The 72,089-nt window shown below is 43.2% G+C and overlaps 1 protein-coding gene across 2 annotated transcripts; it reads left to right on the top strand.

Moving 5' to 3' along the window:
- The first annotated feature begins 16,362 nt into the window (after nt 1-16,362).
- pitrm1 (pitrilysin metallopeptidase 1) lies at nt 16,363-37,557 on the top strand. Of its 2 annotated transcripts, none has more exons than XM_061694244.1 (26): nt 16,363-16,630; nt 19,187-19,295; nt 20,633-20,739; nt 20,820-20,971; nt 22,194-22,308; nt 22,367-22,463; nt 22,537-22,697; nt 24,085-24,211; nt 24,285-24,373; nt 25,865-25,993; nt 26,080-26,193; nt 26,321-26,417; nt 26,508-26,642; nt 26,813-26,951; nt 27,063-27,179; nt 27,437-27,566; nt 31,078-31,198; nt 31,270-31,512; nt 32,048-32,148; nt 32,271-32,391; nt 32,469-32,519; nt 33,672-33,784; nt 33,874-33,999; nt 35,071-35,216; nt 35,575-35,677; nt 37,267-37,557. In XM_061694244.1, the coding sequence occupies exons 1-26, from the start codon at nt 16,584-16,586 to the stop codon at nt 37,358-37,360; spliced, it is 3,084 nt and encodes a 1,027-aa protein (XP_061550228.1). In that variant the 5' UTR covers nt 16,363-16,583; the 3' UTR covers nt 37,361-37,557. The 2 variants fall into 2 exon arrangements, with proteins under 2 accessions (XP_061550228.1, XP_061550230.1); XM_061694246.1 differs by lacking the exon at nt 16,363-16,630 and adding an exon at nt 20,118-20,253 and having other exon boundaries at nt 19,221-19,295.
- Nucleotides 37,558-72,089: the final 34,532 nt, after the last annotated feature.

Here is a 72,089-nt window from a genome sequence, read left to right as displayed (position 1 = left end):
AGAGGTGGGTAGTAAAGCGTTATATTTACTCCATTCCATTTATTGTACTTGTCAAAGTAGTTTTAATCCTGCATAATTGTTAATTTTACTCAAGTGTTCTGGATTTGCATTTGCCACGAAAATAGGCCCTTTAAAGTTTGGTATGTTTTGGTAGTCTGTAAACATCCTTGGGTCCTTTGTAGGACACAATATAAATGATAATTATGATTATTGCTATTATTGTTAGTGGGAGTCCTTGGATGTGTACTCAAGTTCAGTACACGTGCATCTTGACATATTGGGCTCTATTTTTGTGACCGGCATTAGTCCGATGTGGCAGGCAGTGTCAATCTGCGCGTAGGTGAGTTAGACCGGTGTTGGTAATTTCGTAGACAAACGCAAGCCGGCATATTTAAAAGGGAGAGGTCTGTGCCACTGTGGACGTCAACACAACCGACTTCAATAATGTCCATTCAAAACAGTTCCTCTTATTCCCTTTAAATGTGACGTAATGAATTTCGCATGTGGACCCGTGTGGATGCCACGGTTACGTGCTCTCGAGCATTGTCTATGTTTTTGTTTTTCGTTCTTCTTTGGAGACATTACGCGACTCACTTACGCAAGGGAAGACTTGTTTAACATCAGGGAGTCTACCCCGGACTTTCTTTCACCAACTTTTGCAAAACAGCTCAGATTTTTCCCCGAGTTATTCACCGGGGCATCGACTGCGGTCTTTAGCGCATGGAGGCGAAGGCGACGCCACAGAGGGAAGCGAGCCGGCATCCAAGTTAAGCTCCGCAAGAGAGGATACAGATTGCCGTTTCCGTCGATCCACCTCGCGAATCTACACTCCCTACCCGATAGTGATGGGCACGGCAGTTCTTTTGTTCTTTTGAGTGTACTGAATCATTCGAATCAGTTCATTAAAAAGATTCGTTCAACAGATTCGGTCACCGAAATGTTCAGTTCTTTTTCACAAATTCATTCAAGTGATTCCTCATTCATTTAATGATCCATCCCTGAGGTTCACATTCACTCAACACATTCACTGAAAGACTATGCATTGTTGTTGTCATGTATTGTAAACTTGGAAAGGTGGGGAGATTACAAAAAAAAAAAAATAATTCGGCTAAATGATCACCTACGTATCGCTCTCTCAGAAAGCTCTCAAACACCCAGCTTTGGTTGTGACACGTGAACATGCGTGCAGCAAGCTCGGCTACCAAACATCCTTCCGCGTCCGCTTACGTCCAGCTATGCTCTCGCCAGCCGGCGGAACTTTTCTGCATTCCACCGCGGTGGACAGCGTCGCTGACACCAGGCCCCCCCCCCCCCCCAGCCGGGCTTCATGCTCACACAGCTTACTGTTATTGTCATCTGATTAGAAGAAAGCAGCTTTGAGTGTCTTGAGAAGTGCTATAGAAGTTTAATGTGTTGTTATTATTAATATTATGAAATAAAAAGCTTTCATAATCGCATTAGAGACACAGAGGGAATGAAAAAAAAACATTTATTATTCATTTACATTTATTTTAAATATATGTGCTTGTTTTCATGTGCTTGACTGACTCAACATTAGCCGTTAGCTTGAAGAAACTGCTGCTAGTGAAAGCTATCCCCGCGAGGACGTCAGGACTTGCGGTTAAAATTACTCATGAGTACATTCATTGCGTAGTTCGTCATTCCTTGCACAAACGAATCACTCATCGTACGCGTGCATCACTCCTTAGCAGATCACAAATGAAGAAGCTCCACGAACGAATCACGCGTGTCTAACACGCCGCCGTAATTCTTCCCGGCTTCCATTTTCACCGGGCAGACCGTGTCATGGAGTTATCGGGGAAAACAAAATGTGGCGGCATATGCTTCTATATCAATGAATAATGGTGTACGGACATCACGGAGCTAAGCACACACTGCAGCCCACCTTTAGAGTCGCTGTTATTTAAGTGTAAGCCATTCTACTCGCCTCGTGAATTTGCATCTTTCATTCTCGCCGGTGTTTACATTCCGCCTCAAGCTAACACGAACGTCGCACTGCTAATGCTCGCTGAACAAGTAAAAGAAATTGAAAAAAACATCCAGACGCACCCATTATTCTCGGGGACTTTAACAAAGCTAAACTCAACCACAAACTTCCTAAATACAAGCAGTACATGGACTGTCCTATCAGGGAAAATAACATTTTAGAGCACAGCTAAATAACGCATACCGTGTCATACCTCGTGCAGCCCTGGGCTCGTCTGATCACTGCTTAATTCACTTAATACCAACATAAAGGCAAGAACTTAAATGTGCGACGCCTACAGTGAAAACAGTGAAAAAGTGGACCAATAAAGCCGAGATAGAACTTCAAAGCTTTTTAGATTGCACATACTGGAGTGTCTTTGATAATTCAGCTGGCAGCCTGGATGAATATACGAACACTGTCACATCCTATATCAGTTTCTGTGAAGGGGTGTGTGTACAAACAAATTCATTTCGCACGTTCAATAACAACAAACCGTGGTTCACTGCCAAACTTAAGCAACTTCGGCAGGCTAAAGAGGACGCATACCGAAGGGGGGGGACAGGGTCCTGTATAATAGCACTAGAAACCAGCTCAATGAAGAAATTAACATTGCAAAGAGAAACTGCAGTAAAGTTAGATAAATAGTTTAGCGCTAACGACTCTAAATTAGTCTGGCATGCATTACAATCGCTAAACAATTACAAGCGGCGATCCCCCCAGGCTGAGATCAATAGTAGACTAGCCGACGACTTGCACACCTTCTACTGGAGATTTGAAAAGGACACGTTCACACCCCACACCCACACAGCCGGACCACCGACCACAATCACACTTCTGACTTCTGCGTTGACCATCCACGAACAGGATGTGAGACGCAACTTCAAACAACAAAAGATCAACAAAGTGGCAGGCCCAGACCTTATGTCCCCATCCTGCCTCAAAGTCTGCGTAGACCAGCTCGCTCCAGTCTTCACAGAGATCTTCAATAGATCTCTGGAACTGTGCAAGGTGCCACCCTGTTTCAAACACTCCACCATCATCCCAGTCCGCAAGAAACCTGCAATCCCGGGTCTGAATGACTACAGGCCTGTCGCCTTGACATATGTGGTCATAAAGTCCTTTGAACGCCTCGTGCTGGACCACCTCAAGAGCATCACAGGTCCCCTGCTGGACCCTCGCAGTTTGCCTACCGAGCAAACAGGTCCGCGGATGATGCAGTCAACATGGGACTGCACTTCATCCTAGAACACCTCGACGGCACGGGGACCTACGCGAGGATCCTGTTCGTGGACTTCAGCTCTGCATTCAACACCATCATCCCCTAACTCCTCTCCTCCAAGCTTCTCCAGCTTAGCATCTCGCCTGCCATCAGCCAATGGATTTACAGCTTCCTGACGAGCAGGATACAGCAGGTGAGGCTGGGGGACACCACCTCATCTACACGCACCACCAGCATCCGGGCCCCCCTGAGGTTGTGTCCTATCTACGCTGCTCTTCTCTCTCCTCACAAACGACTGCAACTCAACGTACCTGCCTGTCAAACTCCTGAAGTTTGCAGTTGACACCACTGTCATCTGCCTCATCAAAGACTGTGACGAGTCTGCATATCGACAAGAAATTGAGCAGCTGGAGCTGTGCTGCGGCCAACACAACCTGGAGCTCAACACGCTCAAGACTGTAGAGATGATTGTGGACTCCAGGGGGCATCCTTCGCCACAGCTGCCTTGTGTCAACCATTGAGACCTTCAAGTTCCTGGAAATTACAGTGTCTCAGGACCTGAAGTGGGAGATCAACATCTACTCCATCCTCAAAAACGCCCAGTAGAGGATGAACTTCCTGCGGCTTCTGAGGAAGCACGGCCTGCCACAGGAGCTGTTGAGGCAGTTCTACACAGCAGTCATCGAATCAGTCTTGTTTTCTTCACAGTCTGGTTTGGTGCTGCTATAAAAAAGGACAAACTCCGACTGCAACGGACAATCAAAATTGCTGGAAAGATTGTCACTACCCCCCTACCCACTCTTTGAGGACTTGCAAAACTCCACGCAGGCGGGGCCAGGGATTGAACCCCGGTCCTCAGAACTGTGAGACAGACACCCTAACCAGTCGGCCACCGTGCCGCCCACTAGTGAACCATGCAAACTAAAACTAGCAGACATTCCAACAGCTTCTTCCCTCTTGCCATTAACTTCTTAAACAGTTAATTTACAATTCCATTGCAACATGCTGCCAATTTTGTTGTCTTGAGTTTGTTGTCACATTTCTGTCGGGCCAATTATACATAACTCGTACACTCACTGTAGTAGTCTCACCACGCTGCACTATTTGCATAACTGTTGTTGACCAATACTGGCCACTCATGTGCTTGAGTAGCATCTGCAACATTTGCACAACCAACATTGTCCCAGATGATCGCACTACTCGTCACTTTAAACCGCATACACTCCTTGAAGTCTCAGCGCCCTTTGCACAATGGTCATTGCACCGGACTATTGCAATATTAGTCATTCAAACTGCTCTAAGCACTAGAGGACTCTGCATCTTTTTGCACAATTGTTTTTTGTCAATGTCTTTATGTCTCCAAAGTGTTCTGTAAATTGACTGTATGTTGTACTAGAGCGGCTCCAACTGCCGGAGACTAATTCCTTGTGTGTTTTGGACATACTTGGCAAATAAAGATGATTCTGATTCTGATTCTGATTGTCCCAGATTATCGCACTAGTAGTCACTTTAAACTGCATACATTTCTTGAAGTCTCGGCCCCCTTTGCACAATGGTCATTGCACTGGATTATTGCTCTATTAGTCATTCAAACTGCTCTAATTGCTAGAGAAGTCTGCATCTTTTTGCACAATTGTCAAAAATTGTACCGGCATTACCAGATTGCTAGCAACCTTTTATTGCTCAGTGACTGTTTTTCTCAATGTCTTTATTTCTCAAAAGTATTCTCTGTCAATTGAGTGTCTGTTGTCCTACTTGAGCGCCTCCAACTACCGGAGACAAATTCCTTGTGTGTTTTTGACATACTTGGCGAAATAAAAATGATTTTGAGACAGCTCTGTGAGAAAGAGCGATCCATGCTCCCCTGGAGCATTGTCACTGTTCTTGACCGGTGCAGCAACAGGCAACTTGATTAACTAGACTATGAACTGGTGATAACTGCGGACCTCGTGTATCTATCCCCACCCCCAATCGTTCGTGCATGTTCTGCCCCCTCATAGCTGCATGCCTGCTATGATTATAGTAATAATGCGTTCAATGAATTGATTTCTACAATGATTCCGAGAGTTTCATGCCCACTGTTTACATATTTAGGAATTAAATACCTCTGTAATCCACCACACATGTCCGCAGAGCCCACATATGTTTCACCTCAATCAAATTCGCCAAAATCATTAGACTCGCCGCGTCAAGCGTAAGACGTGGTCTGAGCAGGCCTAAGTTTAAACCGACATTCTGCCACCAAATTGTCCATGCGCCGGCCAACGTGTCAAAGAACACGCCCTCATTGCACCGGTACGCCCATGTTGGCGCTGACGGGTCTGCCAAATTGGCAAACACGCAGCAAGCCTTGCACTTGCACAAAATTAAAGAAACAGCAGTTTTTGCACAGTCCAAAAATAGAACCCCTAAAATCTGGTACCTTTGACTATGTCTAAACATGCTTAGGTCCTCTGAAATGTTCTATAAATATACAATTTATAATAATAATAATGATTATTATTATTATTATTATTATTATTATTGTGTGTACTGTGATGCATACTCAAGTTTGGTACACATCTGCATCTAGGCACCTAAGTCTGGTGCTACGTCTCTATTGTCAAAATGTCCTTGGGCTCTTCAAAAGGTGCTTTAAAAAGTTAGTATAACTATTAAATATGATGTTATATGATTCATGCAATTGTGCCTCTCGCCATCAAGCACATGAGCAATAAACAGAACGACTAGAAATAATCCACAGCCGATGTCCCTGACTGCTGGTACAATTTTACTTGAAACATTGCCTGTACAGCTAATAAAGGCTTTATGATGGCCACTGTTTGAACTGTCAACAGATTAGTTCTATTTACATGGATCCCTATAGGGACTTTTTTTTGTAAATCTGAATCATTGTGCCGATTGTGTTAGACTTGACAACTTTTATCTGTGTATGTGCGTGTGTGTGTGTGTGTGTGGGTGGCGGGGGGGGAAGCTGAAAGAAGAAGCATGCATGTATGTAGAAATATTCCACAAACACGCCTCGGGTTAACATTAGCTCTCTGTTGTTTTTCCTGCATTCCCTTGAGGCAGCACTTGACCGGGGTTAATTGAGTGTATGCGCGCGCACGTGTGTGTGTATGTGTGTGTGTGTGTGTGTGTGTGTTAGTGCTGGTTTTACTGGTCAAATAAAATCTCTTTTTAAGCGCTGAAATGTCACACAAGAGTCATCTGCATCTGCTGGATGAGATAGTGTGTGTGTGAGTGTGTGTGTGTGTGTATGCGTGCGTGTGTGTGTGTGAGGGTGTGTGTGTGTGTGTGTGTGTGTGTGTGGCGGGGGGTGATCAAATAGATCTTTGTTCATTTGTTCCATCAGAAGCTCATCAATTTCCTTTTTTTTTTAATTCTTGGCAAGTGTCGCCTTTACACACCTAGACACACACACACACTCACACACACACGCTGTTCAGTCACATGATATGAGCACACACACATACAAACAAGTGCAGACAGTCAGATAAATACAAATATGCCAGGAGCTATTTGCGCATGCACACACTCACACATACATCATGTGATTCACACACACAAATAAAATACGCATACGCAAATACATACACACAGAATGTATATGAATTCACAACATAGTGTGCATGCTCAGTGACACACACATTCACATACTGAACATGAATACACACACACACATGCAGGTGTCTAAGCGTGTGTATGTGTGTGTGTGTGTGTGTTTCCGGGCTGCCAGCTTGTTTCCATGGTGACATGAGGTGAGAAAAAGGTTCTGAATGAAAACTTTCCACCGACGACATCGCAGCGCATCAACTTTTTGAAGTAAAAAATATTTCAAGATCATGTCTTCAAAAAGAATAAAATGAATAATATATCATTTGTATAATTCTGCCTTTAAAAAATAAAAACGGAAAATAATTGTTAAATCCTAATCTAAAAAAATAAAAAAAACATATCTGTAATAATTTTGCCTTTCGGTGGCACGTTGGCCGACTGGTTAGAGCGTCAGCCTCACAGTTCTGAGGACCTGGGTTCAATCCCCGGTCCCGCCTGTGTGGAGTTTGCATGTTCTCCCGTGCCTGCGTGGGTTTTCTCCGGGCACGCTGGTTTCCTCCCACATCCCAAAAACATGCATTAATTGAAGACTCTAAATTGCCCGTAGGTGTGACTGTGCGTGCGAATGGTTGTTTGTTTGTATGTGCCCTGTGATTGGCTGGCAACCAGTTCAGGGTGTACCCCGCCTCCTGCCCGATGACAGCAGGGATAGGCTCCAGCACGCCCGCGACCCTAGTGAGGAGAAGCGGCTCAGAAAATGGATGGATGGATGAATTTTGCCTTTAATTTTTTAAAAATATTTTTGCAATATTTACAAATAATCTGCACTATTGATGGACACCTTCAGTTATGTATTCATGAATGTTTATTATTGTTATAAGCAGTGTTGCCACAATTACCTTGAAAAAGTAACTTAGTTACTTTACTGATGACTTGATTTCAAAAGTAACTAAATTAGATTGCAAGTAACTTTTTGGCTACTTTCAGCAGCTGCCAAGTGGCAGGAATATCACTTATCCACAGTTGTTATTTTAAAAGCGTGATTGCAGCCAACAATACACATTTTGTTTGCATTATTGACATTGCTCGTTACTCAAATTGACGGCCATTTTACTTAGTTTCTAACGCGTTAACGGCATCACTAGTTATAAGTGTATCATACCTGTTCCTAATTTTATGAGCACCTAATTCAGCAATATGAAGTGGTCCAATGGGGGAAAAACAGGTGGAATACTCTGAGTGGACCATAGGCACACAAGCTATGAATCTTGTATTACATGCACACACGCACACACACACACACAGATACACACACATGCACACACATCTCAGACACACTCACGGTTCCGTGGGGTCTCCTAAAAGTGCTGGGTTAATTATGCGTGCTGCATGTTACATGGTGATCTCGCTCAGAGCTGACATGCTTAATTTCCCAGACCGGCCAACAGCCCAAGATTGGCGTAGGTATGTGTGTGTGTGTGTGCGTGTGTGTGTGTGTGTGTGTGTGTGTGTGTGTGTGTGTGTGTGTGGGTGTGGGTGGAGGGGTGGGGGCTGGATAAGTTAACATGCTAAGCACTAGCAAAACTCAGTCAATCGGTCAATTGGTCGGTCAGTCTGTCAATCAGGCAGTCATGCAGTCATTTAGTTAGTTAGTTAGTTAGTTGGTTAGTTGGTTAGTTAGTTAGATAGATAATTTGTTGTCTGCCACTGTATTATAAAATGAAATGTTTACAGAGTGTTGACATTAACTGTCCCTATGGTGCAAGGTTCGTCCTTGGTTGCTCAAATGAGGCCAAAGTGCGCTTATTTACTGCCAGCTTCACTTGATTCAGTGTGACACCTGTAAATATATATGCTGTACTGTATATATACATATAAAGATGCAACCTGTTGACTGAAGCGGGGCCATGAATCATGTATGAGTCTCCATACACACACACACACACACACACACACAAACACACAAAGATACCTCCTGTATGTGCACTATTATACAGTATTTGTGAGCGATGCCTTCTTTCCATACAGTAGGTCTAAATATAAATCCAAAAGAAGACATAGTGTGAGTCCTCCATCTTCTCGAACCTCCACATGTCTTTCGTGTAAACATGTTAGTGAATGCTCACCTCAGTCCCTCTGATCGCTTCTGCTGACTGTCAGGACATTTAAACAAGAAAACAAAACACAGAACATAGAACACAAAATAATATATTTTTGTTGTTGTAGTTATTATCGTTTTACTTGATTTCTTTGTTTTAATATATGTGCTTATTTTATTACAGTGAGTAAGTTGGTCTGAATTTCTGTCTGTCAGTCAGTCAGTCAGTAAATGAGTAAGCTAGTTAGAAAGTCAGTCACTGTGGTATTTAGTCAGTCAGTCAGTCAGTAATTTAGTAAGTCAGACAGTCACTTATTCTTATCAGTCGGTCGGTCGGTCCGTCAGTCTGTCAGTTATTTAGTTAGTCTATTATTTTGTTAGTTAGTCAGTCAGTCTGTTGGTCGGTCGGTGGGTCGGTCAGTCAGTCACTCAGTTAGGATCCAGCTGTCTGTCCGTCAGTCAGTGATGTAATTAATTTGTTAGTCAGTCAGCCAGGTATTCAGTTAGTTAATCAGCTAGTAAGTCGGCTGTCAGTTGTTCTGTTTGTTCGTCAGTAAGTCAGTCAGCTAATCAGTTAGTCACTTAGTTAGTCAATTAGATGGTTACTGAGTTAGTCAGCGAGTTAATTAGTCAGTCATGTTGTCAGTCACTAATTTGTCCATAATTTTCTTAGTCAGTCACTCTGTCATCAATCAATTAGTCAGTAAGTCGTGTCGTTATTGAAATAGTCAGTGATATTGTTACTCAGCCTGTCAGGCAGTTATGTTATTCGGTTAGTCAGTAAGTCAGTCACGTCAGTCAGTCAATTAGTTGGTTGGTTAATTAGTCAGTTAGTTAGTCAGTGACTGATGATTAATATTGGAGTGAGAAAAAGAAGTGGCGAACAAGATAGAGTTAGGAACTCAAGGGGGGGGGAATAAAAACAATGTCACTTTCTTTATATGACAAAAAAACGAATGATAGTACCAGCTAGTGAACACGACACAATCATGGGTGATAACCCATGCAATTGTTACTGCTGTGTGCTTATTAAAAAATGTAGCTTTTTGGACAAGCACGCATGCCCCCTGCCTCACCTTCCTCCTCCTCCTCCTCCTCATCATCATCATCATCATTGTCAAAGCATACAATCATCTTCTTGTCTATTAAAACCACAGTGAATAATTGAACGAGAGCAAGACTAAGCTGGCAGTCACACTGACGTCGCCGCTGCCTCTGCCGCGGCTGCTTTGATGAGCCGTGCATCCTTAATTGACTTGGTTGTGCACGCGTGTTGATGCAAAACAATAAAAGAAAAAAAAGAAGGCGCCCTTCCTCCTCATCCTCGGCTTTGTGGAAGTCGACATAGAAACGTGGGTCGTATGAAATATGCAACAAGGTTACATGCGGGATGCAGCAGGTGCGAAGGCGTCGCGGCAAATGCACAATTTAGCCAGAGGGGAAAAAAGCTTCAGTTCAGTCGCACAAGGACACCACTGAGCATTCAGGACCACTTCTTCCTATGGATCCTGTTGTTTTGTAAACAATTTTCAACCCCTGACGTCCATCTGCATATAAATCAGTTCTGAGTGGTTTTTTTGCACATTGTTCAAACAATGTGACAAAATCCATGTTACGTTTGTTAAGTTTTGTCTTGACTTTTTGTTGGGTCACATTTGGCTTTGGGAGTGGGTAAAAATATCGATTCATCAATGCATTGCAATTCGTCTCCCCGCAATTCAATATCGAGTCAGCAAATACTCTGAATCGATTCGCCTCCTGGCCAGTGAGGCACGCTTTGCATGTGATTCGCGGTGTATGGAGGTTAGCCACACTCGACCAAACGTTGACAAAATGGTGACTAAGGCAAGCAGCAGCAGCTGCAGCAAGAAGCCAACAACTTATACTTTTAAACTTGATGTTTAGGCTCATTTTGGATTCCTCTGTAAATCCACAGGAAATGGACAAAAGACACTCAAACCACAATACAGAATACCAACACGAAGACACGTCAGAACCCAGAAGTGACCGTCCCAAAGCTGTGCACGAAGTTAAGACGGCGGTTTTGTAGTTGTGAAGTCCGCAGAAAGAGCGACTGACCTTTACATACATAACTATCTCTTCTCATTTCATTTCTAACGAGTGGGAATTAGCGTCACATGTTCTGCAGACTACAGCCCCCTACACAGAAGCCACACAGGGAGCAATAAAGCAAACTTGTTGCCAGATGCAATAAATTAATGAATGGGGTTTGATGAAGAAAGTACCGCCAGCAATTGTCACAATGCTGCAAACAGGCTACTTAATTAGGTAACGCTAACCCTAATAAGTAAAGCAATATTGTTTACTTATACAGCACTTTACTTTTGCAATATGGAGCTGTCATCATGTGTTTACTTTTTTTGCACTCCATATGCAAAACTAAGTTATTTGTTATTATTCATTCATGTTTTTGTCTCTTGTACTCTGGAAGCACAAATAAATTATGTGCAAATTTTCATTTTCAGATGTTTTATTAGTACGTTGAAGATATGACGTGACATCAGGCATATTTTTAGATGGCATCAAAAATAAACATTGAATGACTATTCAATCAGTTAACAGTCAGTTGTTCACTGTTGATTAACATTTTAACTTGCAGGTGTAAAAAGAAGTTAATCACTGTACAATAAAACAGCCTAACCGAACTTTGATAAAAAGCAACGATGCCTATATACATCCTTGCAAATAATTCAAAGAAAGAGGAAAACACTAACAGAGTGTTTACATGTGTTTGTGTGAACCAGTCATTTAACAACAACAACAGAAAACAACAAAATCTGTGGGATCAACATAAAAACCTCCAAGTTCCAAATCCAGACGCCCTCCCGATACGAGCCAGCTCTCCAAATTAACGGCCAGCTTGTGAAGTAAACACACTTTTCCACCACGCTTCGTTTAGCTCCTACGCCCTAATTGGCCCCACGGGTGTGGAGGCGGGTTGAAAAGGGTGAGGAGGATCGGAGGCAGATGGAATGCCGCTGGCCCAAATTTCCATGCAGAATGTGCTCTAATGAAAAGAACCCAGAGAAAAGAAATTCCAGATGAGCTAATAGCCGAGCTAATAGCCGATCTAAGAGCCTGCTGGGATTTGAGGCCTCGAAGCAAATGAATATTTCATATCCTCATAAGGTATTAATTAGACTCTTAATTACGCATTTTAGCATGAAATGTATCTAAACACCACTTTCACATTTATCATCATTGTTATTATCATTATTGTTCCTAGTAATATAATATTATGCCACTATAACTGTGTCGATCTCATGGAGTCACATGTTATAACACAAGGGCCTCCCTTAAGCCCCAAGTCCCTGAATCAATCCACAGCCGCACACTAAAATGTTGAGATTTCACAGTCACAAATATTTACGTTCACTCAATGAGGACGAACAGAGGAGGAGGGCGAACGCCATCATGCCAAAACAGCAAGAGTACATTGATTCCCTTTTATCACATTCCCATCCTTTGTTTGCCCATTGTGTGCATGCTGATAAAAGAGTGCAGAGCAGCTTTACACACTTGATAAACCTCAGCACTCATGTGACATGTCAATACACCATGTGAAATGTGTATACAGCATGTGACATTTGTATATACAGTACCACGGTTCATGTATGCACCATGTGACATATGCATACACCTTGTGGCAACTGCATACACCATGTGGCGTATATACACAGCGTGGCATGTGCATATACCACGTGACATGCATACATAAAGTGACAGTTACAGTAAATATACCATGTGACATGGGTATACACCATGTAGTATGTGTATCTACCATGTGACATGCATATATTATCCACCATGTGAAATATGCATACACTATGTCTGTATACACCATATGACATGTGTATACACCATGTGACCTGCCACATAACATTGTATCCACCAAATGACATGCCCATACACCATATGATCTGTGTATGAAACGTGTCACATGTGTATACACTAATTGTAATGTGTGTCCATGATGTGATAAGCCATGTGATACATGTATAAACCACGTTACCTGTGAGGATATCATGTGATGTGTATAAACCATGAGAACTGTGAGAGATCATATGACATGGATACACCATGTGACCTGCCATGTATAATGTGTATACATGTCAATAGGCCAAGTAAAATGTGAATTTGTGACCATGTGACAGGTGCATACATCAAGTAGATACACTTTTGCGACATGCGCATATACCATGTGATGTTTGTATACATCATTTGGCCTCCCATATGACATTTTACTACACCACGTGATCTGTGTATGAATTCACAGATCATCATTCATCCATTTTCTGTACCCCTTATCCTCACTAGGGTCACGGGGGCATGCTGGAGCCTATCCCGGGTCTCTTCGGGCGAGAGGCGGGGTACACCCTGAACTGGTCGCCAGCCAATCGCAGGTCACATACAAACAAACAACCATTCGCACGCACATTCACACCTACGGGCAATTTAAAGTCTTCAATTAACCTACCATGCATGTTTTGGGGATGTGGGAGGAAACCGGAGTACCCAGGGTAAACCCACGCAGGCACGGAGAGAACATGCAAACTCCACACAGGCTGGGCGGGGATTTGAACCCCCGTTCTCAGAACTGTGAGGCAAATGTGCTAACCAATCGCTCATCGTACCGCCAAGCACAATACAATGATTTGCAAATCGTTTCAACCTATCCACTTACAAAGACGAGATATTTAATGTTCCAACTGATAAACTTTATTAGGGTTTTTTGCAAATATTCACTCATTTTGAATTTGTTGCCTGAAACACGTTCCAAAAAAGATGGGACAATCTGTGTCTGATCTCATTAACTCTGCTTGTATTCCTCTCTGTGCTTTCATTGATTTTTCCCTAAAATCTTTTGTTCAACTGGCATTTTAAGTGCCTCCAGCCTCTGGAAACTGTGTTTTCCAAACCGTTTTCCACCAGGTCGATCGCTGTCATCCATAATATCTCAGCATGAAATAAGTGCGGGGTGGTTTCAATAGTGGGAGCGGAGGGAGAGGGGAGTGGGTGAAGGGGGGGAACGTCAGCGCCCAGCCAACTGTCACTCACCACGTTAAAAAAAAAAGCATTTAAAAAAAAAAAAAAAACAGTAGCAAAGAAAATGCGGGGTTTTGTACTTTTTGTTTTCCATATGACATTGACGGATGGCCTAAGCCTGCTTCTGGACAGTGCAGACCTTTATAAAATCTGGTGGATTTACCTGGAGGAAATAGCACTAAAAGCACAACAATGCTCGATCCACAGAGTGGCCTATACATCAGGAGGCTGTCACATACACTACACAAAATAAATAAAAAACTAACAGATATTAAAGTGGAAATTAACTCTTCAATGTTTGCATCCAAATAGAGTAGTCCCTCTTACCGAAGACAAAAATCTATGAGGTAGCGACCATATATTTATTTTACTATCTAAAAATATTTAAACGTTTTATACAGAATACCAATACAAAATATGCATGTGAGGTGCTGATCTTTTTTGGTCCACTTAGGGTCACGATCTGCACATTCTACACTTTAGTGTCTGTGACTTTAAATGTGTGTGGCTGTAAAAGCCAGGACCTGGCCTGTTGAGCATGAAGGATTTACAAAAAGATCCCAAACTTTGGACCTTCTCCATTTAAGTATATAAGTAGGTTTTCTGCCTCGCGCTTATTACTACGCAAGTGTGCAGTAACATGAGTCTGTGTGGAAAAATTAACGCCGCAAATCCCACAATATAGCAAAAAAATCTGCAGTATAAAATTAGATATGTGCAATTTAAAAATCCGCAATACAGTGAAACTAAAAATATTCACCCCACTGAGTTGTTACAAGTCGGCAAATTTACAGTACATAAGTCCACCACCACAACAAGTGTCTCCACCAGTGACACGATTTGGTCGGCTGGACGAAGCACTATCATGTCGAAACCAAAAGGTAAGCCCATCTGCAGTGTTAGCATAGATTACCATTCTGCTTTCACTAGTAGATGCAAGCATCAAGATTCACCTGTAAAGTGTTTTAAATTGTGGAAAATACAAAATAAGTCCCTGTTAAAACCAAGACAAATTGCATTTAGACAGACTTGCAAGTATGATTATGTGGAGCGTAATGATGCCATCAGTTTGGAATAGAAAATCCCTGAGAAGAGTGACATTTCCTGCCTGAATTCCACTTTTTTGCCTCCTATTATGTGAGAGTGCCATGCAGACTTTTCGCTGATAATGACCCAACAGACTGGAGGCAGCAAAGAGGCAACGTCTCCAGCTTCCTATTCATGCCGCCAGTAAAAACTCTCCCACTCACTGTCAGTGAGAACACAAGGCAGACATCCAAAGAGAGAGCGAGAGAGAGAGAGAATAGCTTCTTGTCAGCACTCTCACATGTTACTGGAGGTTCCATATAGACTGAGAACTCACTTCTTGTGAGTGTGCAGTCACAGCATGTAATGCTCTAATATCATCTCCAAGGTGAGCAGGTTGGCAATTGGCTTGCTGCTAAATGATTCATAACTACAGGACACGCACACACACACACATATATATATGTGTGTGTGTGTGTGTGTGTGTGTGCGTGTGTGTGTGGAATAAACACGTTAGTCTAGCTAGTTGTTTGTTTGTGATCACCGATGATAATGTAGCTGAGCTAAATGAGTCAAAGCTGTCCATGTCATGTGAGCTCATTTAGTAGGTTTTTTTAACCTGCATATTCCCATTTTAATGCAATATATATATATATATATATATATATTTGTATACCTACAAGGATGCAATACGATGTAAAATATATTTTAGAGCCGTAAAATATGCACATGCCTGTTTTGTTCACTATAAATTATTTAAATTTGAAAAAATGCATGACGAGATGAGAACTAAAGAAATTATTTACGGGACTACCACGGAAATAAATTATTATACAGTGACATCTGCTGGAAACGAATTTAAACTACATTTACATATACAATTTTTTTTTAAGTTACTCTTGCTATGACAAATGTATAATAATCAATAATAATTTACTGGTACCATAATAATACAATTATAAAATTTGCGTTGAAATAAAAAAAATCTGTTTTAATCGTAACATGGTTCTTGGCAGGGTTTAACCAATCACATTTGGCACCCTTCTAAACTGGCCAATCACAAGTGAGGTTGCGGCAAGGTCCACTCACGTATGTCAAATAGATGGATCATAGCGATCCAGTCGTACTGGATGGTGAAAAATGTTAAAACCTGTCAAAACCGTAAACACATAACTGTCTTTACCTACTTTATTTAAAATTCATTACATACAGATGAAATCTACCACGAAAGTAAATAGAATGTTTTTTTAAATCGTCATAGCAAGATTTGGCCAATCACGTCTGGCGTTCTTCTGAATTGACCAATCACAATCGGGTATGCTTTTGGGTTTTTAATCACGAACGTCAACTCGTGGAACCATAGACTGCTAGTAGTACTGGATGCAAGACCGACATAGACAGATTATGATGATATTGCGGTGACATGTGTTGTGAGATCTGCATTTGAATGTTTTCCGTTTGCCAAGTACGGCCCCTCAGTTTTCGGCGTCGTATGGCAATGAGAGGACACGAGATCAGTGATGCAACTTGGCTGATAATATCGTATTAGATCGTAACAATTGTCTATGTTTAAACCCACCGCGGAGAACGTGGTCGTTTATGAGCGCAAGGTAATTTAGCTCGCCATGTTTCGCCAGACGAAGGCGGTGCTCGAGAAACTTCGACTTGTCCGGTAAGTTAGCTAACATTTGCCTACCTAGCATGATTGTGTCTTAATGTGTACGACAAATATATATATATATGTATGTGGAGAGTGACAGTCACACTATTTTAGCTTGGTGGCAACATTACCAAGGTTTTAAAATGAAGAGAGCTAGCTTGACAGACAACTTACGTCAACATTTGAAGACATTTTAGACAGTGGCGGAGCTAGACCTTTGGGTGCCCATGGGGTGGCCAAGGCCATTTCAGGGGGTCCACAGACTATGACAATGAATTTGTTTCTCGACCAATTAATTGCAATCAGAGTCTCTAAATGTTGAAATCTGCATACTAAGCACACAGAAGATGGGGTTTGTGCGCATAAATGAAAGTTTATTAACAATGTTTACAACACAATGTACACACAAACACAACTGCAACAATTTTTCAAACGCAGAGTAACCCGCTCACACAGTTATCCACTCACGCACACACACACGAGCAATTCACTCACACACTCTCTGTCCACCTTACCGTTGCCTGACTCTTTAAAAAGAAGTTATATATCTTGTCCCCCTGTCTTTTCGTTTCTCAACAGACCCTATGACAAAAAGGCCAGTTTTGTAACACTTGGCGTCACTTACAATTGCACAATGTTATCAAATCCCCACTTCAAGCCTTGAAAATGTCAGGGGAAATTGACCACTGTAGATGTAGGTTTCATATTCAAACATTCCGCTACTAAGTGGTTCCCAACTGGTTTTCCCTCAGGAGCCAAAATTTAACTTAGTCATTAAGTTGCAACCAATATTTTTGACATTCTTTAGCAACTCAAATTGATTCCACAAAAAATAGCCCAGTCATACAAAAGCCTTTATGCACTGTTGAAAACATGAAAACAGTTGATCTATATGAAGCATGAACAAACATGACGAATATGAAATAAAAAGGCACACTTTTTATGAATACAAATGCAGACTTATTTTTTTGTAGTTGATCAAGGCAGACTACTTGAGTCAAACAATAAAATAAAACAGACAAAATACTTAAATAAAAAGGCAGAATTCACTTGAATTACAGGTAGGGTATACCTATTTTAAACAAGCTAAATTGGTGATACTGGTGAAGTTTCAGAAATCAAACTTTGAAATATAAAGGTAGAATTAACTTGAATTACAGTATTTAACAAGTTACACTTGTGAAGCTCATTAACAGCACTTTTGTGATGCCCTCAACTCCTCAAGTTTTTGTTGAAAGCATTCCACTAGTTTGTCTTAATTGTTTTTAGCTAGCCTGCTGTGCAGTACATTATGCATGAAATAAGATTCTCCATAGAAGAATAGAAAAATGCTACAGCAACATTTTTGACACTGTCAGTATTAAATCTTTTAAACAAACACATCAGTGTACCAACAGTTTAGAGATATAACAAAGGGCAAAACGTGAAGGATAATCCCCCACCCTCCTTCACGTTATATTTCATTTAAGCCAACAGAGCATGAAACAGCTAGCTGGCCGATTGTCTGCTAGTTTCATTCTTCTAAAATCATTGAAGAATGATTTTAGAATGATTTTTTATTTTTTTTCCACATTAACGTGTACGTTAATGTGGAGTGGCTGTTGGAAGCTGACACTGGTCATGTGTAGACACCATGAGATGTAACTTGTCCATGTGCCTGTGTTTGTGTGTGCCAGCGGGCGAGAGAGACTGGCACACTGCACTGGCTGCTTGTTGAAACACTGCATGTGCTTGGTGATAAATTTTCGTTTTTACCGCCATGAGATGTAGCTTAACATTAACTTCAGCTTGATACCCGTGGCTGCTAGCAAAACGATCTCCTATCTGATCACAAAAAGTGGTTTTAAACAGTGACTCATTAGGACACCACCGTAAAACTTACTTTACAATGACGTCGTAGATCGGATCTGAGGCAAATCCTCTTCTTCTGTGGCGATTCTTCTTCTCCTAATAAATGTGGATTACAACTCTTTGTGGTACATAGCGCTAACTACTGTACAGGAGGATTTAGGCGTCACTGATTTCAAAATGCAAAGGGTTCCTTTTGACAAGACGTGCGGAGCCGTGATATGCCAATTATCTGGGGGGGGTGTCACTTGGGGGGGGTCCAATCAGATTTCAGGGGGGGTACAGTGCTACCCCGACCTCCCCTCTGGCTCCGCCCCTGATTTTAGAACGATCAGTTATTTGTTGTGAGGGGGGAACTGATGTGGGATTTCAGACTTTCTCTGAAGGAAACACTAGACTTAATAGCTACAGTTGTTAAATAAATTTCAGTACATACTTAAGGAAATTTGGAACAATTACTTGGTTGTTTAGTGGGAATAGTGTGTTTTATGATCGTCCCTAAAGGTAACACAAGACATTTGTTTGGTTGGTTGATTGATTGATTTAGAGGCAACACTAGGCTTGATAAATAAGTAGGTTGATTATTGGAAGAAGGAAAGTTTCTGGAAAACATTATTTATTATCTAGTTCAGTGTATTTTATTTTCACTGTGTGTCATATTGTGATTACTGTTTGTTTGAGAATATACTAAAATGTATTTTAACTTTTACCTGAACCTAGTTTAAAGGGCCAGCATCTGTCTTGGCGACAAAGGAGCACTGCAGCAGCTGGAGAGAAGGCCCTTCAGTACTCAGCAGGTCAACAAATCCATGGATTTACAGTTAAAGCGGTACAAAATGTCTTTTGTCAAATGTTTTTTCCTCACACGCACTTAGGGGAAGGAGTAAGCACACAACACTCTACTAAATTGATTGATAGACAAATTCAGTAAACATTTAAGGACATTTCGGTGCAATCACGCAGTTGTAGAGGGCAAAATTCTAATTTCAGACATAGCGCGATTGATTGACAGTCATATCAAATCAATTACTAAAACTGTCTTCTACCATCTGAAGAACATATCCAGAGTGACGGCTTGCATGTGTCAAGCAGACCCCGAGAAGCTCATCCATTCTCTTATCTCAAGTAGACTTAACTATTGTAATGGTCTTCTGACTGGACTCCCTAAAAAGAGCATTAAACAGCTGCACCTAATTCAGAATGCTGCAGCTCGGGTTCTGGCCAGAACAAAGAGGTCAGAGCATATTACTCCAATTCTAAAGTCTTTTTGCTGGGTTCCAGTCAGCTTTAGAAGGGATTTTAAAGTTCTGCTACTGGTCTGTAAATCACTAAATGGTTTTGAATACATGAATGAAATGCTCATGGAACATAAACCCATTAGGGCTCTGAGATCAATAGACTCAGGTCAAATAGTGGAGCACAGAGTCCAAAGCAAACATGGTGAAGCAACAATTTGCTATTATGCTGCACACAAATGGAATAAGTGTGAATGTTTTTAAACCTAGGTTAAAAACATTTCCCCCGCCCCACCCCCCCATGCTTTTTAGAGCATTTCCACTTTTAAATGATATTTCTTGCACTGTACGCTGTTTTAATTGTATTTTTTTCCCTCTTTGTTTTAAATGTGGCGGCACGATGGACGACTGGTTAGAGCGTCTGCCTCACAGTTCTGAGGTCCGGGGTTCAATCCCCGACCCCGCCTGTGTGGAGCTTACATGTTCTCCCCGTGCCTGCGTGGGTTTTCCCCGGGCAATCCGGTTTCCTCCCACATCCCAAAAACATGCATGGTAGGTTAATTGCCAACTCTAAATTGCCCGTAGGTGTGAATGTGAGTGCGAATGGTTGTTTGTTTGTATGTGCCCTGCGATTGGCTGGCAACCAGTTCAGGGTGTACCCCGCCTCCTGCCTGATGATAGCTGGGATTGGCTCCAGCACTCGCGCGACCCTTGTGAGGATAAGCGGCTCAGAAAATGGATGGATGGATGTTTTAAATGTTTATAAGATGGGTTTTTTCTTTGTTTTTAAATGCTTTTAATCATGTAAAGCACATTGAGTTACCTTGTGTATGAAATGCGCGATATCAATACATTTACTTTGCTTTATGTGCTGAGTCTTTCCAAAGCACATACAAACAATGACTAAATGTCATTGTCTTTTCTTTTGCAGGTTGTTGCTGTCCCTGACTTGTTCCTCACTGCCGTCAAGTTGACTCACGACAAAACAGGAGCTCAGTACCTGCACGCAGCCAGGGATGATCCCAACAACCTCTTCAGGTTGCTAAAAAAATGTTTTGTATGTACTCTACTTGGTGTTGCTATGCTAACACCGCACGCTGGTCCTCCTTGATTTTTAGCGTGCAGTTCCGGACCACCCCCATGGACAGCACGGGGGTCCCCCACATCCTGGAGCACACTGTGCTGTGCGGGTCACAAAAGTATCCGTGCAGAGATCCTTTCTTCAAGATGCTCAACAGGTCGCTGTCCACCTTCATGAATGCCTTCACAGGTACATATTGAAGCCCAGATGATTGCTTTTATAGACTAATTTAGTTTATTCCTCAGGATGATTTTTTTTTTTTTTTTTTTTTTCGGGGGGGGGGGGGAGAATCTAGGTTTTCACCCGAGTGGTATTTTTTTGTGGTTTGCTTTACCTCACCTGTAGAGTTTTACATGAGAAAACACCGTAAAAGAGCTGACAACAGACACGGACCCGCTGAGCCATGTACGATTGAATAGGCTAATCTCATGTTAAATTCCTGAACATTTAAAATGTTACATTTATTAAGAATCATCTTAGCATACATGTTTTGACACAAGGGACATTTTTCCAAGAGGAAAGACTTATTTTCACATTATCCGCAGAGAAACTATATGTTATTATTATTATTTCTGTGGAACTTTAAGCACGTTAATGCAGTAAAAAAAGGGGAAAAAAACATGTTTGGCAATGGAGGTGAAATCAGGAGATTTCACGAGAAATAAAGCAAGTTTACAGAAGAATAAAAAAATCAATGATAAACTGGTTTTAAATAGTATGTTCCCCCAGTATTTACGGGAGATAAGGATTCCGCAAGTAATTGATCCCTCCATTGTAAAGGTTTTTAATTGCCTATAGCTGTCACAAGATGGCGTCAAAGCACTTTTTTTCTATTAGACAAGGCTATGGCCTGACTAAATGAAGTGGGCCCCAAGATTCCACATGATGAGGCCAAAGCCATATTTTTATATTAGACATTGCTTTAACTTGAGCACAGAAACAGTGAATGGGGGGGGGGGGGGTATCAGCAGATAAGGGAAGATAGGTCACCCCCCCCAAAAAATCAGCGAATGGGCGAATTTGCAAATGCTACTGGTGGATCAAATGAGATAATGACACAATATAAGGTGATGTCACGATCTATTTGTAACACATCATGGCAACATTTGCCCTTTTCACCAGTTTTGACAGTGGAAACACAAAAAAGTGTCCCTGAACTGTAGTACTGAACCCAAATTGAAACTTAAAGGGAGAGTTTTCAGTTTTCAAACTGCTAGCAAAATTTTAATTTAGCCTCACTTCACTACTCCAGTAATCCAGGTCAGTGCAGCTATGGGTTGTCTGTGAGTGCATGGCAAATGATAATATAATGTACTAATGTACTTTATCAAATATGACAAAAAATATACAGTCCAACCTTTTATAAACACAACATTTGAATTGATCAAGAGTTTTGTCCCCTTTCCAACAGCCAGCGACTACACCATGTATCCATTCTCCACTCAGAATGCAAAAGACTTCCAGAATCTTCTGTCGGTCTACCTGGATGCCGTGTTTTTCCCATGCTTACGGGAGCAGGACTTTTGGTGAGTGTTTGGAGCTTTGTGGTCATGTACTGTGGCGTCTCAAGCCTGAACTTTCTAGGCAGGAGGGCTGGAGGCTGGAGAACGAAGACCCAACCAACTCCAGCTCGCCTCTGGTCTTCAAAGGAGTGGTTTTCAACGAGATGAAAGGAGCTTTTGTGAGTCCGACTCCTGTTTTTTCACCTAAGGCCTAAACGAGTCAAGACTCTTGACATCTTTGCTTCCTCGCAGTCGGACAACGAGAGCGTGTACGCTCAGCATCTCCAGAACAAACTTTATCCTGACCACACATACTCGGTGGTGTCCGGTGGAGAGCCGCTGGCCATTCCCGACCTCACCTGGGACCAGCTCAAGCAGTTCCACGCCACGCATTACCACCCCAGCAATGCCAGGTAGACCAACACACACACACACACACACACACAAACACACACACGATCCCCGTTAACACTGCCTGTCCAAGCTGGATTTTCCTCATGTGGCCATGGGGATGCCAAGTTATTAACTTCTAAGGTAGTATTAGAGTAGAAAATAATGGCTGTGTGAAAGGGAATATCAAAAAGGTGAGACCAGGATGTAAAATGTAACGCCTAACACTCACATCTCCTGGCCTGTTGGTTCTAAAGCAATTGTCGCTGTCCATATCGAAGCTGCTGTGTGAAAGCGCACACAGTTGTGGCTGTATCCCTGCTTTTCTGAGTTCTGCGTAAACTGCAGATAAATGTCTTTCTAAGGCTATGATGCATCGATATTGTGGGATGTCTGTGTGAAATTTTCCATCTTTTTGTCCATAAAAGGCACAGACAGGTAAATACCACATCTTCTATTATGGCTATGACTCAACATTTTTGCAGAAACCCTCAGTTGCATTTTCAAAGGTAGATAAATACCAAGTCTTCTGGTATTGCTATGGTTCACCAATTTGCCGGAGACACTGCATGAAAGGGATGAGTGTGCAATTTTTCCACCTTTTGTTTTCCTGTGTAAAAGGCAGTGGCGGATAAATCCTGTCTTCTTTTGTAGGAACTCTGCCTGAAAGGGCCTAATGCTTTCAAAAACAGCATTTTTCCCCCACCTTTTCTTCCGTGTGTCAACTGAGGATTTTTTTTTTTTTCTACATTCAAAGTTTGGTTGTATCATAGACTCGTATGTAAAACTCCCTCTAACACCTTACACACAGGCACTGCACCCCCGATACTACTGTATGTCAGAAGTTGGCAATTTAGCAGGTTTACTTCTACCCACTGTTCGGTATCTGTACCTTACACACGGGACAGCCACCTGGGGAAAATGTAATGAGCTGTGTGAAATGGGCTTAGGAAGGTGTCAAATTTTCTACTGATCCACTGTCCATCCGTCCATTTTCTGTACCGCTTATCCTCACTAGGGTCGCGGGCATGCTGAAGCCTATCCAAGCTATCTTCGGGCGAGAGGCGGGGTACACCCTGAACTGATCACCAGCCAATCGCATGGCACATATAAACAAACAACCATTCACACTCACATTCACACCTACGGGCAATTTAGAGTCTTCAATCAACCTACCACACATGTTTTTGGGATGTGGGAGGAAACCGGAGTACCCGGAGAAAACCAACACAGGCACGTGGAGAACATGCAAACTCCACACAGGCGGGGCTCGCATTTGAACCCCGGTCCTCAGAACTGTGAGGCAGATGTGCTCACCAGATCCACTGTGTGTCATCCTATTTGTGTCTCCACACTTTTGTCCATTTTACGCCTTGCCCAGAGTCTCATGTTTCTGCGTGTATTCCTCAGGTTCTTCACGTATGGAGACCTTCCTCTGGAGCAACACCTGAAGCAGATCGACCAGGAGGCGCTGTCCAAGTTTCAACGAATCAACCCTAACACCCAAGTCCCATCTCAGCCACACTGGAGAAACCCCGTAAAATCTATAGATATTGTATTTGATGCTAAATGTAAATAATAAGGTTTAACTTATTTACTATGATGTTCAGAGGGAAGACCACGTGACCTGCAGTCCCGATGCTATGGCTCCCGACGCTTCTCGACAGAACACGCTATGTGTCAGCTTCCTGCTGGGAGAGTAAGACCACACTTATCCTGGTGCTTCATGCAGGCTTTTGTGTGTTCATTTTGAGTAATTAGCTATAAAAAATATATTTTTAAAAAATGGTGTATTTAATTCCAATTATAGCATCTCTGGTTGTGCCAACTTTATTTTTGTTCAGCATGGACACTTCATTCATACTAAAGTTACTGCTACCTCACTCTTTCACATGCCCCTTAAACGGGCACACACGCACAACTAAAGGTACTGTTTGTTTTTACCATATTGATGGTAGAAATTACACTATTTAACTGTTGATCTGTTTAGTTTTGGTTGAGGATGTGTGACGGTTTCCACTGTTGTAGAATCTGCTTGAAAGTAAAATAAATGTAAAGTGCTAGAGTTGGCAAAAATTACTTTGAAATGCTTGAATTAGCCTGTATTCTCAAATTCCTGAACTAGAATGTATACGTTAGAGTGGGCTGGGCAAAATTCATAGCTGAAGGCCCAAATTTCAGTTTTTAAACAGGCAGATGGGCCGTGTCAATGGGTCATTCATTGACGAGGTAAGAAAAAAGTTGTATACATGTTTACGTAAACGGATCAATTACTGCAACAAATATAGTACTCTTGATGATGCCAGTTTAAAGAATTGAGCGGGCCTTGTGTTGCCTGCTTGCCATAATTAACTCACCCAGAGTTAGCGCCTCATACAGTTTGAAATCATAATCCTATAACTTCACTTTTGTTAGTACTGTAATTTCTCATATATAATACGCACCCCCAAAGTTGACCTCAGAATTCTGGAAAACCCTTCTACCTATGTATAATGCATTTTTACAATGCATGATTTTGCTTCTACCCACATGATCAAAACATGTATTATCTGCATTTTGTTAGTTTTTTCAAATAATTATTCTGAAGTGAAGCACTTTATTTGAACACTTTTTTTAATTTTAGAATTTGTATGATGGGTACAATTCTTTAAAGAAAACATTAAGGACCATGCAAAACACATTTTATTTTGTTTTAATGGAATTCAAATTAAACGGTCAAGCATTTCAGAAAAACATTATTGTTAAACCAAACATAACCACAAAGAAATTAATGATGGTTGTTCAATCATCGGTCATATTTAAAAAAATATATATATATATTTCACAAATTCTGCCAGGTTATGTAAACTTATGAGCACAATTGTATGTATATGCAGTCATATGTACCCCTGTCATATTGGAATGAAAGTGTAGTTTGCCCCTATATCTATGTATAATGTGCACTATTGACTTTTGACAATTTTTTTTGGGGGGGGTGAATGTGCATTACACACGAGAAATTACGGTAATTACCTGAATAATTGTTTATAGCGTCGCCTGATGGAAAATAAACATTTACATATTTTTTGACCAAAATCTATATGAATTGAAAAACATTGGTAGCTGTTTTAAAATCATATTCTGTTGATTGCAGTGAATTACAAAGCCTTGAATTAAAATGTGAAACTTTGCCTGGCGTTTTCCTCTGCAGCATCACCGACACCCTCGAAGCTTTCACCCTAAGCCTGCTTTCTTCTCTGATGACTTCCGGTCCCAACGCTCCCTTCTACAAAGCTCTTATCGAACCCAAAATTGGCACCGACTTCTCCTCGGTGGTCGGGTGAGATGAGGAAGAGGAGAAGAAGAAAGTTTTGATTACGAGTTCGACTTTCAGTGTGACGACTGTGTTGTTGTTGCGTTCCGCAGATACGACGGCAGCACCAAGGAGGCGTCTTTCAGCATCGGCCTGCAGGGGATGGCCGAGGAGGACACGGAGAAGGTCAAGAGCATCATACATCAAACCATCAGCGAGATAATCAAGTATGTCGGAACTGGGATAGACGGGATAAATCACATCTGTGACAATTTTCCAACTTATTTTTGTGTAAAAGGCACAGGTGTGTCTGTTCCTGCTTTGCTTTGTCAACATATTTTGCCTCCTCATTAGGACTGGTTTCGAAGACGAGAGGATCGAGGCGCTCCTGCACAAGATCGAGATCCAGATGAAGCACCAGTCCACCAACTTTGGACTCTCTTTGGCCTCGGTGAGCACATGCTGACGCTCATTTTTGTATTATTATTTATTTAAGACTTTAGTACGTTTGTTTTTGTTGACCTGGATCCGGGTTGTGTAGTACATCGCGTCCTCGTGGAACCATGACGGTGACCCGGTGGAACTTCTACAGATCAATGACAGCGTCCTCAAATTCAGACGAGCCCTGGAGGAGAACCCGCACTTCCTCCAGGAAAAAGTCCAATACTACTTTAAGGTATGGGTTACTGTTACAGTAAACAAACATGACCATTTCTGGTATTTGGTTTATTTTTCATCCTGAGCAATAAACTTGTAAATTATCAATAAAGTCAATTAATCGCCAAGCCCCAATAAGGGGATAAAATCAGCCGCTTTCACCTCATTAAACTTCTTTCTCTCATCCAGGAGAACACCCACCGACTAACCCTCTCCATGAGCCCTGATGAGTCCTACCTTGACAAACAGGCCTCGGCCGAGGAGAAGAAACTCCAGGAAAAGATTGGCACTCTGTCTGACAGCGACAGGAAGGATATTTATGAGAAAGGTACTGACGATTACTCAGAAATATGATTTATGAGAGCCCCGAAGTACCACAGTCAGTTTGATGTCCAGTGGCTCATGAGATATTAACTTGGCATCCGTCTTCTTTGTTCAGGTCTTCAGCTGTTGGACGCTCAAAGTAAATCACAGGATGCCTCATGTCTGCCTGCGCTCAAAGTGTCCGACATCACGCCCACCATACCTGTCACTCCTATACACATGACCAAAGCAGGTAACATGCTACCTGTAATGCGTTACTGAGCCTGCATCTTTGTGTGCAGATGTTTGTATGTGGCACATCCAGTGAATAGTGACTTGGTTGTTTAATGTCACATTTCATGTTTGGGCAGGCCCTCCACAAAAACTAAGTATTTGAATAACAAGCTATTAAAAGTGGACATTTTCCATGATATGTCCCTTTCCTTTTTCCTTAAAAATGACAATTCTTCAATTGTGGCCTCAGTGCGTATGTTTTTTTTAAATCCACAGGCGGTGTTCCGCTGCAGCTGTGCGAGCAGCCCACCAACGGCTTAGTGTACTTCCGGGCCATGTGCAGCCTTAACACGCTTCCCGAGGACCTGAAGCTCTATGTGCCGCTCTTCTGCAGCATCATCACCAAGTGAGTCTGCTTCACACTAGTGATGGGAACGATAAACCGATCCAACCGGATATCTGTTCATAAAGGCGAGAGATACAACTGTATCGTAGCAGACTTCATAATCGATATAAAATCTGCCAAGAATCCTTAGATACATCGGTTGTATAGGCCTATAGACCGGATATTGCGAGGCTATGAATTGGTTGTCTGAGGCTTTGCAATTTTCATCTCTTTAAAACAAGTGCGAGAGCTCTCGCGCAGTGCGCCGCGGACATGATGTTATGCTTACAACTAAAAACAGTGGTGGGCCGTAGCGACACTACTAGTTTAACTACAGTGGTGTGAAAAAGTAATGGCCCCCTAAACATAATAACTGGTTGGGCCATCCTCAGCAGCAACAACTGAAATCAAGTGTTTTCTATGACTGGCAATGAGTCTTTCACTTCTTTTGACCCACGCTTCCTTTCAGAATTGTTTGAATTCAGAAAAAATGGCGTGTTTTCATGCACTCACACTGCCTTTTTAAGGTCATTCCACAGCATTTCAATCGGATTCAAGTCTGGACTTTGATTAGGCCACTCCAAAACCTTTTTTTTTTTTTTTTTTTCCCCCCCAGCCCTTCAGATGTTGACTTGCTGGTGTATTTTGGATCATTTTCCTGCTGCAGAACCCAAGTGTGCTTCAGCTTAAGGTCACAAACTGATGGCTGAACATTCTCCTTCAGGATTTTCTCTTAAAGAGCAGAATTCATGGTTCCATCATACACAGAAAGTTGTCCAGGTCCTGAAGGTGAAAATCAGCCTAAGACCATCACGCTACCACAACCATGTTTGACTGTTGGTATCATGTTCTTTTTCTGAAATGCTGTGCTACATTTATGCCAGATTTAACAAGACTCCCGCCTTCCAAAAAGCTCAAATTTCATCACATTAGTCCATATAATATTCTCCCAAAAGTCCTGGGAATCATTCAGATGTTTTTTTGCAAAAGTAAGACTGCCTTTGTTCTTTTTGGTCAGCAGTGGTTTTGGCCTTGGAACTCTGCCATGGATGCCATTTTTGCCCAGTGTCTTCCTTATTGTTGTCATGAACACTAAACCTTAACTGAGGCATGGGAGTCCGTCAATTGTTTAGAAGTTGTCCTGAGTTCCTTTGTAGCCTGAGTCATTGCTGTTCTCTTGTGGTAATCTTTGTACTGTAGACCGGCTACTCCAAGGAATGTTCACCACTGTTCCATGTTTTCTCCATGTGAGGATAATGGCTCTCCCTATGGTTCGCTGGAATCCTAAAGCTTTAGAAATGGCTTTTGTAACCCTTTGCAGACTGATAGATGTCAATTACTTTGTTTCTCGACTGTTCTGGAATTTCTTTGGATCATGTCATTTTATTGCAGCTTGTTTAGATTTTTTTGTCCGACTTGATTTTGTCAGGACAGATTCTGTTTAAATTATTTCTTAATTGAACAGGTCTGGATGTAATCAGGCCTGGGTGTGATCAGTGAAAATTAACCCAAAATTTTGATTAGCCACAATTAATTAATGATTTAACAAGGGGGGTAATTACTTTTTGACACAGGGCCAGGTAACTTTGAATAGTTGTTGTTTTGTCCTTAATAAATGAAATCACCATATAAAAACAGCACTTTAAGTTCACTTGGTTTCTACTGTATTTGTCTGATATTTACGTCTGTTTGATGATCTTAACTAACTAACTAACTAAACTATGAAAAAATATAAGAATTTGAGAAGGGGGCCAATACTTTTTCATGGCACTGTACATTTCTCCGTAGTGTCACTATTTCAGCATCAAATAGCTTTTCAGTAGTGAAGCTACTTTTGTGGTCACAGCAATAGCAAAGTAACGCTCACAGATGCTACATTTCCCCCGGCACTTGTAACCATCGAATGTAATGTCACGTTATGTACCTTATCTCAAGTCCAGCGGAGACATCGGGGCCGGCGGCGAAATGTGTGCTCCAGATGGTAAACATTCAGACAATGTGGCAAAGCTGGGTACAGTAGATCCGGGCAATTGCCATGGGCTATATACCACAGAAAACTAATGCTTCTTCTCATCCATCTATCCATTTTCTGAGGCGCTTCTCCTCACTAGGGTCGCGGGCGTGCTGGAGCCTATCCCAGCTATCACCGGTCTTTTAACTGTTGTTTGTTTGTACAGATTCTTTTCTCGACAAAATAAATTGTTGTGGTCTATTTAAATAATTAATTTGATATTTGAAAATAGAGAGTGTTGTTTGTGTTGTTTATTATTTTTTTAATTGCCATAAAGCAACAATTCTCAGAGATTAGTGGTCTTTTACCTGTTTGTAAAAAGGGTTAGACAAATGTAATTTCATAGAATTGGGTTACGTCAAGTCCAATCAAGATTCTTCATGATTAATGTCTGGATCCACAAATGTTAACTATTGCATTGTTTCCGCACCAAATTGAATTGTATCGAATAATCATATCGCTCCCATACTGAACTGAATCATATCGATCCATTTTTAATCGAATCGTATCCTGTGCATCTAGATATCTTATCGAATCAGACTCATGCTACAGATTCCCAACACTACTTCACACAGATGTCTTATTCTCAATCGGGTTTGAGGCGATTCATCAATTTGAGACATAAATTCAAGTGTATGTATTGGGATTATTTCTGGTACATTTTGCGTTTTTGAAAATAACTCATTTGAAAAATGTTTAATCTATTTTTAATTAATATTTTTAAAAAACAGTTTTTATTTTTAAAAATCAGTTTTGAAAAAATACATCTTTTGAGAAATCTTTTTGAAAAAATGTATGTTGTCTTATGCAAAACAATCATTTAAAAAACGCAACACAGCAAATTATTTTTTATGAAAAATATATTTTTGAAGCGTTTTTGGAAAGAAAGCTTTGAAAAATATATTTTTGTAATATGCAAAACAGTAACAAATACATAATTCATGAACTAAAAATATTTTATTGGTATAATTAGATTTTTGTCACAATAATTTTTAAACTATTAAAAAATATTTAAAAACCTAATTTTTTTTTCTGTTTAGTTTTATCCATCCACCCATTTTCTGAGCCGCTTCTCCTCACTAGGGTCGCGGGCGTGCTGGAGCCTATCCCAGCTGTCATCGGGCAGGAGGCGGGGTACACCCTGAACTGGTTGCCAGCCAATCACAGGGCACATAGAAACAAACAACCAGTCACACTCACAGTCATGCCTACGGGCAATTTAGAGTCTCCAATTAATGCATGTTTTTGGGATGTGGGAGGAAACCGGAGTGCCCGGAGAAAACCCACGCAGGCACGGGGAGAACATGCAAACTCCACACAGGTGGGGACGGGGATTGAACCCGGGTCCTGAGAACTGTGAGGCTGACGCTCTAGTTTTATATAAAAGTCAATTTAATCTGATTTTTGTGAGAAAAAACAGTGTCTTTATTTAAACCTGTACACCAGTTTAGCTCTTAAGTATCGTTGTCATTGATTTATTTTATTTTTAAAAAAAATTGGGGGGTGGGGGTGATTTTTCAGGATGGGCTGTGGCTCCCTGGACTACCGTCAGCAGGCCCAGCAGATGGAACTGAGGACTGGGGACATGTCCGTGTCCCCACAAGTAATCCCTGACTGCACCCACCTGGACATGTTCGAGCAGGTTAGCTTAGCTTTGCATCTCCACCTGAAATAACACGTAAAAAAATGTTGCACTGGGCTTTTCTCTCTCAGGGCGTCCTCCTCTCCTCCTCCTGCTTGGAGAGGAACCTCCCTAACATGTTCCAGCTGTGGGGGGACATCTTCAACAGCCCCCGCTTTGATGACCAAGAGCGTTTGCGGGTGCTGGTGATGATGTCTGCGCAGGAGCTGGCCAATGGAATCGCCTACTCCGGCCACATGTATGCCATGACGCGGGCCGGACACCACCTGACGCCAGCCGGAGAACTCTTAGAAACATTTGATGGGATGGAGCAGGTAGAGGAGAAAAAATTTCCTTCAACCATTATTTTTTCTGCTCTTTATTTCACCAGAGTTTCCAAATGTTAGGTCATGTTTTGTGTTTGTTTGCAAAATAGAAAATGTTATTTTGACGGTTGAGATCTGATTAATCGCCTTCGATAGACTTTAGACTAGAATAGACAGAATTGGCAAAGGCGAATGAATCCATAGACACAGATATTTTGTGTGATGACACGTTGAATTCTCATATACTGGTACTTTAATTACAGTTTCAACTGCGTCCGCCAATACAAAGTTGATGTCATAAAAACATTAAATAAAAAATATTGAAGCCATAATTAATGATTATGAGTGTCCTACAGTAATGTTCTTGACAAAATTTTGAAATTAACAAAATTCAGACAAATTTCGGCAAATGGTTCTGGAAGTGAATTTTTATAGGTTGGCAGCTCTGTTTCACTGTCTTGTGAGGTTCTTCTACCCCTTTTTTTTGTGCTGGCGGGTGCGAGCAAATGTAATAATATTCTCCATTTGATGATGTGATCTTCAGGTGAAGTTCATGAAGAGGATAGCAGAGATGTCGGACTTGACCCCGGTCATCCGCATGCTGCCCCGGATCAAGAAGCACCTCCTGAACCCCAACAACATGAGGTGCCACTCGATATTTACACTCATTGTCTCCTCATGAAAATGTACATTGTGGTACAGTGACTTGACTTGAGTTTTTAGAGTTACGAGCTGTCATTTGGTTACAATTCTGGATGTTCCTACAGGTGTGCCATCAACGCCACGCCTCGGCAGGCGTCCGAGTCTGTGGCCCTCCTGGAGAGTTTCTTGAAGGACGTAGCCGCCAACAGGAAGCAGTTCAAAGCCGTGCGATCAAATGTCATCGAGGTATGCGAGTGATGGACCACTTAATGGATGAAAAGGACCTAACAGCATGTTGATGCGCTGTCATGTTTTCCCACTAGAGGCCGCTAGATGTCCTCAACGTCTCTGGAGCAAGCAGGAAGATCGTTGCTGTAGGTTTTTTTTTTTACATTTATGTTTGCTTAAAATACATGATTGCATTTATCGCTCCGCCCTAGACTTTAAAAAAATAATTATTCCCATGAAGCCAGTGTCATTTAGTAACATGATATTTTGTAGGCGTGTCTATCATGAGTAGACCTACAAGTAGACCTACAAGTCTAAAGGAACAATGTCCCAAAACAAACTGGACCCTTGAAGCCAGTTTACTTAGCTACATGAATTTTGGCAGGCTTGTCCCTTATGAGTAGACCCACAGAAAAGTCTCTAGAAGCCATGCCTGTAAAGTCACAGGAAGTCAACCACTTTGGCTTGAAGGGGCCATTTAAGGGTCATTTCCAGGAGTCCTCCAATGACATTTATTTATTTTTTAAATCAGCCCCAAAGCCAGTTTCACATAGGAGCATGCTTGGTAGGCATTTTTATTATGCGTTAGACCCACAAAAAAAGTATCTAGAAGCCATACCTAATACTAGACTGGAAGTCTGCCATTTTGCGTTTAAGCGGACATTTTAGGGTAGTTTTACAGGGGTTTGTCAAAGATTAACTTGTCATAGAGATTTTGTCCAGTGCTTACCAAATTAGAACCACGTATACTGGGCAGATGTACGATGCTAAACTGGCTGAAATATGAGTTGAGTCTGCGTACATTCGGAAATTCACTCCAAGCGCTTTCTCTACACTCCGGAGCGTTCGCAAACTCAGCGCATCGTTGGAGTGTGTCGTTCGGCTATTCAGAGCGCCACACTCTGGGAGTGCCGGAGTGCGCCCCCGCCGCTCTGACTGAGGAGACACAGCGGCCGGAGCGTCAGGCGGGAAAAAATGTTTACAGGCAGAACTGACACATTCAATATGGCGGACACACTGACGTATACCTTCAATGGCCAACACGCTCGTTCGTAAATTCATAGAAAATGGAGCACACTCTACATCTCTGAACCCTGCACTGTCAGAGCGCAATGAGAGCATCAGATTGAAAATCAGATCGTACCCAATATACTGGCATCGAGGGCCTGTTGTTTTGTTTTGATGGACATTATTCTTTACAAAAATCTTCAAATGCAACACATGACTTTGAATGTGGGAGGAAGCTGTGACGACTTCCTGTTCCAAATCCTTAACCGGCCTCCCTTTTTCTTCACCAGGAGCCAAATTTCCAGCCTTGTCACATGAAGACATTCTTCCAGTTGCCATTCCCTGTCAACTTTGTCAGCGAGTCTATCCGCACCGTCCCTTACAGCCACCAAGACTACGCCAGGTTTAGAATTACTTCATTTATTATCATGACACTTAACATGAACGTGTCATAGGAATGACTTTGAAGCAACTTAATTTCTCTGTCACCAGTCTTTGCGTGTTGGGAAGGATGATGACGGCCAAGTTCCTCCACGGAGAGATCCGAGAGAAGGGCGGGGCCTACGGTGGTGGAGCCAAGATGGGTGGAGGGGGCCTGTTCTCTTTTTACTCTTACAGGTGTCTAGATACTGACCCTAATTCCCTTTAATTTTAACGGTCAAGTTTAGACACACATACATCAAGAAATACATTTTAAAATTTGTAAAAATGTAGAAAATATTGGGGGGGAAAACGCCAAAGTATTAAAAAAATATATTAGATAAAACTACAAGAATATTATTTGAAAAATAAACAATTACAAAATATACATATGTATTTTTGGGCTACAAATACTGAACAAAATGAAACAGAAATATGACACCAAGAAAACAGAAATATTAAAGAAACTAATAAAAATAATTTACAAAAAATAAAAATATTACAAAAGTATTACACAAAATAATGCTCAAATATTATATTATGTATTAGACAAAATAATGCAAAAGTTGAAGTGAATAACAAATATTAAACAGAAAATGTTAGACAAAGTAATGCAAAATGTTTCAATAAATAAATAAACCAAATTAGAATAAATACAAAAATATTAGGAAATAATTACATTAAACTACAAAAATGTATGAAAATCAATTTCAAAATATACATATATTTGGGGGGGAAATACGAAATGATATGATACAGAAATACAACAAAGAATACAGAAAGAGACAAAATAATACAAGAAATATCACACCACGAATGTGAAAAAACAAATTAGACAATGAAGAAGTGGAAATGATGGATGGATGGATTGATAGACAAACTGGAAAAATATTACACAAAATAATAAAAAAATATTACAAACAAATATTCAAAAAATAAATTGACAAAATAATGCAAAAATACTACGTATAATAATATTCCACAAATATATTACACCCAAAAACAAAAATATTGGATAAAAAAGTTTGGGTAAAACCTTACAAGAAATGGGAAAAAAATAATACAACAATATTGGATGAAAAAAATACCAAATATTAGACAAAACTAATATTAGAAAACAAAATACAAACATATTAGGCAAAATAGCGACCCCAAAACCATAAAGACATTCAATAAAATGAGTGAATGTGTGTCTAAATATTTCAGTGGTACTTCCAAGTGGTGCAGCTTGCATCTATTCTCTCTTTTTTTATTTTGTGCATTTCATAGGGATCCCAACTCCGTCCAGACACTTTCCGCATTCAGCAAAGGTGTCGACTGGGCCAAGTCGGGCAAGTTCAACCAGCAGGACATCGACGAAGCCAAGCTGTCCGTCTTCTCCGCCGTCGACTCGCCTGTGGCGCCCTCCAGCAAAGGTAGGACCATTTTTATAGTTTTGCCATTGTTTCACTCTGCCGTGGAAAACCGCAGTGGTAGGGTACCTAAAGGGTGGAACTTACCACAGTTTACATTTTGGCTCCCTTCTCTCAGGCTACCAAGCAGAGTGGTGGGGTAAAAAAAGAGAAGAGTTAAACATAGTTCTCTTTTTGGCACCTGTCTGTAGGGAATCACTGCTTTGGGGTACCTGAAGTGTTAGATGTTCCCACAATGCACTTTTTTCACCCCTCTATTTATAGTGTTTAGGTGATCATTGGGCGGCGCTTGGCATACTGCACTTTTTGGCACCTTCCATCCTGGTACCAAGTGCTATACTTCATGTTTTTGTTTATGCAGGAATGTCCGTGTTCCTGAGCGGAATTACAGACGAAATGAAGCAGCGACACCGAGAACGACTCTTCGACGTCACCCGGGAAAACCTGCTGGACGTGGCTGAGAGGTTTGACCTCAATAATATGTGCTTCTTCTAAGTACCATGTCAAAAAAGACTTTGCTCTCCAAGTACCACCATAATACAGAGTTTTTAGTTGTTTTTTTAAAAAATTATATTAAATATACTGGTGCCTTGAGATACGAGTTCAGTTTGTCCCGTGACCACGCTCCAAACACGTATCTCAAATCATCTTTCCCCATTGAAATGATGGAAATGCAATGAATCAATTCCAGCCCCCCAAAAAAAAAATTTTTTAGTCAGAAAAATAGCACTCTCTAATGTAATTTATAAAAACATACAGCGATGACCTAATTGAATAGAATGTAAAGAATAAAATAGTTTGTGCCACATTCTTTGCTTCAGTTAAATGGAGATTGTGCTGCTGCTCCTGGTGTGTGCACCATAGCCACCTGGGGGCAGTATAATACAGTCACACGGCTATCCATGGAGATGGTCACAACTCCTCAGTAAACTGCAGTAATATTAATCATTCTTCGAAAAGGATTAAGAATATATGGCTGTGAATATTGTTATATTATTTGTTGACGATGCCATTCGTTAGCATGACGTTGCATTGTTTGTTAGCGTTAAGCTAACATTACTTTTATTAAGGCAACGTTATATGGTTGTTAAGTACACAATGTGTAATTTTATATTTAGTTTGATAGTAAACTTCAAGTAGGAGTGACAATAAACAGCTTGAAGACGCTTGTTTGAAGAATTCTTCACTGTCAAACTGCTGCTTATGGTTGAAGTGAGTGAAGTTCACTACCGCCATACAATGCTTGTATCTCAAATGTGTGCCCTTAAGTCAAAGCAAAAAATCAGCCAAATGACAGCTTGTATCGAAAAAAATCAGATCACTTGTATCTCAAGGTACCACCCAAGTATTGTAAGTCACCATAACATCAACATTGAACAGTAAAGCATAACATAAACGATTTCTTAAATCCATCCATCCATTTTCTGAGCCGCTTCTCCTCACTAGGGTCGCGGGCGTGCTGGAGCCTATCCCAGCTGTCATCGGGCAGGAGGCGGGGTACACCCTGAACTGGTTGCCAGCCAATCGCAGGGCACATACAAACAAACAACCATTTGCACTCACAGTCACACCTACGGGCAATTTACAGTCTCCAATTCATGCATGTTTTTGGGATGTGGGAGGATACCGGAGCGCCCGGAGAAAACCCACGCAGGCACGGGGAGAACATGCAAACTCCACACAGGCGGGGCCGGGGATTGAACCCGGCTCCTCAGAACTGTGAGGCTGACGCTCTAACCAGTCGTCCACCGTGCCGCCTATTTCTTAAATAATTATTTAATTAAAATTTATTGCACATAAAATTAGATTTTTCTACCTAAGTAAATGTTTGAAAACGAGATTAAATGCAAATGTATTGTACTTAAATGGTAAATAAAATTGAGCTGCAGTTAACAAATATGCTGTATTGGATGGATTGAAAAAAAAGTTTAAAACGCTGTAAAGTTATGCAGCGTTAAGACATTTAACTACCATACTTTGAGACTCACTGCAATAAATCATTATTAGAATAACTTTAGCAATTATGATATGGTGACTTTTGTCTTTGGTGCAGGTACCTGAGCGTCGGGAGCAAGTTGTGCGCCGTTTCCATCCTGGGCCCGGAGAATGACGCCATCAAGAAAGATCCATCGTGGGTGGTGAAATAAATGATATGTGATGTGTGTGGAAAACATTATGTACATATTTATGCAACAAGGCTAATAAATTATCATGTTGGAATAGAAAACCACAAACTATCTTGGTGGCCAAGGTGACCGAGGTTCTGAAACGTAATCTGTGTCATTTGTGGCTTGGCTAGGCGTCAATTTACCGGCACCTCGAATGGGTCGACTTTTTTGGAGTGACAACACTTTGCTGGTGTTTTGTTTCTCCTCACCAAAGAAAGAGGAAGAGTAGGACAAGGTTAAAATGTTGTTGTCACATTCGTCAAAGCCAAAAGGTAAGCAGGGCTGCAATGTTAGCACAGATTCATAATAGCTTCTGATATTAACTAACTGACTGGCAGCCGTTTTTTAAAGCGGAGTTACCCATATCACCTGCCGTTGTAGTGCATTTTGACTCATCTGTCAAGACCCACAGAATATAGTGTTCTTTGAGAATAGAGCAACCAAATCCACCAAAAGAAAGAGTAGGCTTTTTTTCCCACCTTCCTGTTTCCATTCTTTAGCAATCAGTGTGATAACGGGTTGATTTCACCCAAAACACCGATTTCTGACTAACAAGCGGAGAAAACAAGTCAAGCAGAACAGTGACTTTGATGCTATTTTTGGCTTTTGTGACACCTCAAACTATAAAACAACAAGACTGAGAGAGGGCTTTTGGTGGCAAAATAATCATTTATTTACAATTGGTGATAAAATGCTGCATCCACAGATTATATTGCAATGGAATCACCATGGGCACTCACTTGCTAGCCTGCTTAGCTTCTTATGAATAACATTTAATTGCTCTATGAAGTTGTTTCGGGGAAGGGGGGGGGGGCATTTGTTTTTGGCGGAGTATTTGACCAAAACAAACAAAATGGTGTGACAAAATAATACAGAAATATTACCATCCATTTTCTGTACCGCTTATCCTCACTAGGGGCGTGCTGGAGCCCTATCCCAGCTATATTCGGGCGAGAGGCAGGGTACGCCCTGAACTGGTTGCCAGCCAATCGCATAGCACATATAAACAAACAACCGGTCGCAGTCACTTTCACACCTACGGGCAATTTAGAGTCTCCAATCAGCGTAGAGGAAGGTTTTGGGATGTGGGAGGAAACCGGAGTACCCGGAGAAAACCTACGCAGGCATGGGGAGAACATGCAAACTCCAGCAGTCGCTCACCGTGCCGCCAATATTAAACATAAAATACAAACATATTACATAAAGAGAAATATCAGACAAGAAAATACCAATGTTAGACAATATACGGTACATTTATGCAAATAGACAAAAATACTGCATACAATATTAAACTAGTAACACTTATTAAACAAAAAATAAAAAAATATAGAACACAAAAACTAAATTAGGCAAAACACAATGCAAAAATATGATGCTAAACAATACACAAATGTTAGACTAAAATTGTAAATAAGTGGAACAATAAAATAAATATTTGCTGAAAAGTTTTTAAAATTTGAAAACAAAAAAAATACATGAAATTTGACAAATTACAAAAGAATTACACAAAAAACACAAATGTTAGACAAAAATACTACACTAAAGTAATATGCAAATACATAAATGGTAAATGGATTGCACTTATATAGAGCACTTTATTTCCACCATACAGTGCCCAAAGCGCTTTACAAAGCCTCACGTTCACACAACAAAGGGCACCTGCTGCCATGCAAGGCGCTGCCAGTCCCACTGGGTGCAAATTGGTGTTCTTACCCAAAGACACCTCGACAGCCGGACTGGCATTCGAACTGGCGACCCTTCGGTTATGTGAATATTGTCGTGTCCCCCCCCCCAGAAAATACAAAAATATTGGCCAAAAAAATAATGGAAAAGTTGTTGAGTCACAAGAGATTGTTTCTCGTTTTTATTGGTAAATATTTGCTTTCATGTAAAATCGAGAATCTATAACTGGATGCATTGAAACAATTGAAGTCTTGGGAAAGTCCAATCACCTGTGTGTGTCGGTTCTTATTCTGCTGCTGTCTTCAAAGCATTGTTGGCTTGACAAGTAGCTCTGAAAGCTCCTTGGGCGAGGTCTACATGCATACTCTTCATATCGACGCACAGTATGTGATCATGTGTACAAAAGTATCAGGATACACAGGAAGAGAAGAAAGTTTCTACATAAGTATGGAGACACACAAAAAGGGAAAATGAATAACCTTTGCAGCTAGGACAAAAGTATTGGGACACAGGAAGTTAAAAGTCGACGGGAAAAGTCAAGAAATATGTGGACTTTGGACAGAAGTATTGGGACACCTACAGGAAATGTAATATTAAGAAAATGTGGGGCTTAGGGTGAAGTATTGGGGTACACAGGAAGTGAAAATTCGCCAAAATGTGGAGCTTGGACAAAGGTTTTGGGACACACGCGAAGTGAAGATAATGACACCTACAGGAAGTGAAAAGTAAACAGCTGTAGATTGACAAAGGTATTGGGACACAAGAAGTGAAGAAATTGTGGGACGCCTCCTTGAAGTAAAAAGTGAAGAAATTTTGGAATATGGACAAAAGTATTAGGACACACAAGAATTGAAAAAAAGGTAGGATTGGTACTCATAGAGGAAGTGAAAAGTGCGGAAAATGTGGAGTTTGGTCCAAAGAATTTGGACACATGGGAAGCGAAGAAAGTGAGGATTTTGTACAAAACTATTTGGACACCTCCTTGAAGGGAAAAGTCAGGAAAATGTAGCGTTTAGACCAAAGTATTGAGACACGCGTCCAGGTTACACAAATCCGGTAACAAACAAAGTAACAAAGGTAAAAACTTACTTCCTTGGTGGAAATAAAAGAGCAGAAGACACTAGAACTGATGACTCTTCTCAAGTGTTTTTATTCAAATCCTAGTGGTAAAGAAGCAAGTTGAAATTTGAGCTTTCTAAATTCTACAATCTGTGGAAATGTTCTAATACGAAAATGGAAATAAATAAATAAAAGCTGAGAGGCATCTCCGAGGCAGCTTGACAAGATGGAGTTCAACAACATGGTGGTTTTAGGAGAGGATGGCGGGAGCCCACACGTCTCCGTCCAGGTGGTGCACGCTGGCCGAGCGCTTTCTGGAGGCTCGCCGCGCGTCCTTGAACGTGTCGTCACTCAGTCTGGAAATAGCCTGAGGACATAAAAGCTTCTTCTTGATAAACTTGTCGTCCTTTGAGATCACCTTCCTTGTTTTCACACTGTCACATTTTAAAGGCGTTTTCAGCTTGACCACTGTTTAAATATAACCGACTGGCTTGACAGTAAACAGCAGGATGGTCGAAGATTCCCGAAGTCCTGAACAGCAGCATCAACATTACTTTCTAATGTTAGCGTCTGAAGCTTCCAATGTTAGCTTCGGAAGTCAGCTTCCAAAGCTACCTCTCATGTTACAGCAAAGGAAGACTAACGTTATATTCCCAATGTTAGCTCAAATGTTACCTTCAAGATTAACTCAGAAGTTAGCTTTCAATGTTGGCGTCGAACATTAGTTTCCAGTGTTAGCTTCTGCAGTTAGGATCCAAGGTTACCGCTGATGTAAGGGTTAAGGAAGACCAACGTTAGATTCCGAACCTTAGCTCAAATGTCACTGTACGCTTCCGAAGGTGATATAGAGTTTCGAGGTGTAACTGGTATGGCGGGTAAACAAGGGTATTTATTGCAGTGTAGCATATAATGTAAATCAGATAATGGTGTGGGGGTGTGATGCATGAAAGCTCCCAGCAGGGTGGATACTGATCCAGCAGAGAGCAGATGTCGAGGAAGACAATGGCTGCGGGGAACCACTGTAAACATGAGATGCAAAGACTGTGGGACGGCGTCTGGAGCCAGCGGCAAATGGCCATCATTCTGCAGAGCAATGATGACGTCGGATGGGACCATGGACCAATCAGACGACAGCGATTCCATCCTTCTGCTTTCAAACATTGTATAAGTCGGGGGCAAGAACAGATAGCTTTGTACAGTCTGCGCTGTCTTTGCTGAGGCGAGGCCGAGCGTAGCTGCTGACCCAGAGCTCTGTAAAATGTATAGACCCCTCTGTCAGGAATAAATTGGTTGACTTTTAACACATTGTTATAATTGTAGTTCTTCCACGAAAACGAACACGCATGGAACCTCGAGAGTAATTGATGATTATAAAATACAAGGTTCCTTCACTTCCTATGTTAGCTTTTGAAGTTTGCGTCCAACGTTAGCTGTCAATGTTCATCTGAAGTTAGCTTGTAATATTACAACTAATGTTAGAGCTAAGAAAGACAAATGTTAGATTCCGAACATAAGCTCAAATGTTAACTTCCGACATTAGCTTCCGAAGTTACCTTCTAATGTTGGCATTGGGGCTGCATAATTATTCGAATTTTAATCGTGATCTCGACTTTGGCTGCCACGATGGAATGAGCCTGATCGTTGGCGATGTTTACATTTAAAATGTGGGCACTGCTGCATATGAAAAGTGCTTTATTTGTCGCACTCTAGTCAGCCAGCCACCAGGGCGCAAACGTATAGTTAACTTAATTCAGGGCCATCACTGCCCTCCGTGGTTAACTTCAAAATAAAAGCTAAAAAAATGGCATTGATATCCAATGTAGTATTACATGAAGCTTTTATTTTGAAGTTGCCCCTCTCAGCAGGTTGGCAGAGTGGCACCGTGACATGGTAAAACACGAGTAACAGTCGTTGTAGCGGCTGCCTTGACTTCAACTTTTCAGCTGGCCTGTCCACAATAACAAAACGGCAGGAGTAAATAGAGATGGAAATCACAACTGTCGAGTTATATGCAGTTTGTGAATGCAGACGTACCCTTCCTTGACAGTTCATTACATTGATGGGGATTTTCAAATGAAAATTCGGTGCTTATGTATTAATTGAATTTGCTTCCACTAACTTGTGATTTGTGATTGCACTTTTTAATAGCATATTTTTTCAGTAAACCCTTGGTAAGGTTGATGTTTTTTGTTTTGGGGGGGGGGGGGGGGGGTACATTTATTTTTTATTATCTATCTTTACGTTTACACACATGCAGTTTTTATCGTTTAAAAATGCTTCCCAGCGCCTGCTGTACACTTTTTTTATTTTCACTCATAACTTCACTGCGATTGGCTGGCAACCAGTTGAGGGTGTACCCCGCCTCCTGCCCGAAAATAGCTGCGATAAGCTCCAGCACTCCTGCGACCCTTGTGAGGATAAGTGGCTCAGAAAATGGATGGATTGTCTCATAACTTCACGCAGGTTGCTTTCCAACTAAATTCTCATGCATTCTTGGGTATAACTCTCCCTTTACACGAGTTACAGGCAGTGGTTTGAATCCCAAAGCTTTGGTTGGGCTTTTACACACATTTGCAGTTTTTATCGCAAAAAAATGCTTCCCAGCGCCTGCTGTACACTTTTTTAAATTTTCACTCATAACTTCACACAGGGCGGCACGGTGGATGACTGGTTAGAGCGTCTGCCTCACAGTTCTGAGGTCCGGGGTTCAATCCCCGGCCCTACCTGTGTGGAGTTTGCATGTTCTCCCCGTGCCTGTTTGGGTTTTCTCCGGGCACTCCGGTTTCCTCCCACATCCCAAAAAAACATGCATGATAGGTTAATTGACAACTCTAAATGGCCCGTAGGTTTGAATGTGAGTGCAAATGGTTGTTTGTTTTTATGTGCCCTGTGATTGGCTGGCAACCAGTTCAGGGTGTACCCCGCCTCCTGCCCAATGATAGCTGGGATAGGCTCCAGCACGTCCGCGACCCGAGTGAGGAGAAATGGCTCAGAAAATGGATGGATGGAACTTCACACAGGCCTCTTTCCAAGTAAATTCTCATGCATTCTAGGGTAGAACTCTCCCCTTAACACAAGTTACAGGAAGTGGTTTGAACCCCAAAGCTTTGGTTGGACCTTTACCCACATTTGCAGTTTTTATCGCTTAAAAATGCTTCCCAGCGCCTGCTATACACATTTTTTCTTTTCACTCATAACTTCACACACACGCCTCTTTTCAAGTAAATTCTCATGCATTCTAGGGTAGAACTCTCCCCTTTACACAAGTTACAGGCAGTGGTTTGATTCAAAGCTTTGGTTGGCCCTTTACACACATTGGCAGTTTTTATTGCTTCAAAATGCTTCCTAGCGCCTGCTGTGCACTATTTTTATTTTCATTCATAACTTCACACAGGCCTCTTTCCAAATAAATTCTCATGCATTCCAGGTTAGAACTCTCCCCTTTACACTAATTACAGGCAGTGGTTTGAATCCCAAAACCTTGGTCGGACTTTGACACACATTGGCAGTTTTTATCACTTAAAAATGCTTCCCAGCGCCTGCTGTACACTTTTTTTATTTTCACTCATAACTTCACACAGGCTGCTTTCCAAATACATTCTGTGGCTTTCTAGGGTAGAACTCTTCCCTTTACACTAGTTACAGGCAGTGGCTTGAATCTCAAAGCTTTGGATGGACTTTTCCACACATTTGCAGTTTTTATTGCTTAAAAAATCCTTCCCGGCGCCTGCTATACAATTTTTTATTTTCACTCAAAAGTTGATACAGGCTGATGTCCAAGTAAATTCTCAGCCTTTCTCGGCTTGAACTCTCCCCTTTACTCTAGTTACATGCAATGGTTTCATCCCAAAACCTTGGTCGGACTTTTACACACATTTGAAGTTTTTATCGCTGAAAAATGATTCCCAGCGCCTGCTGTACACTTTTTTATTTTCACTTGTAACTTCACACAGGTTGCTTTCCAAGTAAATTCTCATGCTTTATTGGGTATAACTCTCTCCTTTACACTAGTTACAGGCAGTGGTTTGAATCCCAAAGCTTTGGTTGGGCTTTTCCACACATTTGCAGTTTTTATTGCTTAAAAATGCTTCCCAGCGCCTGTTGTACACTTTCTTTATTTTCACTTAAAACTTGACACAGGCTGCTTTTCAAGTAAATTCTTATACATTTGAAGGTAATATAGAGTTTCAAGGTAGACAAGGGTGTTTATTGTAGTATTGTCACGTACGTGGTTAGGGCGAGGGCGAGTAATGCGAGGCAAGAATATGGTGGACCCAATTGCAGGGAAGCAGGGAGGCAAGGCAGGAGTGCGGGATTCTCAAAATAATAATATTTAATCTTCAAAAAGAGAAAACTGAACAAAGTCCCACAACAGATACCAATCAAATCAAAGTAACAAAGAAACACTCGAATATCTAAAACTGGAAACAAACTATGACCTGTGAGTAAGACGTAGAATAGAAAGGGAAAATGACACCTGACAATGACATACCACAATGATAAAGACAACTGGCGACTATGACATGGCAAAGACATGTGAGAACGACAATGAACCGACAAGAACTGAAAGAAATCAGGGAACTAAATACAAACAAATTGACGAGACAACGAGGAACACCTGGACAAGACACGAGTGGCTGGAGAGAGCTGATTGGTCGACAAAGTAGACGAGAACAGGTGGACACAACAACCTAATGAGCACACGACAAACATGAAACACAGGAAAACATGGAACAAAACTAAACACAACCCAAACCAAAACACAGACCATGACAAGTATAGTAAGTGTAAGTCAGATAAGGGTGAAGGAGTTTATTGCAGCAAAGATCCCACCAGGGTGCATGTGGAGGCCACAAAGAACAGATGTCGAGGAAGACAATGGCTGTGGGGGGCCACTGTGAACATGAGATGCAAGACTGTGGGATGGCGTCTGGAGACGACATCTGGAGCCAGCGGCAAATGGTCATCATTCTGCAGAGCAACGATGACGTCAGATGGGACCATGGACCAATCAGACGACAGCGATTCCATACTTCCTCTTTCAAACATTGTATTAGTCGGGGGAAAGAACAGAGAGCGTTGTTCAGTCTGCGCTGTCTTTGCTGAGGCTAGGATAAGCGTAGCTGCTGACCCAGAGCTCTGTAAAATGTATAGACTCCTCTGTCAGGAATAAATTGTTTGACTTGTAACACGTTGTTATAATTGTAGTTCTTCCACGAAAACGAACACGCATGGAACCTCGAGAGTAATAGGTGATTATAAAATACATGGTTCCTTCAAATAGTGACCCCGACGTGATCCTGGAAGGGCATTAGATAAAAAGACAGAGGAGTGGACAGGGATTCAATTGGACTGCAATCTCCCCGGTGCACCGACAGAAAAAGGTGAGCGGAAACCTGTTTGATTAAATCACGAATTCTGCACATTGGAAATTGTGAAATTTGGGAGACTTGTGGTACAGTTGTTTCATTGTCAATAGTTATTAGAACGTTGTGTTGTTATTGTTGTATTAATCGGAAGTCAGGGTAACAGAGGACCTGACTGGTCAGGGTAACAAAGTTCCTGACAAACCAGGATAATAGAAAATCCTGGGAGAGAGTAGGGTAACAAGGTACCAACTTGTCCCGTCGTAGACTGACTTGAAATCGGACACGGTTTAAAATTGTAACATTTTGGTAGACGTTGGGGATTTTGGGACCCCCAAAAAACGATTTAAAATAAGATGAGTGTGCCACCAAAACCCTGGGTTGTGAATTGGACAGTCGAGTGTTGAGGTAATGAATGTGATATGTGTCGCAGTGAATACCAGAAGTCATTGGAGAATTTGTGGATTGAAATAGAAGGTCAGTTGTTCGCTGGCAGAAAAGGAAACAAGCAGGATTTAGAAGTGTGTGGGCAAAGTGGAAAAAGAAAAAGGAATGTAAGTTGTTTCACATAGCAGATGAGTTTCAGAAGGAAGAAAAATAGGTTATTCTGAAAGAAGAAAAAAAAGATGAAGGAAAAGTTGGACGCTGCAGGGTGGAGAGAGAAAAGAGATTTGAATAAGAAAATAGAAGACAATGAAAAATTGAGGAGAAAAATTCATGAGATTTGTCTGGTGTGCACTGCCATGGCAGCTGTTCAGCGAAAAACAAAAAAAAGAGTGACAAATTCTCTCACTGAATACAATTTGCGGACCTTCCCGAAAACGGCCCCCAGTGACGTCCCTATATCCGGCTTTGCCGGTCAAGGGAGCTGCTCAAATGACAGACCAATTGTAGAGGGGAAATAAAACTCCCATCAATTCCGCACGAGCCCGCATTCAAAAAGGTGGGTTAATATACAAAAATGGTCTTTAAAAGATTTTGAGTTTTTCCAGAAACGGCTGCCCAGACTGGCTGCTGTTGGTGAAATTTGGATCCAGGGGCTGAAAAAGTTGACGGACAGCATGAGCCTGGCGTGTGCTGACGTATGTTTGCAGTCATCCGTGACATGTTCCCGCTCTCCGAGCTGACGGTGATGAGGCACCCGGACTACAAACCTATCATGGATCCCAGTTCTCACTTTGAAAATTGCATAAGTATTTGGACAGATAAGACAAGGTCACATCCCTCCCGTTCAGGGAGGCAAATGTTATTTATAGAATTGCTTTGCTTGACAGATTGCCAGCTGAAGTTAGGACTGAACTTATTAAAGACCCTAACCTCATGAAAGGGGGAGATAGCTTCTTTAATTGTCATGTGTCACACCATTTGAAACTTTTTGTCGACAGACAACACAAATCATCAGATGAGGTAAAGGACATGCAGGAACAACTTTTGAAGTTACAATTGGCCCAGGCCCGTAGAGTGGCCATTAAAAAAAAAAAAAAAAATGAAAGCAGAAAAGCAGATGTGGATGGCGCAGGGGTCAACGAGGGGACGAGGCGGAAGTCATGACAGGGAACCTCCAACGGACCAAGCGTGCTTTAATTGTGGTCAGTATGGACACTGGTAGCGTCAATGTAATGTTCCCCCACTGATGCAACAGAGACCTGCAGTGGGACCCGGAGAGGCTCCACCTCAAAGAGGAGGCTACAGAGCTCCACACGGCAGAGGGGGACGCAGCCCGGCACCCTGGCAACAGCATCCGCAGCAGGCTCCACAGCAACAACAGCCATCGCGCCAGTACTACTGCGATGAGGACTGTTCCAAATGCCCAATGAGCCCGGTGCCAGGGGACGGAGGAAAGGCAGAGCCTCTTAAACCCGCTAAGGGAAGACGACCACCTGAATGAGCTTTGCAGGAGTGCCCATAAGTCTGCCGATTACGACACCATTAAAGACTGAAATTGCTGGACAGACACATGAACATCAGTTTGTCCTGATTAAAGGGGGGCTCCAGTGAATCTGATGGGCAGAGATCTGCTTATCAAAACCAGAGCTACCATCCTTTGTAGCCCGGACGGACTGACGATACGGTTGCCCGATGGGACTGTGATGAACGGAGAGGGGAAAATTGTCCACCGCATGGAACATGGTACAACATGAACATCCCGAAGCGACCGTTGCAGAAACCAAGGAGGGAGGCGGCTTCGACTCGGCCTTCCTGCGGTGGAAGCCCTGAATCGACTCTCTTGCCTCCTACAGCCCTCCGATCGATCCCCTCCATCTCACACTGTACTATGATAAAAATGACGATTTGGTTTACAGAGAACCTTTTGAGTCAATACAGGAGGAAAAACTGGATGCTCAATAGTTCAGATATTGACATCGGAAAGCAAGGTGTGGCATCTGCCTCCATCTTGACGCCAGAGCAGAGTGAGTGGTTTATGATGAGTTTTACAACTTTTCCACACTTTTTCACTTGCACTTGCACTAGGTCATGAAGCCTGAGAACTGGGACCGATGGTAAGAAAATGCTATTTGGCAAATGATTGGCAACAAGGTCAAATACAATGTGTTGTACTTTCCTACTACTGAATGTTTTTGTATTCAGGGTGCCACGGTCGACGGGGAAAGTTGGAGCATGTGACTTTGGCGCGATTCCATGGCAGATAGCTCTCGGACCATGAGGACGCCGCAAAGCTGTTGAACTCGCTGCCGGACTCACTGTGGTCCGAGGGGCCTGCAGATGGGGGTCTATGTGCATCCATGACTCCGGTAACATTCGAGGTAGACCCGACTGCTTTTGTTAACGTGCCGAAGTATCCTTGTAAACAAGAGGCTGCAGAAGATATCGCAGAAACCCAAATTCTGAATTCCAAACGCTTTGGTCCATAAATGATGTTATGAAACCCTCCGCTCAAGCTGCAGAACTGCTGGCCATGTGCAGGGCACTGGAGTTATCTGAAAGTCAGACTGTTACTATTTATTAATGGTGCTGATGCTGCAGCATAAAAAAGTAGCAGGCTAATAAATTGATGCTGAAGGAAAATATGTTGTTAAACAGGATCAGTTAATTGACTTTCTCCCTGCAGTAACAGTTGATGTAGTGCACGGCGCCAGAAGAAGACAAACGTGAGTGGCAAGAGAAAGATGCTGAGTAAGACGACAAGGAGAAGCTGTGATTTGGCCCGACGAGAGGCCCGAGGAGACTGGTCTTAACTACAGGAAAGTTCATGTGGTTAGTGGTTGGGAAGCACACACCCCGACACATAAGAGTTATGTGTCAATGCTGTACAAGCTGTGTTTTTGGTGGCACCCTGATCTTCTGCGTAAGGTAAAAGATTTTTGTGTTTTTTGTGACAGATGTCAAGATTTCAGTGTTTGCCCTACAACGAAGAGGGAATTGCAACACACTGAGATGGGCCAATGCCCGAATGATGTGGTGGTAATGGACCGAACCGACAATGGTGGTCACAGTCCAAGGCATAAGGTACTTATTAATGATTGTCGACACTTTTTCTGGATGGCCCAAAGGCTATCCTTGTGCAAAAGAAAACGTGCCGTCTGTCGTCAAATCGCTGGTTAACTATTATATCCCAACGCATGAGTTTCCACGAGTAATCAGATCGGACAAGTGGTTCTTCTTGTCACAAACATGTCCTGCGCAGGCCTCTATTGTAAAAAAAAACGTGGACTTAGTGTGAATAGTATAAATATTCTGTGTGATACGTTTTATAAATAGTGTACACAATATAAAGTAAACCTTAGAACTTTGATGAATAAAATTGTATGACTACATATGAAAATAGTTATAAAGCGCTTCAAAGGATACCCATTATATTTATTAACTAAATAAATAAGGTATACATATTGTATGTATAAATAGGTATGCATATGATATTCTGGAAGATAAATTAAATAATAGATAAATTTAGGCGTGTGCCCGGCGGATGTGATCAAGCCAGAGTGACATCGTGACTTTCTACTTCCGGGTCAGCAGAGCGGACCAGAGCGGCTCTACGTGTCCGGTATAACAGCCTGAAAACAATACCGGAGGTTTTTGGTGTCAGAAAACGCTTCGGAGTTTGAATAAATGACGTGCAAGTTGCTATCTGAGATGGTGAATGGGATTTGATATGTATTGCTTAGAGAGTGGCGGCACGTTGGGCGACTGGTTAGAGCGTCAGGCTCACAGTTCTGAGGACTGGGGTTCAATCCCCGGCCCTACCTGTGTGGAGTTTGCATGTTTCCCCGTGCCTGCGTGGGTTTTCTCCGGGCACTCCGGTTTCCTCCCACATCCCAAAAACATGCATGAATTGGAGACTAAATTTCCCGTAGGTGTGCATGTGAGTGCAAATGGTTGTTTGTTTGTATGTGCCCTGCTATTGGCTGGCAACCAGTTCAGGGTGTACCCCGCCTACTGCCCGATGGTAGCTGGGATAGGCTCCAGCACGCCCGCGACCCTAGTGAGGAGAAGCGGCTCAGAAAATGGATGGATGCTTCGAGAGCACTTCAAGTGATAGAGGATCGTGAGAAGCACTTTAGCGCGTATGATGGCTTTAGTGTTGTTTGTGCCGAGAAGAGGAGCTTTGACATCGGTTGCAAAGTAATGAAAGATGTGTTAACTTAACTGTGTTAACTGTTAACTTAACAGAGGGAGTCATTTTTTTTGTTTTTTAAGGAGTGGCACACAAGTAAGCGGCTGGAAGACTGTAATTGGGAATACACAGGGAGTCTGTAATTGTTGTAAACAGATATACATAGTTCTTGTTTGTGGCAAACCAGATTATGAAAATTACACGAGGTACACCAGTCAACTGAAGACATCCTTACAATATTTAGTTGATACAGTATAGTGACTATTATTACAGCATAGCGAATGCAATTCTTTTCATTCATAGAAGTGAAGGATATGCCAGAGGTGTCAAGTTGATTTGCTATTTACGCTACATACGTCATGAGACTGTGCCTAATTTGCATCATGTACAAGGGAAATGTGTGGAGTACATGTTTTCGAGAATGGCTAATATGGTATGAGGATTAATCTGTTTGATTGTCTCCCCAGATTCAGCACTAGAGCAGGGAGGACAAAGAGGATTTTTCCATCTGTCTGGGAAGTAAATTTTGAGGAGGTTTATTTATTTGCATTCTGTCTCCTAAGTCAGGTTGATTACAACAATTTGTGGACAAGCGGCGAGCTACTTTTTGAGCAAAAGGGTAATAGTGAAGCACCATATATAGATTAATCAGAATCAGAATCAGAATCATCTTTATTTGCCAAGTATGTCCAAAACACACAAGGAATTTGTCTCCGGTAGTTGGAGCCGCTCTAGTACAACAGACAGTCAATTTACAGAACACTTTGGAGACATCGAGACATTGACAAAAAACAATTGTGCAAAAAGATGCAGAGTCCTCTAGCACTTAGAGCAGTTCAAACGACTAATATTGCAATAGTCCGGTGCAATGACCATTGTGCAAAGGGCGCTGAGACTTCAAGGAGTGAATGTGGTTTAAAGTGACGAGTAGTGCGATCATCTGGCACAATGTCGGTTGTGCAAATGTTACAGATACTCCTCAATCAGTGTGCAAATGGAGCAGATGCTAATCTGGCATGAGTGGCCAGTATATGCAAATAGTGCAGCATGACGAGACAACTACAGTGAGTGCACGAGTAATACATAATTGGCCCCACAGAAATGTGACAACGAACTCAAGTCAAAAAATTGTCAGCTTGTTGTAATGGAATTATAGGTTAGGTGTTTAAGAAGTTGATCGCAAGAGGGAAGAAGCTGTTGGAATGTCTACTAGTTCTAGTTTGCATTGATCGGTAGCGCCTACCTGAGGGAAGGAGCTGGAAGAGCTGGCGACCAGGGTGCGGAGGGTCCAAGAGGATTTTGCACGCCCTTGTCTTAGTTCTGGCAGCGTGCAAGTCCTCAATGGTGGGTAGGGGGGTACCGACAATCCTTTCAGCAGTTTTGATTGTCCGTTGCAGTCGGAGTTTGTCCTTTTTTGTAGCAGCACCAAACCAGACTGTGATGGAAGAACACAGGACTGATTCGATGACCGCTGTGTAGAACTGTCTCAGCAGCTCCGGTGGCAGGCCGTGCTTTCTCAGAAGCCGCAGGAAATACGTCCTCTGCTGGGCCTTTTTGAGGACGGAGTTGATGTTGGTCGCCCACTTCAGGTCCTGAGAGATTGTAATTCCCAGGAACTTGAAGGTCTCGACGGTTGACACAAGGCAGCTGGACAACGTGAGGGGCAGCTGTGGCGAAGGATGCCTCCTGAAGTCCACGATTATCTCTACAGTCTTGAGCGTGTTCAGCTCCAGGTTGTGTCGGCCGCACCACAGCTCCAGCCGCTCCGCTTCCTGTCGATATGCAGACTCGTCACCGTCCTTGATGAGGCCGATGACAGTGGTGTCATCTGCAGACTTCAGGAGTTTGACAGTCGGGTTCGCTGAGGTGCAGTCGTTCGTGTAGAGAGAGAAGAGCAGCGGAGAGAGGACACAACCTTGGGGCACCCCAGTGCTGATGCTGCGTGTGGATGAGGTGGCCTCCCCCAGCCTGACCTGCTGTGTCCTGCCCGTCAGAAAGCTGTAAATCCACTGGCAGATGGCAGGTGAGACGCTGAGCTGGAGAAGCTTGGTTGAAAGGAGTTCAGGGATGATGGTGTTGAACGCTGAGCTGAAGTCCACGAACAGGATCCTCGCGTAGGTCCCTCCACTGTCGAGGTGTTCTAGGATGAAGTGCAGTCCCCATGTTGACTGCATCATCCGCAGACCTGTTCGCTTGGTAGGCAAACTGCAGGGGCTGCCGCTTTGTTAATCTTCTGTTGTTTGAAGATGAGTCTCACATCCTGTTCATGGATGGTTAACGCAGAAGTCAGAGGTGTGGTTGTGGTCGCGGGTGCGGCCGGGTGGGTGTGTGGTGTGAAACTGTCCTTTTCAAATCTGCAGTAGAAGGTATTCAAGTCGTTGGCTAGTGTGCTATTCTTCTCCGCTTGGGGGGATCGTCGCTTGTAATTAGTCAGTGATTGGAATGCATGCCAGACTGAGTTAGAGTCGTTTGTGCTAAACTGTTTTTCCAACTTTGCTGCATACATCCTCTTTGTAATGTTAATTTCTTTAGTCAGCTGGTTTCTAGCTCGCGCGTTACCGAGGCGACCACACTGGGAGGCGCCATCGTGCTAAAAATAAATACAAGTTAAGGCTTGTTAAGGAAATAGCAGACAGAATAATCTCGGATGTCCTTCTGAGACCCAGAGCTCTAAATTCGCAGGGAATGTGCACCAAATGGTTTATGACACGACACAGGCATCCCAGCTGGGGGCGGGGCCAGCTTTACGACAGGACGTGTGTGAGGTTTACGAGTTTATGGTATTGCAAAGGATTTACAATAGGATCATTTAATTAATGCAATGGATAGAAGCCTGGTCTGTAGTGGTAGAGGGTGATTTGATTTGAGAATTTGGCAGATGTAATATTGGGAATTAGGGGACTTAGGCTAACAGTTAGTTATGGTATATTAGCGAAAACAATGAAGGACACCTGTAGACTTGTAAAGGTACCTGGGGAGAATTAACGTGTGGTTGGTGGAGAGACATCTCGCCAAGCCACTTCTTTTACACCTGTATAGTGATAAAAATGAATTATTATTAGCCTGAGCTATTTTTAAATCGTCACTCGCTTTTACAATAATATCGCTTTACTGAGGAGGAAGACCTAGTGTATTGATGGTAATATATATTTCAAACCTATCAACCTTCAAATACAAGCTGTGTGGTTGACAGTTTGCCCAAACAGGAACGAGGGAAGTTGGATATTAATTGCGTTAAAGAAGCCTCAGGTGGCTGTACAAGTTTCGCTCGAATTATGGATGTGGATCCGCAAACTCGGTGAGAACGCGAATGCTTCAAAATGGGATGGTTAGGTGTTATGGTTCAACCAATAAGCGTGCTGTGTTCAGTTTTGTCTGTGTGGTGTATGTGAGAGGACATTCACTCCTGGGTCCAGGTTAATGTTATTGTCTGTGAAGTCTCGCTTGTCATGTCATGTTAATTATTTATGTTTTGTGTTAAATGTTTCTATCGTCTTAATTAAAAAGCAGAAATGGAGCACTACTGAGCTGGCTGACAGAAGTAATGAAGGATGTGATCACGTGTAAGAGACTATAGACCTTTAGTTACCAAGGACAGTGTGACTGACGAGAGAATACGGTCTACAGACTGTCGAATGACTGATTTGTTGAAATAAAATTATTTTACAGGACGCCCAGGAGAATGCAGCTGGAGAGTGTTGTTGTATTGCGGGATGGTGGTGTGCTGACTTAACACCTATTTTTATGTGATTCTTGGTTTATTGACATTAACAGTTTAGTGAGACAAGTTAACAATTGGTTGGGGAATAATATCAATGTTGGGTGACAATTGCCGACTTGTCCCTTCTCTGGAGTATGTATACAGGAATGATGTAGTCCACCCCTTTGGCAGGAGTATCTTTTGCAAAGTTGTGATTAATTTATATGAGGGTTTGTTTGCAGGTCTTGTCAGGGGCCTCTGCGACGAGGGAGACGACCTGCTTGTTTGTGTATGGTGTTGTGTGTGGATAGTGTTTTGGTGTTAAATTGGTCATTTAACATGGGGGGGAAGTATATACATCCTGAATGTCTGGCCGAAGAAGGTCATAAGCATAACTGTGGTGATCTCCCTGATTATAGTTACAGGAATCTATTTTGGAATGCCTTCAAACCAAGAAGAAAGAGTGGTCAAGAAGGCTGTGAAGCCAACAGGGGTCCTAGAATTAAACTACACATTGGGGGAAAGGACGGTATACCAATTTGATTTGTGTAAGGTGGTAAATTGTGTACGCCGGGGCGATCCGGCGGGACACGATATTTACTTGTGCGCTTGGAGTACAGGACATGGGGGAGCTAGCCGGTATCCGGTGAACCATAGGTTCAAAGCGAACGAGCAGGTGGATTTGTGTTACAGCTGGAAGCAGGTGATTGTCCACTCGAAACCAGGATACTGGGAGCTGACAAATGATAGAAATGAGCGGTGGAAGGACAGGATCAAATTGGAAAGAGGTCCTATGCACTCAGTAACCCCGGGGGACCGACATCCCGTACTGTTGACCTTGTATGATATAACTAGCCCCCTGTGGAAAGAGTGGGGCAAACCAGTGGCAACCTTTACGGTCTTGACCTTGGGTATAGATGTCTCAGGGGCCGATCCCCTCGGACAGATTATTATTAATTGGCTACGACCGACAAAAAGTTCATCTAGTCCGATAATGAGAAAATTTGCTAAAGTACCAGTATCAAAAAATGCGGATCCAGTGGTTTTTCGAACCTCTAAAGTGACGGGATATGACTTAAATAATGACTTGGTCCAGGGGGCGGTAAACAGTCATTTGCTACAGGGGGCAAAGGGATGAGTGGCAGGAATTAATATAGGTAATTTTTGGCTTAAAGAAATTACTATGGAAGGTAGGGACGCAGTCAAAATCTATCAAAAGGACTGCCTTGTCTGTGCTACGATGAATAACCTCAATTGGATTGTAAACCCTGTGGTCCAGGAAAATTATACTGCTGCTACAGAGTTCAAGTTGACCTGTGCCTACCAGCTGATGACTAATGACAACCTGGAGGGTGAGTGCCAGCAATGGGATCAGGTGTATCCTCTGACTAAGGTGAAAGGTGCTCCCTTCTATGATGTCGATATGGTCCCGTCCCTACCTTGCATCACACAAAATAAGAGTAAGGTAACTTTGGGCCCAAATAAACTTTCCCGATCCATTGGCCACCTGGATCCACAGTTTTGTAAATTCACACTCTTTATTGTTTATTATGATTTGGCCCGATTGAGTAAGAAAGGGTCTGATTTGTGGTGTTCTGTTGTGGGACTTGCTACGGAGTGGATGGACAGGCACTTGTTCATTGGTTTCTATGATAAACCCCACTGTGATCAAGCCTCTCTCTCAGCAGGAGATCAACTATATGGCGGATTTCACCTGGGAGCGTGACTGGTGTGGGGGGTGTTTTATTCATTTTCTCAGGAGTCTTGGCCTCAGGTTTGCTCTCAATGCCTTTGAAGGGAAGGACCCCCACGGCCAAGATCTGCAGCTTCCGCTGAAAGAGGACGTGGAGACAATGAGCGCGCTCGCTGCCTTGATCGACGCCTTTGTATCCCCTTCTTAAGCTTTTTTTGCATTTGCTGTGTTTAGATTAGGTTTTATTGAGTATTGTAGTGAAATAGGCTGCAGGTGTAGGGGTTGTTGATCTCTGATTATCAGAAGATCACCTTGGGGGATTGAAGGTAATATAGAGTTTCAGGGTAGACAAGGGTGTTTATTGCAGTATAGTATAAAGTGTAAATCAGATAAGGGTGTAGGAGTTTATTGAAGGAAAGATCCCACCAGGGTGCATGTGGAGGCCACAAAGAACAGATGTCGAGGAAGACAATGGCTGCGGGGGGCCACTGTAAACACGAGATGCAAGACTGTGGGACGGCGTCTGGAGACGGCATCTGGAGCCAGCGGCAAATGGTCATCATTCTCCAGAGCAACGATGACGTCAGATGGGACCATGGACCAATCAGAAGATAGCGATTCCATACTTCCTCTTTCAAACATTGTATGAGTCGGGGGCAAGAACAGAGAGCGTTGTTCAGTCTGCGCTGTCTTTGCTGAGGCTAGAATAAGCGTAGCTGCTGACCCAGAGCTCTGTAAAATGTATAGACTCCTCTGTCAGGAATAAATTGGTTGACTTGTAACACGTTGTTATAATTGTAGTTCTTCCACGAAAACAAACACGCATAGAACCTCGAGAGTAATAGGTGATTATAAAATACATGGTTCCTTCACATTCTATGGTAGAACTCTCCCCTTTACACAAGTTACAGGCAGTGGTTTGAATCCCAAAGCTATGGTTGGACCTTAACACACATTTACAGTTTTTATTGCTTCAAAATGCTTTCCATCGCCTGCTGTACACCTTTTTTATTTTCACTTATAACTACACACAGGCCTCTTACCAAGGAAATTATCATGCATTCCAGGTTAGAACTTTCCTCTTTACACTAGCTACAGGCAGTGGTCTGAATCCCAAAGCTTTGGTTGGACTTTTACACACATTTGCAGTTTTTATTGATTAAAAATGCTTACCAGCACCTGCTGTACACGTTTTTTCTTTTCACTCATAATTTCACACACGCCTCTTTCCAAGTAAATTCTCGTGCATTCTAGGGTAGAACTCTCCCCTCTACACAAGTTCAAAGCAGTGGTTGGAATCCCAAAGCTTTGGTTGGACTTTTACACACATTTGGAGTTTTTATCGCTTAAAAATGCTTCCCAGCGCCTGCTGTACACATTTTTTTATTTCAGTCATACCTTCACACAGGCTGCTTTCAAAGCAAATTCTTGGGCTTTCTAGGTTAGAACTCTCCCTTTTACGCGAGTTAAAGGCAGCGGTTTGAATCCCAAAGCTTTGGTTGGGCTTTTACACACATTTGCAGTTTTTATCGCTAAAAAAAAATGCTTCCCAGCGCCTGCTGTACACTTTTTTCATTTCAGTCATAACTTCACACAGGCTGCTTTCCAAGCAAATTCTGGGGCTTTCTAGGGTAGAACATCCCCTTTGAGGACAACGCTTCATGTGTGTTCATTCAGAAGAAATTTCCGCTGCCATCTTTCTGTCCATTGACCAGAGCTTATGTGAGTGGTGGCGTACCAACCCACTTTGTCGAACCTGAACCAGACCACTATTGTTTCGCACTGACTGGAAGTCTGGTAGGATACATTCTCCTATTTCACTCGAATGGAGTATATTGCAGACAGACTACTGCATATTGTAAAAAAAATTAAAAAAAATAAAAATTTAAAAAATTTAAAAAACTTTGTTCAAGGACTATTATTGGGATTTCAAATGGCGTTTTGGGTCATTTTGAGCTGCGTCGTACTCTGTATTTGTGAAGTTTATGAAAGGTTTTTGGAGTAACCAAGGTTAAGCCATTGGTCCCAAGCAAGGGGACCAGTAAATTAGAAAATATATAAATTAGATATTGTTAATGATTAGACCAAAAATACTGCAAAATAGACATTCAAATAAGAATTAAAATACTTCCAATTAGAATTGGAATATTACAGTATATTGCAAATAGGGACTCTGATTGCAAGAGCTTGGTTTGGTGAACGGGAAATATGAGTTGTAAAGTAATTGGCACAAAATAATTTACAACCGAGGGACAAAAAAAAGGGACTTGTTGGTTAATTGTACTGAAGGCAACTGAAGCCTGTTTTTTCTTTTTACTGTGAACAGATTTAATTAATATCAACTCTCATTATTTTGTTGTACATTTGTGTATTTGCTATTTTGGTGTTGAGTTTTAGATAAATATCCATCCATTTTTTTCCACTGGTCCGTGGTTGGATCGCGGGGGCAGTAGCTTTAGCAGGGAGGCCCCTCTGCCCAGCCTTTTTATCTAGCTCTTCCGAGGGGATTCCGAGGCATTCCCAGGCCGGCCAGGAGACATAGTCTCTCCAGCGTGTCCTGGGTCGTCCCAGGGGTCTTCTCCTGGTGGGACATACCCGAAACACCTCACCAGGGAGGAGTCCAGGAGGCATCCTAACCAGATGCCCAAGCCACCTCATCTGGCTCCTCTCAATGGGGAGGAGCAGCGGCTCTACTCTGAGCCCCTCCCGGATGACCAAGCTTCTCACCCTATCTCTACGGAGGAAACTAATTTCGGCCACTTGTATCCGGAATCTTGTTCTTTCGGTCACGACCCACAGCTTGTGATCAAAGGTGTGGGTAGGAATGTAGATTGACAGGTAAATTGAGAGCTTCGCCTTTTTGGCTTAGCTCCTTCTTCACCACAACGGACCGATACAAATATCCGCATCACTGTAGACGCTGCACTGATCCGCCTGTCGATCTCCCATTCCATTCTTCCCTCAACGTGGACAAGACGCCAAGATACTTGAACTCCTCCACTCGGGGCAGGATCTCATCCCCGACCTGGAGAGGGCACTCTACCCTTTTCCAACTGAGGACCATGGTCTCAGATTTGGAGGTACTAATTTTCATCCCAGCCATTTCACACTCGGCTGCAAACCACTCCAGTGAGAGTTGGAGATCACGGCTTGATGAAGCCAACAGAACCACATCATCTGCAAAAATCAATACTGAGACCACCGAACCGGACCCCCTTTATGCCTCGGCTGTGCCAAGAAATTCTGTCCATGAAAGTAATGGACAGAATCGGTAACAAAGGGCAGCCTTGACAGAGTCCAACCCTCACCGGAGACATGTCCGACTTACTGCCAGCAATGCGGACCAAACTCTGACACTGGTCGTACAGGGACCGAATGGCCCATATCAGGGGTTTTGGTACCTCATACTCCCGAAGCACCCCCCACAGGACTCACCAAGAGACATGGTCGAACGCAAAACCAGTCCACAAAACACTTGTAGACTGGTTGTGCGAACTCCCATGCACCCTCGAGGACCCTGCCAAGGGTGTAGATCTGGTCCACTGTTCCACGGCCAGGACGAAAACCACACTGCTCCTCCTGAATCTGAGATTCGACTTCCCGACAGAACCTCCTCTCCAGCACCCCTGAATAGACCTTACCGGGAAGGCTGAGGAATGTGATCCCCTGTAGTTGGAAAACATCCTCCAGTCCCCCTTTTTAAAAAGGGGGACCACCACCCCAGTCTGCCAATCCAGAGGCACTGTCCCCGATGTGCACGCGATGTTGCAGAGGCGTGTCAAACAGGACAGCCCCACAACATCCCGAGCTTTTAGGGACTCTGGGCAAATCACATCCACCCCCGGGCTCTTGCCACCAAAGAGCTTTTTAACCACCTCGGTGACCTCAACCCCAGAGATAGGAGAGCTCGCCTCAGAGATCCCAGACACTGCTTCCTCATGGGAAGGTGGCCGGTGGAATTGAGGAGGTCTTCGAAGAATTCTCCCCACCGGCTCACAACGTCCCGACTTGAGGTCAGCAGGGCCCCATCCCCACTATACACAGTGTTGATGGTGGACTACTTCCCCCTGCTGAGATGCCAGATGGTAGACCAGAATTTCCTCGAAGCCATTCGGAAGTCGTTCTCCATGGCCTCATCGAACTCCTCCCACACCCGAGTTATTGGCCCAGCGACCACCAAAGCTGCATTCCACTTGGCCAGCCGGTGCCCATCAGCTGCCTCAGGAGTCCCACAGGCCATAAAGGCCCGATAAAAAAAAGGCCAAAAAGGCCCCTCACCACTGGTGTCCACCAACGGATTCGGGGATTGCCGCCACGACAGGCACAGACCACCTTACGGCCACAACTTTGGTCAGCCACCTCAGCAATGGAGGCGCGGAAAATGGTCCACTCGGACTCAATGTCCCCCGGATCCTCCGGAACATGAGCAAAGTTCTGTCGGAGGTGGGAGTTGAAACTCCCTCTCACAGGGGATTCTGCCAGACGTTCCCAGCCTCACCTACTGTGTCCTGCCTGTCAGAAAGCTGTACATCTATTGCCAAATTGCAGGCGAGACGTTGCATTGGAGAAGCTTGGAGGAAAGGAGTTCAGGGATGATGGTGTTGAACGCTGAGCTGAAGTCCACGAACAGGATCTTGCGTAGGTCCCTGCACTGTCGAGGTGTTCTAGGATGAAGTGTAGTCCCATGTTGACTGCATTATCCGCGGACCTGTTTGCTCGGTCGGCAAACTGCAGGGGGTCCAGTAGGGGACCTGTGACGCTCTTGAGGTGGTATGTCTTATTTAGCGTACTATAGCAGTGGTCTAAAATATTATTTTCCCTGGTAGGACAGTCGATTTGCTGCTTGTATTTAGGGAGTTTGTGGTTGAGTTTAGTTTTGTTAAAGTCCCCGAGAATAATGAGGGGTGAGTCCGGGTGTGTTTTTTCAATTCTGTTTACTTGTTCGGCGAGCATTAGCAGTGCGGCGTTCGTTTTAGCTTGAGGCGGAATGAAGACACTGACGAGAATGAATGATGCAAACTCACGAAGAGAGTAGAATGGCTTACAGTTCAAAAACAACTACTCTAAATGCAGGCTGCAGTGTGTGCTGAGCTCCGTGACGTCCGTACACCATTTTTCGTTGGTATAGAAGCATATCCCACCGCCTTTTGTTTTCCCCGATGATTCCATGTCGCAGTCTGCCCGGGGAAGATGGAAGCCGGGAAGCATGACGGCACCATCGGGTACAGCCTCACAAAGCCAAGTCTGCGTAAAGCACATGGCGGCAGAACGTCCAAAGTCTTTACTGGACTTTATCAGAAGATAAAGCTTGTCCATTTTGTTGGGTAGGGAGCGTAGATTCGCGAGGTGGATCGACAGAAACGTCAATCTGTATCCTCTCTTGCGGAGCTTCACTTGGATGATGGCTCTCTTTGCTCTGTGGCGTCGCCTCCGTCTGAATGCCCCAAAGACCGCGGTCGCTGCTCCGGTGACTAACTCAGGGAAAAAACTGATCGGATTGCGAAAGTTGGTGAAAGAAAGTCCGGAGTAGCCTTGTTGATGTTTTGCAAGTCTCCCCTTGTATAAGTGAGTCTTGTAATGTCTCCAAAGACGAACGAAAAACACAAAAACAAAAACAATACTAGAGAACGCGTAACCGAGGGTAGGCGCCATCTTGATCATCTCTAATGCTAAACTCTATTTTATTCTAACCCATTCTAAGAGATTAAGCAGTAAAACCTCAATAGCTAACCTTTGGGAGAGCAAGAGCCCCAATACTGTCAGTTTTTTAACTTTTATACGAGAGGTGTGCCTTGCCGGGGGTCTTACATCACCCTTTATCTGGCTGTAAGGCCTATGGGAACATTTTGGAGTCATTTAAGGACAACTCGCTCCCATCTCCGTAAGTTCTTTGTTAGTTGTGTGTCCTTTTGCCGAGAAACAAGTCACATGATGGAACTTTCCCCGAACGGCTTGAGACTTCTCAACAATGATCTCCTTTTTCCAGTACAAGTCCGCCTTGTGTTGCTTAGAGATAAACATAAGTTCCTCTATTTACTTCCTCTCTTGGTACTTTCTTCATACACTGTCTTTGTTAGAAGTAAAAGTTCACATGGGAATATTCTCATCTGATCAACCTTCTAACAATGCATTATTCAAATCCTTCCCTTCTTCATCATCAAACCATTAAAATCACATATTTATTAAATATCTAACATTTCATTGTAACTCCCATTTTTACAATAAAAGGTCCTAAACACTTCAACGATCTCACATATCATAATCACATAAAATTGTGGGTTTCTATCACTTAGTTACTCAAATCCAAAAATATATGAAATAAGCTGTTACAGGTTGGATGTTTGCAGATAAGCATTGAGCAAGCAAATAACTGTCAGACTGTATGGTGACACTTGAGTGACCTCCACTCTGGCTCCATCTTATGGCTATAAATGTGCATGACTGGTTAACCTTAACTTAGAGTCATATCTTGGGCACCATCCATCCATTCATTTTCAACACCGCTTATCCTGGTTAGGGTCGCGGGACGCTGGAGCCTATCCCAGCTGACTTCGGGCGAAAGGCGGACTACACCCTGAACTGGTCAGCAGTCAGTCGCAGGGCACATATAGACACGGACAACCATTCGCACTCACATTCACACCGCCACTGAGTGGGAACTGAACCTATGCTGCTTGCACCAATGTCAGGCGAGTGTACCAACCACTACACCATCAGTGACTTCTTGGGCACCATCTGGTGGATAATTGTAATAATACATTATGAGTCAATTATAGTCATAATTTCCTGAATATGCATCCGATTAACAATCCAATCATATTCTGTATTATCAATTATTCCTTTCATTCATTACATTATATACATTCCGGGCCCATCTGTGTCACCACTCATCAACATTCATTGTTGAAACAGCAAAACACTTGGGCTTTGTCTCTTCGTAGAGTCTTCAAACTTTACTCACCGCCTTTGGGACCGAAGAAGATCTTTGGCATCCAACCTGGCCTCGCAAAGTGCACCTCAGTGCCAATTTGACGACCCTGCCCACCCTTTCATCACTCTGGCAACGGCATTCTGTTTCACTGGCAGTAACCGCTTGTGATGAGCACTTCATTCTGTGCTGGTTTCCGGCCTCTCTTTTCTCTTCCGTGTTGTTTGTGACGTCAACGTTCCCTGATTTCATTTGATCTTTGTGTGGCCGCCACTCTCGATTCTTCCTACCTGTGCACCTTACATGCTTATCTTTGGTTTCTCCTTAGTTGTCTACCAACCCCTTTGCATTATCGTGGGCTTTTGTTATTGTGCCTCCGTTAAGCGCACTTCACAGCCCTGTGTGGCCCCACGCAGCCGAATGCTGGGGGGGTCACACAATCAGACGCCCACTATGTGCCATCCACAGAACAAAGGATGCTCAACTCAGTGAGACCGGACCGGTCAAGCAGATCCAACCTCTATGACCTCATCCTCACTACAACAGGGACAAAACCAAGTCCGCCAATTCCGATGCCTGACGAAGGCACAGACGAAAGCGAACGAAAACCAATATCATAAAGACCGAAATAAAACTCACCCACAGCGCCCCCATAGTTGACGCTAGTAGCCTTAGTACTAGACACAACTTTGGGTACTCCAGTCCGAGATCCCTACCACACGACAATGGACGTTTAAAGAAATAACCAGTCCCCGGTCGTAAAGCAACACGCTAACAGTAACCATCTTAGTTCTTAACTGTGGAAACGGTAATGGACCATCCAGCAGTTCTCCCTGGAATTTACTGGGAGCAAAGCCCAAAGATATGGGACAACATCTAAAAAGGAGGACACAACACCAGCAGATTACAGCGGAATCCGGATGGCCTGCGTTGCGGGCTGCTTCAACCCAGAGTGAGCGGCCGTGGACAGTCGCTACAGCAAAGGGAAAGAAAAAAGGACGTGAGTCAATGCAAAACATTGACATCAAACTTACAAATAGGTATGAGCCACTTTTGACCATGGCCAAGAATGCTCATCCCCCACCACCCCTGAAAGGTATGAAACTAAATCATACAAGAAAACAATGGTACCCTAAACATTAATAGTTGGTGATGGAGCTGTCAAGGTTGTGAAACGTTTTTGCAGTAAGAAGAACAGAAAAGTACTGTGTTTTACCAATGACATGGTGTCTGATATCTCTTTTAAAAAAATCCTGGAGATCACTAATCAGCACCCAACTGTGAAATCTGTCATTATACACACAGGTGCCCCGGATGTTCTCAAGCAGCAATCAGAGGTACTGAAGGGAGATTTCATTGGTCTCCTAACTAAAGTGCAATGTTTGGATGCTGAGGTTTTTATTAGTGGACCTCTCCCATTTGTACGATTTGGAGATGAACGTCAATCAATTAAATAACTGGCTCAAAGAAGTGTGTACTGTGCTTTCCGTGAGTTTCATTGACAATTTCTGCATTTTTTGGGGGAACGCAAACATCTTTACAAGGCAGACGGTTTCGGTCTAAATAGACAAGGCGTTAAGTTATTGGCTGCCAACATTTTTTACTCTGTACATCATTCAGCGGCCCAAAAAGAAAACACTGGCCTTGGTGACACGGCTGAAGGACAAAAATATGCAGTTGTTCCCAAACAATCGGAGGAACAAGAGGTAAGGCGACACGAGGCGCAGACGGATTCATCAGCGTCATCCAAACGATCGGAGGAGAGAATGACAAATGAGATGAGCTAGCACGTTGAATCTCCCAGCAACAGCGGGAAGACAAAAACCGCAACACACACCCATGACATATCAGGTCACTGGGTAATAAATCAATGTCGATTAATGACATCATTACAACCTATGATCTGGACTTTTTGTTACTAAATGAAACGTGCTTAACAGAAAGTAGAAATACCATCTTAAATTAGGCAACACCAGCAAAAAAATGTTTGTCGAATAGGGAAAAAAGGCGGTGGAAATGCTGTCATTTTTAAGTCATTATTTCAGTGTAAAGAAATTATAGTGGGTGATTTTAGCTCTTTTGAAGATCTGTTTTTTAGTTAAAGGTGACCCAACAGTTATTGTTTTCATAATTTACAGGCCTCCAAGATACAAAAGAAAATTTATGGAGGACTTTTCAGAACTGCTGTCAGTTATTTGTATCGACTACTATTTTGTCATAACGGGAGACTTTCACATTCACGTTGACAATAACATGGAAAAAAAATATCAAAAGAACTCTCTGCTATACTAGACACATTTGACCTCTCTCAACATATGAAGAGTCCAACCCACACTCAAGCTCACATCTTAGACCTGGTCATCTCTAAGGATGTTGAAATTCTATCAATTGACATTAAGGATATGGCGATTTCTGACCATTTTTGTGTATTCTTTGAATTGCAGATCCTTCCAAAAGGTCAGACAACCTCTTTGTCTATTAAGAAACTGAAGAAACTCCAACCAAAGCTTTGGGATTCAAACCACTGCCTGTAACTAGTTAAAGGGGCGAGTTCTACTCTAAATAGCAAGAGATTTTACTGGGAAAGCATCCTTTGTGAAGTTATGAGTGAAAATAAAAAAAGTGTACAGCAGGCACTGGGAAGCATTTTTAAGCAATAAAAACAGCAAATATGTGTAAAACTCCAACCAAAGCTTTGGGATTCAAACCACTGCCTGTAACTCGTATAAAGGGGAGAGTTCTACTCTAAAATGCAAGAGAATTAATTGGAATTGAAAACTTTGGGGAGAGGCTCATAAATCTTTCATTTGCGCATAACAGAGTGATCTAGTCTAAAATTATTCATCCCACGGCACGAAGATCAGGCTCTCTAAAATTTACCAGGACATGGACCCAACTTGTGACAGATGTCGCCAACCACTGGCGAGCCACAGCCATATGTTTTGGTCCTGCCCGGCTTTGCACTATTTCTGGGGTGAAATATTTGGAACCCAATCAAGGGTTATTCATAAATGAATAGAAACCAATACACTGACTGCATTGTTGGTGTACCTCCTCCCACAATACCACTCTTCCCCTCAGAAGCAGTTTTTATTGCCTTTGTTACTTTGCTAGCAAAATGCATGATTTTGCTGAAATGCAGTTCACTGATTCCTCCTTCACATACAACCCCAATTCCAATGAAGTTAGGACGTTGTGTTAAAAATAAATAAAAACAGAATACAATGAAATCATTCACTTAGAATTTTATGGCTGCAACACGTTCCAAAAAGTGTGTGTGTGTGTGTGTGTGTGTGTGTGTGGGTGGGTGGGTGTGTGTTTGCATGGCTATTTCTTAATCAGAATCAGAATCATCTTTATTTGCCAAGTATGTCCAAAAAACACACAAGGAATTTGTCTCCGGTAGTTGGTGCTGCTCTAGTACGACAACAGACAGTCAATTGACAGAGAACACTTTTGAGACATAAAGACATTGACAAAAAACAGTCACTGGGCAATAAAGGGTTGCTAGTTATCTGGTAATGCCGGTACATTATTTTTTTTTTTTGACAATTACGCAAACAAAAATTCACTGGTTGGTATTCAGATATCATTTTCATAATTTGTGGTTATTATATGCAACCTTTCTGTTCTTGTCTTGCACTTGGTTCCCTAGATTCCAATATCAATTTTACCCTTTTTTAATTATTTTGTTTCATATTTCTTTTGTGTGTTTATCTAGTTTTGTATTGTGTTTTCCTTGTTATTGCCATGTTGTTGTATTAGCTATATCTGAAAATTTCAGTAAACAGATTATGTTAAAAAATATAAAAAATAAAAAAATAAAACATTTGATGTCTATCTATTTTCAATTCAGGTGGAGAATGCAGCCGGACAGAGAAAGACACAGAAGTGGAATGCAGGCACTAGAAAGAATATTGAGCTGAGCTCAATCGATTAATGGGGGAACTTCAAGATACAAAGAATGAGACTTTGTCAGCCTCTACCCATAATCCCCTCAGAGTAAGCCAACCCATAGCTGCCCAGCAGGCTAACCCACTTCCGGCAACTGCCTGGCCTGGGGTGGTTCCGTCAACACCAGGGTTCACCTCCACACCTTACGAAATGCCTCAAAACCCTCTGTTGTTCCACCCTCATGCAGCTCCACTTCCACCGCCTGTGCACACTCCTGTCTACACGCCAAGGCAGGCGTCAACTTCCGCCTGGCCATCCACCCAGAACATGAGCATGAATACTGCCTACCATGGACCCCGTCCGACTATTCCCAATCTCTGTCGTAGAGACCCTGGTGAGTTCGCTCACCTCAAGATTGCCTTAGAGAACTTGTTACCTGCCAACAGCGTTGAACTGTTCAAGTACCAAGTCCTAAAGTTCGAGAAAGCCAAACTCATCGCTGATGCTTACCTCCATTCTCAGATGCCCTTTACCACCATGTTGGCTCTAAATGAAAAGTTTGGACAGTCTCACCAGTTGGTCTTGAAGAGGATCGCCACAATGATGGACTCACCTGACATTAGAAGAGGAGTGCTGCCTTTGAAAGGTTTTCCCTTAAGATCCAGGCATTGGTGGGGATGTTGAAAACGCTAGGCCCAGATGGAAAAGTGGAGTTATGGTGCGGCTCTCATGTCGCTCGCCTAATCAGCAAGTTACCCCCAGAGCAGCGAGCTGAGTTTCGCAGATGCATGTGCACTCGCCGCGGCAATAGCTGCACTCTTGACGATCTTGCCCAATGGCTCAAGTATGAATCCTGGTGTCAAGCTAAGCCCCATCAGGGCAAAAGACAAAGAGAATTTCGTGAAGCCTGACAAGCACCAAACCAAACGACCAGTCACCGTGCTGCTTGGCTCCGATAACACGCCCAAGGAATTGCCACCACCGAGTACTTCACACACCGAAGCTAAGCCTTCACCTCGTTGTGCCTTCTATGAACACCATCTCAGCCGTCAGCCAATTAACCGAAGACCAGCTCGTAGAGTGGATAAAGGCCAACAAAAGATGCTGGCGTTGTGCCCGTTCACACCAAGCAGCGCAATGCAACTTAAAGAAGCCCTGTCAACTGTGCTAAGGTCGTCACCTACGCATCCTACATGATGTCAACACAGGGCAAAGGCGCGGAACAAAACCAACGGTACCACCGCAGGATAGTGGTGAGAGTTCCACACGAGTACTATACCTCGACCGGCCTACAGAGAGCAGCTGCACCCTGATCAAAGTAGTTATGTGTCCGTACACCGTGGCTGCCGCACCCTCGAGACCTATGCAGTGTTGGACGATGGGTCAGAAAGAACGATGCTACTGCTGACCGCCGCTCAGAAATTAGGCCTCCAAGGCATCCTTGAAAGCCTCCCACTCAGCACGATCAGACAGGATGTGCAAACTCTTTAGGGCAGTCGTGTGTCCTTCATCATCTCACCCAAGGCTAGGCCAAGGACTCAATATCGTGACGCCAATGCCTTCACAGCCACTCCTATTGATTTAGCTGACCAGACTTACCCCATCTGGTTCCTCAAGAGGAAATGCAAGCACTTGTCAGACATCCCCCTTCAGGCTTTCAAGGGTATCCAACGCCTGCTGCTCATCGGCAGTGACGACCCGCACCTACTCACTCCCACTGCGCCAGTGCGCATGGGACCTCATGGTGGTCGTTAAGATCAATCAGTCTGCCCTGGACCAAGGAGACGAGTCATGGTACATTCCCAACCACCTTGTCAGCCACAATGGAAAGCACTGCCTAGTGTTCAACTCCTCATTCCAGCATCGAGAGCAGAACTTGAATGACTACCTCCTATCTGGGCCCACACTTGGGGCATCGCTGCTAGGAGTCCTCCTCCGATTCCGAGAGCAGCCGGTGGCTGTTAGTGGAGACCTCAAGTCCATGTTCCACCAAGTCCATGTCTTACCTGAAAACCGTCCTCTCTTATGTTTTATGTGGCGTGACTTATGCCAAGCGGAGCCGGTGGCGGTGTACGAGTGGCAAGTAGTCCCCTTTGGCAGCACATGCAGCCCCTGTTGCGCCATATTTGCCCTGCAACAGCATACGAGGGAACACAGTCAGCCTAATGATGAGGTAAGGACCTCCATTGAACGATGCTTCTATGTCGATAATTGCCTCCAGAGTCTTCCATCCAGCACCATGGCAAGAGAACTGGTGGACAAGTTATGAGCCCTCTTCTCCTCAGCTGTATTTGTTCTGTAGGCCAGTAACGAGCCCAGCGTTATCGGTCGCCTCCCCGAAGATGCTAGGTCTAACAGAGCCGAGCTTTGGCCCACACACAACAAGACGGACAGTCCTGAGTCAACTCTTGGTCTCAGTTGATACTTTTGCACTGAGGGTTTGGGCTCTAAACATTGTCCAGTGCAGTATGGTGAGCCCACTATGCCAGTATGATCCCTTGGGCTTCATCCTTCCGTTCACAACCCGAGCCAAGATGCTAGTGAGAGGCTTATGGGACAAGCCAAGAGGCTGGGATGACCCCCAGCTGCCTCCCGACCTCCTTCAGCAGTGGAAGAAGAATTGGGAAGAAGAACTGCGTTTCCTCCCACAAATGCACTTCCCACGCCCGTATCTACCAAAGAGAGTCACAACCTCAGTGAAACAAACAGAGCTGCACATCTTCTGTGATGGGTCCGAGCAAGCCTATGGGGTAGTGGCATATCTCAGGATGATAGAAGATGATGGCTCAACTCACCTGGCCTTTGTGATGGCTCGATCCAGGGTCTCCCCAAGACGCTTGCACCCAATGCCTCGCCTGGAGCTGTGTGGCGCGCAGACTGGAGCGCAAATCGCAAAGTTACTTCATGAAGAACTCACTCTGGAGATCAATTAGACTATCATGTGGACTGACTCTACAACTGTGTTGACCTGGCTCCGAACGGAATCATCCCGCTTCAAAGTTTTCGTCGGCACTCGTGTCGCAGAAATCCAAGAATTGTCCCCTCAGCACATATGGCGCTACGTTGACTCCCTTCAGAACCCTGCAGATGACATCACCCATGGCAAGGCACTCCAGGACCTACTGCGCCCCAATTGTTGGAGCCAAGGTCCACCCTTCTCGTTGAAGGGACCAGAACAGTGGCCAGCAGATCCTGTCAGTTCTCTGACAGACAATCCAGATCCCACTGAGCTCCGCAAGCCGACGTTCTGTGGCATAGCTTCCGACTCAGTTTCCACAGACCTGCTGCACTTCACCTTGTGGAAGGAGCTGCTCCGAGCTACCGCCAGAAGCTCTATGGGGCGGCTGCGGAGGACGATTGTATCAGTGCTGAGGTCTACCGCCAGGCCGAAAGAGTCATTTTAAGGAGGGCCCAACAAGATAGTTTCCCTGAAGAGGTCTATGTTCCCCATTTGGGCTATGTTCCCTCTGACGTCAGTGACCCCGATCCTGTGACGCCAAAATGTCTGCTGATGGGTTGGCCAGATGTTTCCCTGCCACAAGTTGCGTACCCCAAGGAGGAACTACTCAGCCACCAACAGTGGAAGCATGCCCAGGTGCTTGCTGACCACTTTTGGACCCTCTTTATTTGACTGTACCTACCTGGTCTACAGTCCTGCCAGAAGTGGCAATCATCTCCAGCTGACATCGCAGAGGGCTCTGTCGTCATGATGGTGGACCCTCAGCTTCCTTGGGCCCTGTGGCCTACTGGGCATATCGTCAAAGTTCACCCGAGCCCCGATGGTCATATCAGGTCTGCAGATGTGAAGATTAAAGACAAGATCTACACCCAGCCAGTTGCTCGACTGGTCATCCTGCCTGCCCTGCCGGCAGAAGACGGGCGCCCCCCTTGAACTGGTTTGGACTTACAGGTTGCCTTTTGTTTGTTGCAACTGTATGATATACATTTGGGGGCAGATGTACAAAAGACTCAAGTATTTGTATGTTCCGGCAGGCGATGTTCGGCCAGTTAAGTTTGGGTCCTTCGTGGCTCGTGTGTGCGCAAGCGGGTGAGCGAGGAAGTAAAGAGAGATTGCGGCACTGCGAGCGGTTGTGTTGTTAGTTAGTACAACGCAGTTATATCTGTCAGTTAGGAGTGAGAGGTGTCTGTGTTTCTTTACCGAGTGTGCGGCCATAAGAGGTGAGTGGGACCGACACTTCTGTGTTCATTATAAGTTTGGTGAAGTTAAGTCCTTCTGCTACCTGTCGAGTTAAGTCCTGCTGCTTCCTGTCGAGTTGTGCTGCATTAGCATTAGCAATTGTTAGCTAAATGCCTATTTGTCCTTATTTAATGTGCCTTATTTGCTGTTGTAGCGGACACGCCATGAAAAGATGCCACCCAGCACCCCGGCCTCGTACTACCGCCGCTCCCCGCCGAGGTAGACCACGGCGTGGCGAGACATAACTTCACATACAGACGCTCAATGAATCAACAGCCATAATCAGCAGAAGCTAGACACAGACATTTGCTTTGCCATGCTTTGCCATTTGCTTTGCCACGACGCTAAGTGAATTACGGGCACCCGCAGCCTCAAAGCGGAGACCAAAAGATACCGAGTTTGCCCTAGGACGCTAAGTTACTTAACTTCCAGCCAGGCCAGAGGATTTCACCAACAAAGGCACCTCCACCCTGTTGAATACCGCGCTACTTGAGAGTTTGAACAGGCAACAGCGACGCCCACGGGCGACCGAACGGCACTACAGACACGGGTTCAGGAAACATAGTCTCTACCGGACTTGGCTGGGAGTTAATATTTTAAGAACTTTACATGAACGCCACTAGTGACTGTATAGGTGCAAACTTGAATGTCTAATGTCGTAAACCACCCCCTTTTTTTTTCTTGCTCCGGCCGGAGCTGTGGTCTGGGTTCAGCTTTTGTCTCACCTGACCAAATTGTTGACGACGGGCTAGGCAAGACGCCCACCTCACCACAAGGTGACGAGGACACATCAGACCCGGATGCAGAGCATCCTGCAAGCCTCCGAGCTACCCTGTTTGGGGGCCTGAGCTCACTCCGAGGGGACGGACCATCTTGCGAACAGAGACGCCTGAGAGACATCCTGCCTGGGAACTTTTTGGGTCTCCATTTTTTTCATTTTTTTCTTCCTGCTTTCCCTCAAATCCACCTGATCCCGGTGCACACCGGGCCGGCCGAACACTCAGGAGCTTGGCCCGCCTGCTTCAAATGTGTTATCCAATATTGGGGATACTAAAAGTACAGATTAGTGCATATTTGGGTTTAAATTAATGAGAACAGGAATCCCCAGTTATATGCATTCACTACACGCTCATTCTGCTAATCTCACATCACAAGTCAGTTTCCTTTGCCAAAGTTCATCTGTACTTTGTTTGTTTTGTGTTTTTCTGTGTTCTTTCCCCATGTTAGAGCATTTCCATTTCCATTTCCAAGTTCCAAGATGGCGCCTACCAGTGTGGTCGCCTCGGTAACGCGCTCTCTAGTATTGTCTTTGTTTTTGTGTTTTTCATCTGTCTTTGGAGACCTTACACGACTCACTTACACAAGGGGAGACCTGCTAAACATCAAGGAGGCTACTCCGGACTTTCTGTCATCAACTTTCGAAAATCCGCTCAGTTTTTTCCCCGAGTTACTCACCGGAGCGGCGTCCGCGGTTTTCGGCGCATGGAGGCGGAAGCGGCGCCACAGAGGGAAACGAGCCGGCATTCAGGTGAAACTCCGCAAGAGAGGACACAGATTGGCGTTCCAGTCGATCCGCCTCGCGAATGTACGCTCCCTATTAAAAACAATAAT

This window comes from Phycodurus eques, chromosome 13, assembly GCF_024500275.1.
Source record: "Phycodurus eques isolate BA_2022a chromosome 13, UOR_Pequ_1.1, whole genome shotgun sequence".
Classification (NCBI taxonomy): Eukaryota; Metazoa; Chordata; class Actinopteri; order Syngnathiformes; family Syngnathidae; genus Phycodurus; species Phycodurus eques.
The sequence above is the reverse complement of the archived record's forward strand: the minus strand, read 5'-3'. Positions and strand labels throughout refer to the sequence as shown.

Coding starts and splice junctions, on each gene's coding strand:
- pitrm1 (XM_061694244.1), top strand. CDS start 16,584: ATGTTTCGCCAGACGAAGGCGGTGCTCGAGAAACTTCGACTTGTCCG. Junction 26,194..26,320: donor ACCATCAGCGAGATAATCAA/GTATGTCGGAAC, acceptor CCTCCTCATTAG/GACTGGTTTCGAAGACGAGA. Junction 32,520..33,671: donor CAAGCAGGAAGATCGTTGCT/GTAGGTTTTTTT, acceptor TTTCTTCACCAG/GAGCCAAATTTCCAGCCTTG.